The sequence below is a fragment of the Narcine bancroftii genome, chromosome 2 (genome assembly GCF_036971445.1).
Source record: "Narcine bancroftii isolate sNarBan1 chromosome 2, sNarBan1.hap1, whole genome shotgun sequence".
NCBI classification, from domain to species: domain Eukaryota; kingdom Metazoa; phylum Chordata; class Chondrichthyes; order Torpediniformes; family Narcinidae; genus Narcine; species Narcine bancroftii.
In genome coordinates this window covers 181,202,745-181,259,222 of record NC_091470.1, presented here as the reverse complement: position 1 = coordinate 181,259,222, position 56,478 = coordinate 181,202,745, and the positions used below count along the sequence as shown (strand labels likewise).

General features: G+C 50.2%; 2 protein-coding genes across 2 annotated transcripts; one reads left to right on the top strand and one right to left on the bottom strand.

Moving 5' to 3' along the window:
* The first annotated feature begins 440 nt into the window (after nt 1-440).
* On the top strand, nt 441-27,231 carry LOC138754725 (chloride intracellular channel protein 1-like). Its single transcript, XM_069919476.1, is given in 7 exon segments — nt 441-651; nt 20,253-20,362; nt 22,801-22,849; nt 22,851-22,933; nt 23,022-23,131; nt 24,775-24,956; nt 26,890-27,231. Coding segments are annotated over 7 exon segments (732 nt in total). The 5' UTR covers nt 441-615; the 3' UTR covers nt 27,052-27,231.
* Nucleotides 27,232-39,554: 12,323 nt separating this feature from the next.
* Nucleotides 39,555-46,746, bottom strand: LOC138754724 (CCN family member 1-like). Its single transcript, XM_069919475.1, has 2 exons — nt 46,397-46,746; nt 39,555-42,365 (listed from the first exon to the last, which is right to left on the bottom strand). The coding sequence occupies exons 1-2, from the start codon at nt 46,667-46,669 to the stop codon at nt 42,039-42,041; spliced, it is 600 nt and encodes a 199-aa protein (XP_069775576.1). The 5' UTR covers nt 46,670-46,746; the 3' UTR covers nt 39,555-42,038.
* Between the last annotated feature and the right edge of the window lie 9,732 nt (nt 46,747-56,478).

Below are 56,478 nucleotides of genomic sequence, written 5' to 3'. Positions count from 1 at the left end.
ACCTCCAGCAGGTTTCTTTTTCTACACCCCCCCCCCCCCACCTCTTCCCCTCTCCCCTTCCCCTTCTCTTCCCCCTTCTACCTTCCTCTCCCCCTTCTTCCTCTCCCTTCCCTCATCTCCTCCTTCCCCCTCATCTCCCCTTCCCCCTTCCTCTACCTCCTTCCCCCTTCCTCTACCTCCTTCCCCCTTCCTCTACCTCCTTCCCCTTCCCCCTCCTCTCCCCTTCCCCCTCCTCTCCCCCTTCCCCTCCCGTTCCCCCTTCTCTCCCCTTCCCCTTCCTCTCCCCCTTCCCCTTCCTCTCCCCCCTTCCCCTTCCCCCTCCCTCCATCCGACCCCTTATCCTGGGCAACTTATTTTACTGTATCTATTGGGTTTGTTAAGAACATCTCTCTGACTTTCGTTTTCTTTTATTTTCCGCATTGATTTTCTTTGACGGGGGGGGGGTCCCGCCTTTCAAACTTCCTGGGTGGGGTCAGGAGCGAAAGAAGCGGCTTGGATCCGGCCGCGATCTTGTTGCGGGACAGGGGGGCAGCAGCCGGGCGGCGGCGGCACCTCGGAGCGAAAGTCTGTCCGAAGGGAACTCTTCTCCCCCCCCCCCCCCCCTCCATCTAGTAAATGGCTGACGAGAAGCAAGTGGAGCTGTTCGTGAAGGTAAAGGAGGCGCCGGCCGAAGGCAGGAGGACGTGAGGGACTAGGGGGGTGGCAACTTGAGCCGCTGGTCAATTTCGGGGGGGGGGGGGGAGGCTCTCGGGCCGGTCCCGGGAAGGAGGGAGAGGCTCTCGGGCCGGTCCCGGGGGGGGAGGGAGAAGCTCTCGGGCCGGTCCCGGGGGGGAGGGAGAGGCTCTCGGGCCGGTCCCGGGGGGGGGGGGGAGGGAGAAGCTCTCGGGCCGGTCCCGGGGGGGAGGGAGAGGCTCTCGGGCCGGTCCCGGGGGGGGGGGGGTGGGGGAGGACTCTCTCGGGGCCAGTCCCGGCCGCTCCCGGATCACCTCCGCAGCAACTTTGCGCCAACTTGTGGCTTTGGGGACGTTAAACCCTCTATTTCGGCTGGAAAAGCCCCCTGCTTCCCGGGAGCGACCGACCCGGTTCGGGAAGCCCCCTCATCCCTTTGTGTGAGTCTCGCCCTGCCCAGGATCATTCACCCCCCCCCTCCTCTAGTCCTTGTCTCCAACCGCGACCGGCAGCTTCCACCGTGTAAAATAACCCGCCCTACACATTTTTAAACTTTTCAGCTTTCACCGTCAAGGCATTTCCTGTATCTGCCCCGTGTCTCGATTTTCATGTGTGATGTATCCCTCTTTGTTCAGTCTTTTCTCAATTTGCCTCTTGCCTTCTCCCCTTCCCTCCTCATTCTTCCCCTTCCTCCACCCACCTCTCTCTCTCCCCCCCCTTTCCCCCTGCCTTCTTTCCACCTTTCCCTTTCCCTCTTCCTCCACCTCTCCCTTTCCCTCTTCCTCCACCTCTCCCTTTCCCTCGTCCTCCACCTCTCCCTTTCCCTCGTCCTCCACCTCTCCCTTTCCCTCGTCCTCCACCTCTCTTTTCCCCTTTCCCTCTTTCTCCACCTCTCTTTTCCCCTTTCCCTCTTTCTCCACCTCTCTTTTCCCCTTTCCCTCATCCTCCACCTCTCTTTTCCCCTCTCCCTCCACCTCTCTCTTTCCCCCTTCATCCTCCCCTCCCCTTTGCCGCTTGCATTCTCTTCCCCCACCCACCAAGTATATTCAGCTTCAGGGTGAGATGGGTTGGAGAAAGGATTCTGCAGCATGCCACTCTCCCCACCCCCACTACCCACTTCATGACAAGGGTTAAGTTCCTCTTTTAATATTATTCATGCTTGACACAGTTAACACTAGGGAGTGAATCAAGTCTTGTATTTGCATGGGCTCCTGGAGGATATGAGAGAGAGAGAGCGGGATGTGATCATCCTGTTAACTTTTGAAAGAGGTGACTGGCCTCTCCGTTTCAAGCTCTGCACGTGAACCTTCTCTCCTTCCTTCTCTCTCTGTTGGTGAAGAACATTTTTCTCCTGTCAACCTCCACCTCACTTATCTTCCCAAACTTCTTATTTGGTGGCACCCTTTGGGGGAGCACTTGGAAATGGCAGAACTGTGTAGTTACGAAGCGAATGTAGAATGGCGTCAACTTCCGATTTGAGCACAGTTGAGTCTAAATTAAAATTACTTTTCTTTAACGGTAGTGCTTGCAAAATCCCATTTCTTCAGAATTTGATTTTATTTCAGCTGAATAATTAACCAAATCCTAAATACAGATATCACTCACCACCCCCTGACCCCAAATGCCCACCATCAATGTGTTTCCAACCCATCCCCAGCCGCCCACAGGCCAGATCTCCCAGAGCCTCTGATGCCTCTCACGTGGGTTTGCATCCCGGCCCACGGCCCCAAGCTTCTGATAGCAACGTCACTAAATTCCACTTGTCCTCAGTGCTGCAGCCACTGCGGCCTCTAGCAGTGACCCCCACTGCAGGCATACCGACGCTTCCGGTCGATGTAGGCCCCCGGTCCCGACCAATACTATTCTGGCGCATGCCATCACCAGTTCCCACACCAACCTCATGGGGGGGAGGCGGTGGAGGGAAGAACGGAGAGTCTGCAAAAGCCATTCCAGCAGTACTGCACACATGTGGCCAGCCTTGCGCCAGAAGAAATCCGAGTCTCATTGGTTGAAAATGGCACCATTTTGTTTTGTTGGGGTCGAGGCAACTGCTCGCTGCTGTCGCAGATACACAGCGATTTAAAGATATCGGTGAAAAGTGATTGTAAGAAAAGCAGTTATTACTGGTATAGTTTATTGCCACTCTGGCACCTCATCGCCATTTTTTGGTGAGCTCTGGCAGCTAAAAATATTTATCCCAGCCCCTGGTTGTTCCTACCCATTTCTTCCTCAGAACCCAGTTTGGGAAATGCTGGTTTGTTGTAATATCACATTTTTTTTCCCGCAAAACTCTATATTTTGTAGAAGCTGCAACTGTGAAGATCTTATCCTTTTTAAATTTAGACACGTAGCACGATAGCGAGTCCTTTCGGCCCAATTGACCTCAACCATCCCACCCCTTTCAGTACGTTTCAAAGGGAGGGAGGAAACTGGAGCCCCAAACCTGGGGGAAAACCCCAAGCAGCCAGGGGAAAACGCACAAACTCCATACAGGCCACGCGGGATTCGAGTCCCAATCACTGGAACAGCATGGCGCTCACAGCCACCCCGACCGCGCTGCTCAAGTAATTTGTATTTATCACCTTTTCTTTCCCCCCCCAAGTGGTAAATTAAGTTCCAACATTATTTATTGGTGTATTTTTTGGAGCTTGAGTGATCATTAAGAATTTTGGAGCTTTTGTTCATTGTATTACAGGTACGCAATCCTTTATCTGGATATCTAAAATCCGGAAAGCACCAAAAACCGGCAAAGTGGGGTGGCGGGGGAAGAGACAGCAGCGCGACTCGGCGGCGCGAGGGGGGGTAGATGGCAGCGCGACTCAGGCGGGCAAGGGGGGGAGATGGCAGTGCGACTCGGGCGGGTGAGGGGGAGACAGCCGCACGACTCGGGCGGGCAGGGGGAGGAGACGGCAGCGCAACTGGAAGGGGGTGGGGATGGATACGGTGGGCTTAAATCTGGGGCAGCTGCCCTTTGTTCTGAAATCCGGAAAAAATCTGAAATTCTGAACACACTGTCCCCCAAGGGTTCCGGATAAAGGATTGTCTATCTGTGTTTGACAATAAACTCTCTCCTCTTTAAATCTCATAACCTTAAACCTCGAATCTAGTTATATGGCAGTTTAGGATTCTAACATCGAGTGGTGTGTGATTAAAAAGCAGGTATTAATATCAAGGAGGCCTAATGTGGGTGCGATCTGCCTTGCTGGGGGGGGGGGGGGGGGTGTGGTGGAGGCTGAAACATTAGGGGCATTTAAGAGACTGCTACCCTTTTTACACTGAAAAGCTGCGTTGTTGCTGTGTACCCCGGCCCGTCCCTGGAACCGGCTTGCTTGTTCACACTGAACCGAAGAAAAAACTGGACCGGTGAGTCCTTTATGCAGTCAGCCGGCTTCCCAGCGCAAAGAGAGACAGGACGTGTGGCATGGTGTAAAGACATGCGCGCCGCTCAGGTAGAACAGCTGCCTCGCAGCCACCATGTTTCCATCAGACATCATTGCTCGCTCTTTATGTAGGTTGTACGTTCTCTGGGTGGAAAAAACTTTGCTTCGGGCTGAGCCAGTAAGTGGTAGAATCTTGGCGAGCACGTTTGTGGGACTGTGAATGTACAGCCAGATAAATACATTGCTCTCGACCCAATTGTTACTGAACTATTTTGCTTGAGAAAAATTGTCATTGGTCCATTTCCTTTGGAGCTCTGAAACCGTGCACATAACAAGTCCATTAGGGATGATTAAAACAGTGGGTTTCAAAACTTTTCTTTCCACCCACATCCTACCTTAAGCAATCCCTTACTAAACATCGATGGCTTAGGGATTACTTAAAGTGGGGTGTGAGTGGAAAGAAAAAGGCCGAGAGCCACTGGACTAGCCCCACACTTTCACGTAAGCTCGTTGTTTTGGATTCTTTCTCGTGTCAACCCTCTCCTGAGAAAGCCACCATTGAATCAGTTCCCAACGGCCTTGCGTGTTCTGATTACGCGACCAAAGCAATTTTCTCTCTTCCTTTTTACAGTCGTCTTCAATGATGTGTTTCTGGGAGTTCTGCCAATGGAAACAGAGTAAATAACTAAACTATTGAAATGGTTCATGATACTGGCAAATCATGAAATCTCCCCTGAATTCCTCTCCAAGGGAGAGTTGTCCTGGCATTCTGTCTGTTCATCTCTCTGTTTTCTTGAAATCTACAAGGCACATCAAGTCAAGTTTATTCTCATCTGACTGTACAAGTGCAAACCCGATGAAACTGCGTTCTCCGGTCCTCGATGCACGCGCGCGCACACACACATACACACACACACACAACACACACGATACATATACGATACACACACGTCGCTGGGGAAGGGGCTGGAGACTCCAGGGATCCTCTCTGCCGCTCTTATGGTCCTGTGTATTGACCTCCGATCCATCTCTCCACGGCAACCGTGTCCACACTGTGATGCAGCCGGCCAGGACACTCTCGATAGAGGCTCCTATAGAAGGTAGACATGATGGTGGCCTTGGCCCAGGAAGTGGCTGTCGCTGTTGGGCCTTCCTGACAAGTGAGGAGATGTGGAGTGTCCACGATAAGTCACTAGTTGAGTGAACTCCAGGGAACCTGGTGTCTCCACTCTCTCCGATACAGAGTTGTTGATGTGTAGCGGAGGGTGGTCGTTCCTGTCCTCCTGAAGCCCATGATCCTCTCCTTCGTCTTGTCCATGACGAGCCTCGGGTTGTTACTTTCGCACTGTATCGTGAGATTTTCCACCTCTTCTCTGTAGTGCAACCCATCATTGTTGCTTCATTCAGCACATGTTGGCAGAGGTGTGTTTAAAGTAAAGGAGGTTGTTTAAAGAAGATGTAAGACAGAAATCTACAGCACAGGCCTTCAGCCTACAGTGTTGTGCCAGTCACCTATTCTAAACACATACCCTTCCTCTCGGTTCCTTGTTCTCTAAATTGTCTCTTAAAAGTTTCTATTTCACCCATCTCTACTAACGTTGCCGGCAGTGCATTCCATGCACCCACCACTCTCCGTATGGAAAAAACCTGCGCCCTTCCCCCCCCCCCCACCCATACTTACTCCAAACACCTTAAAATTACGTCCCCTTGTTTTAGCCGGGCGGGGGGGGTCGGGAGGAAAGCATCGACGCCTCATCATCTTGTATCGGGTCGCCCCCCTCATCCTCTGTGGCCCCCAAGGAGAAAAGGACCACATTCACTCCGCCTGCTCTCATGGGGTGTGCTCTCCATTCCTGTCCCCATTCCTTGTAAATCTCATCTGCACCCTCTTCACAGCAGCCATTCTCACCATTGTCTGTGTCTATGGCTCCCTTAAAACACAGCAGCAATAGAAATTCATCAAGACAAATAGATATTTAAACAAAAATTGCTTTTAATCATCTTTAAACATTAAAACAGGATCAAACTTTAACTTGTTACTATTAACTTAAACCCCTTCTAATTTTAAGCTTGCGGGCGTGCGTGCGTACGTGCGAAAAGTTCTTTGATTCACAGTCCAATCTCACTTCTCACTCCTCCAAGTTCAGGCAATTCTTATACTGTGCACAGAATTTAACATTTGTGAATTTCACCAGGCCTTGGTGCTTGAAAGATAAATGGTTACCGCCTCAGGAAGGTTCTTGTCGGTTTTCAGAGCGAGCTTTGTTGCTTGTTGGCACCGACAACTGATCCTTTCTGATCAGCCACTTCCGTGTCTTGCCGAAGAAACTTGCCCCCATCGGGATTTTCCTCTTTCTTTCAGGTCACTGCAGAGTTCCTTTCTGTTTCCCTTATTTCAAGTGAAAGATTATTGCCAGCTTGTCCTGTTCCAGTTCCAGCTGCTGCTGTTGGTGAACTATAGAAATGAATTCCCTCTCTCTCTCTCTCCCCCCCCCCCCCCAGAAGACCACATGACCCTCTTAGAACATCAAACTGAACTATGACTGTGGCATCAGACCCAATCTTTTGAGTTCGTGCATATGTTGCTTTTCTAAAACAATAATCCATTACTCCACAGCATGTCCAATTATCACCTGCCTGTGAAGTCCTTATAGGCATCCTCAAAGTTTTTGCAAAGGCACTGTCTGGCTTGAGCAGAGCTCTGGCATTTTAAATGAGATCTGTTTTGAAGTGTTGTGTCTGTGTGTGACCTAACTTAAAAAAATCCCCATAATTTAACTTTTAAATGCATATCTGTATACATATAAAAATATAATCTGTCATGCCACCCTATAGTAATCCACATCCTACCTTCCTGTAGTGAGATGACCAGAAGGAACACATTATTCCAAGTGGGGTCTAACAAAGGCCTTGTAGGGTCTAGTGGCCCCAACACTCTGACGGCCTTCAATGCTCTGACCCTGTATAGCAGCTATGAGTGTCGTACAGATACTGGCCCTAAGACCTCTCCGTTCTTCAACACTTCTCCGTTCTTCAACACTACTCCGAGCCCCTCCCATAGAGGTGGTTTTTAAAGGCAAGGGTCTTTTTTAAATACATTGAGTGGCAGGTGCCTGAACGGGAGTAGTGGTGGAAACAGATGCAAGACATGTGGCTTCCAGCTGGACACGCCAATGTGCGGGGTTCAGGGATGTGGATCAGGTGCAGGTGGAAATCTCCGTTTGGTTCGCCAGCGCTCGGTGCAGTGGAAGGGTCTACTGACCCATGCGCTGCTCTGTTTTATGCAATCTCACGATGAGTGCATTCTCCGGATGGTTCAGCTGGTAGGACGAGTGGGGGAGGGGGGGGGAAAACACAAGAAGGAAGTTACTCTGCAGTTAAACATTTTAAGTTAGATGTACTGCCATAGAAATCAGCCCTTCCAGTCCAAATAACCTCATGTTGGGATTTAAGGGGAGAATGTACAGATAGGGCTCAGGTGCTGCATTTCGGAGCAGGGAGGTTCGATGAGGCCACGTCCAGAGTACTGCGTCACTTCGGGTCTCCTTACTTGAGGAAGGGTAGAAGGTTCCATCATTGTCAAGTAACACTTCAAGTTAGAATGTAATGTGCGGGGTTCAGTCTCCCACAGTAGTTCTCAACCTTCCCAATCATGTCCCACTCGAAGTGATCCCTCTGCCATCGGTGAGGGATTTGCTTAAGGTGGGAAGGGAAGGTTAAGAATCCCCTGCTCTAGACCAATTATATTTTGCTTGAGAAAAATTGTCATTGGCCCATTTCCTTTGGAGTTCTGAAACCATGCACATAACGAGTCAATGAGGGACGATTGAAACAGTGGTCTTCAAACCTTTTCTTTCCACCCATATCCCACCTTACTCATCATAGAGCACCGATGGCAGAGGAATTACTTAAAGTGGGATGTGAGTGGAAAGGAAATGGTTGAGAACCGCTGGTTTACCGTAAGGCAGAGAGTCGCCATTTTGTCCAGTGCCTCTCAGAAATCTACAGCGGCTGATGTTCCTTCCTGGGCGGTCTCCCCTCCAAGTACCAAACCAGGCCTGAGCCTGCTTAGCTTCCCTAGATCAAACAATCCAAGGTGTATTCAGGCTATTAGGGAGGTGGTGCAGAGGAGATTGATTCCTGGGATGAAGGGATCGGCCTACAAGGAGAGTTTGAGTCATCTGGGACTGTACTCACTGGAATTTAGAAGAATGGGAGGGGAACTGAAAGAAATGTATAAAATTATGAATTGCACAGACAAATTTTAAAGGTGACTCAGTTGACGTAGTGGTTAGCACAATCCAGCGATCGGGACCCGGACATTGGTTCGAATCCCGCGCTGTCTGTAAGGAGTTTGCACGTTCTCCCCGTGACTGCGTGGATTTTCCCTGGGGGCCTCCGGTTTCCTCCCACCATTCAAAACGTATTGGGGGCTTAGCTTAATGGGGTGAAAATTGGACAGCACAGGCTCAAATGGCCTGTTACTGTGCTGTATGTCTAAATTTAACGTTTAATTTAAAGATGGAAATTGGTGAGTTATTTCCATTGGTGAGAGGGAGACCAGAACCTGGGGACATAAGCTCAAAGATTCAGGGGAGTAGATTTAGGATGGAGATGAGAGGAACTGCTTTTCCAGATGGTGGGAAATCCGTGGAATTCACTGCCCATTCAAGCAGAGAAGGTCAATATATTTAAGACAAGGTTGGATAGATTTTTACATAGTAGGGGAATTAATGGGAGCGGGGGGGGGGGAAGACAGGTGGGTGGAAATGAGGCACCATCAGATCGCCCGTGATCTCATTGAATGGTGGAGCAGACTCAACGGACCGAATAACTGACTCCTATGCCTTTTTCTTATGATCTTGAGTAATAGCTTAGCACTGACCCACACCGTTAGAAATGGCACAGGTCAGGTTGCATCTGGAGAAGTACGTGCTGGATGTTACCGTTCAGGGTAGGCGGTACCTGGAAAAGGTGGGTCACTTTCTACGGAGAGCCAAACCAATCAGGGAAACGGAGACGACTGCAAGCGCCAGGAAAAACTGGAGTAGACCCCCCCCACCGTGGAAGGCAATAGCTGGACAACACTTTGGGCCGTGACACTTCGCGGGGAATAGCAGGAATAAAAGTATGATAGGGATGTGGCAGAGGCAGACACTGTGGGGATGGGTCAGGGTCAGACCCAAGTCTCCGGGGGTAATGAAGTAGGGTCTTCCAACAGTCTCCAGTGAAGTTCATACCTACTATTCCACCAGCTTGCAAACACCGATCTCTGCATTTAATGACACTTTCCTTCCTGCTGTTATTGGGCTCTTGAATGGACCCCCTTGCTGGTAAAAGCTGACACAATTTAATAATCTCAACATCCCGAACTTCGTAACCCTACCCCTCTCTGACTTATTTTTCCTTGACTATTGCACCATCTGCTACACTCAAGCACAGTTTAGCTTGTCTGGATAGTTCGCAAAACAGATCTTTTGATTGGGTCTCTGTACATGTGACAATAATCAGTTCACCCCACCCATGTGTGTAATGTTTGTTCTGAGTCAGGTGTATTGCATTAAAGGTGTAAGGCATCAGATAATACTTATCCACCCCCTTTGGCTGCCCTTTGTGGTTCGTCACGGGGTTAGAAGGAATTAACCCTGTCTTTCTTCTGGCCACGTGGGCCTCTGTAGAACCATAGAACATTACAGCACAGAAATGGGTCCTTTTGGCCCTTCTCGTCTGTGCCGAACCATTTTTCTGACTAATCCCACTGATCTGTGCCCAGTCCATTGCCCTCCTTAGCTCTCCCATCCATGCACCTGTCCAAATTCTTCTTAAAAAGTTAAAATTGAGCCCAGTTTAGCTGGCAGCTCGTTCCACACCCCCACCACTCAGTGGGAAGAAGTTCCCGCTAAACATTTCCCCTTTCACCCTTAACTCAGTCCTCTGGTTTGTATCTCACCTACCCTCAGTGGGAAAAGCCGACTTGTCTGTCCCCTCATAATTTTAAATACCTCAATCAAATCTCCCCTTATTCTACTATGCTTCAGGGAATAAAGTCTTAATCTCTAAAACCTTTCCCTGTAACTCAGTTCCTGAAGTCTGGGTAATATCCGAATGAATCTTCTCTGCACTCTTTCAATCTTAATGATATCATTCCTGAGGTTCGGTGACCAAAGCTGCACACAGTACTCCAAAGTTGGCTTCACCAAGGTCTTGTACAACTTTACCGTAACATTCCAGCTCCTGTACTCAATTTATGAAGGCTAATATGCCAAAACCTCTTTTCAACCCTTGTCCACCTGTGAATCCACCTTCCAGAAATTATATATCTGTATTCTCAGATCTATCTGTTCTACTGCACTCCTCAGTGCCCGACTATTTACCGTGTACTCCTTTTTTGGTTTGTCCGGTTTCCTCCTACTCTCAGAAATGTACCAGGGATTGTAGGTTAATTGGGTGTAAATTGAGCAGCATGGGCTTGTGGGCCGAAATGGCCTGTTACTGCATTCTCAGAGCCTAATGGCCTGAATACACCCGAGATTGTCTGATCTCAGAAACTAAGCAGGCTCAGGCCTGGAAGGGAGACTACCCCAGGAACACGAGGTGCTGTAGGTTTCTGTGAGTGGCGCTGGACGAAGTGGCGACTCTGCCTCACGGTAGACAAAAGTTAGAATTTCATGTCTAAATTTTTTAAAAATGAAAACATTTAAAATCCAGTCAGAAGGACACGAGGGAGTTCTTGTTCTGCCACATTTCATACCTTGCAGCTTCAGAGAGTGATGCAGAAAAAAGGCGCGGTTGACTTTGACCTGTTGGGTGCTGGTCTCCCTGTTTGTTGGAGGTGCCTAACCCTTGATCTGTGGCCGTCACCTTTTGAACATCAGTACCGGTGGTGGGGGGGTGGGGGTGGGGGGAAGAAAACGTTCAGAACTTTAGCAAGAAATTCACAATTGTCATATCCCAACCACCCTCCTCCCCACCCCCTCTCGTTGATGCCTTTTGTGGTCCTGAATCGCTCCGTACCTTCTCAGGGGATTTGCAGGGTAATTTGATTGCGATGTTTATCACCCGATCCAAGGATGCCATTCTGGAAACATAATCTTTGTTTAATTTACCCCTGTCACTGCGACCAGGGGAGTTGGTACAATTTAATTCTGAGAAACAGCATTGTAGCCTGTCCTTCCAGCCCTCACTGCCCAAACACACCTGTGTTACCTAATTAATACGGTATAAGCTCCTTTTGATCAGCACCAGATTCAAATCCGAGTCACTGGTGCTGTAAAAGTGGGGGCGCATTACTAGTCGTCTGTTAAATCAGGGAAGATCGTGCCCATTTCCATGAAAGGTATCCGCAGTTTACTAATTCTTTATTTTCTTGTACGGTACAGCCTAAAGTTAGCATTTCTCCTCCATCTTGAACCCCCTCCCATCAGAACCATAGAACATTAGAGCATGGAAACAGGCCCCTTCGGCTTTACTCACCTGCACCAATCCATATCCCTCCTCTCCATGTACCTACCCAGACTTTTTCATGGTCGTTCAAATCGGGCCCGTTGTTCGTCACTTCAGCTCATTTTCATTCCCACCAATCTAAAGTTTTAAAACGTATACATACCAAACAGTACAGGCCCGTTTCGACCCACTAACCCGTGCCGCCTGATTGACCTACAAACCCCCCCGGGAGGAAACCCATGCAGATACGGGGAGAAGATACAAGCTCCTTGCAGATGGCGCAGGGTTTGAACCCCTCTCTGTAGCAGCATTGCCCCAACTGTGGCAACCCCCCCCCAAACTTCTCCATTTTCACTCTTAACCCCTAAACCTCTGTACCTCACTGTTCCATTCAGCACCCAAGAATGAACTTCACCGTGTAGGTGCTGGAATAATGAAATAACTATAGAATACGGGGGAAATGCTCCACAGATCAATCGGTGGCTGTGACTGACTCTCTAAATCCATCGTACCATTCAGTGTGATCCCGGCTGATAATTCTGTATGCCAGTTCCCCACGACCAATGAATCCTCGATGGTGTGTCCATGAAAGGTTCTATTTTCCTTGTTAAGACCCCACTCGAAGTGCTCTGCTCAATTCTGGTCGCCTCAGACAGGTGTGGAAGTCATAGAAAGGGTGCAGAAAAGGTGGCCCGGTTGGTGCAGCAGTTAGCGGCACGCCATTGCAGCACCAGTGATTGGGACCTGGATTCGAATCCCACACTGTCTGTAAGGAGTTTGTATGCTCTCTCCGTGTCTGCGTGGGCTTTCCCTGGGGTGGGGGGGCTCCAGTTTCCTCCCACTGTTCAAACATAACAGGGGTTGCAGGTTAAAAGGGTGCAAATTGGGCGGCACGGACTCATGAGGCCAGAATGTCCTGTTACTGTGCTGTAGGTCTAAATTTAGATTCCCAAGGATGTTGCCTGGATTAGGGAGCATGCCTTATGAAAACAGGTTGAGTGAACTCGGCTTTTTCTCCTTGGAGTGGTGGAAGACGAGCGGTAACCTGATAGAGGTGGGAGGGATGATGAGAGGCGTTGATCGTGAGGATTGTCATGGGCTTTTCCCTAGGGGCTGAAATGGTCGCCACAAGAGGACACGGTTTAAGGTGCTGAGGAGATGTCGGAGGGTATGTTTTTGACGCAGAGAGTGCGTAGAATGGGCTGCCAGTGGTGGAGGTGGATACGATAGAGTCTTTTAAGAGACTTTTGCATGGATGAATGGAGCTTAGGGTTACGGGGAAGCTCAGTATTTTCTACTGAGTAGGGATATGTTTGGCACAACTTTGTGGGCCGAAGGACCTGTACTGTGCTGAAGGTTTTCTGTACACAATGATTCAGCCCTCACGATTCCGGGGGAGAGTATTCCAGATATCCATCACCCTTTGTGAGGAGAAACTCTGATTTAATGACCTCTCCCCCCAATTTATGTTCCCTGGTTCAACACTTCCCCCCCCCCACACCCCCCTCACATTTCTCATACCAATCCAACAGGTTTCAATGAGGTCACCCCTTAAGTCACGCCTATTGTCATCCGATAGTACAACCCGACAAAACAGCGTTCTCCAGTCCTGGGTGCAAAACACGCAGACGCACAACCAGTCAGAACACACATACAGACAGGTAATGCAAATGCAGGACTATACAAGTAAATAAATGTTTAGTGAATGTGAGAATTCCTTTGGTCGTTCTGTGTTCTCACTCCCCGCTCTTCCAAACTCGAAAATAATATAGATTTGATTTCTTTCGTTCGAGTTCATTCTCATCTGACTACCAGATGAAATGGTGTCTCTCCGGACCATAATTTTTTTCTCTTTGGCTGGCTTCGCGGACGAAGATTTATGGAGGGGGTAAAAAGTCCACGTCAGCTGCAGGCTCGTTTGTGGCTGACAAGTCCGATGCGGGACAGGCAGACACGGTTGCAGCGATTGCAGGGGAAAATTGGTTGGTTGGGGTTGGGTGTTGGGTTTTTCCTCCTTTGCCTTTTGTCAGTGAGGTGGGCTCTGCGGTCTTCTTCAAAGGAGGTTGCTGCCCGCCAAACTGTGAGGCGCCAAGTTGCACGGTTTGAGGCGTTATCAGCCCACTGGCGGTGGTCAATGTGGCAGGCACCAAGAGATTTCTTTAGGCAGTCCTTGTACCTTTTCTTTGGTGCACCTCTGTCACGGTGGCTAGTGGAGAGCTCGCCATATAACACAATCTTGGGAAGGCGATGGTCCTCCATTCTGGAGACGTGACCCACCCAGCGCAGCTGGATCTTCAGCAGCGTGGACTCGATGCTGTCGACCTCTGCCATCTCGAGTACTTCGACGTTAGGGATGAAAGCGCTCCAATGGATGTTGAGGATGGAGCGGAGACAACGCTGGTGGAAGCGTTCTAGGAGCCGTAGGTGGTGCCGGTAGAGGACCCATGATTCGGAGCCGAACAGGAGTGTGGGTATGACAACGGCTCTGTATACGCTTATCTTTGTGAGGTTTTTCAGTTGGTTGTTTTTCCAGACTCTTTTGTGTAGTCTTCCAAAGGCGCTATTTGCCTTGGCGAGTCTGTTGTCTATCTCATTGTCGATCCTTGCATCTGATGAAATGGTGCAGCCGAGATAGGTAAACTGGTTGACCGTTTTGAGTTTTGTGTGCCCGATGGAGATGTGGGGGGGCTGGTAGTCATGGTGGGGAGCTGGCTGATGGAGGACCTCAGTTTTCTTCAGGCTGACTTCCAGGCCAAACATTTTGGCAGTTTCCGCAAAGCAGGACGTCAAGCGCTGAAGAGCTGGCTCTGAATGGGCAACTAAAGCGGCATCGTCTGCAAAGAGTAGTTCACGGACAAGTTTCTCTTGTGTCTTGGTGTGAGCTTGCAGGCGCCTCAGATTGAAGAGACTGCCATCCGTGCGGTACCGGATGTAAACAGCGTCTTCATTGTTGGGGTCTTTCATGGCTTGGTTCAGCATCATGCTGAAGAAGATTGAAAAGAGGGTTGGTGCGAGAACACAGCCTTGCTTCACGCCATTGTTAATGAGAGAGCTCATTGCTGTATCTGACCCGACCTTGTTGGTTTTTGTGCAGTTGGATAATCATGTTGAGGAACTTTGGGGGACATCCGATGCGCTCTAGTATTTGCCAAAGCCCTTTCCTGCTCACGGTGTCGAAGGCTTTGGTGAGGTCAACAAAGGTGATGTAGAGTCCTTTGTTTTGTTCTCTGCAATTTTCTTGGAGCTGTCTGAGGGCAAAGACCATGTCAGTAGTTCCTCTGTTTGCGCGAAAGCCGCACTGTGATTCTGGGAGAATATTCTCGGCGACACTAGGTATTATTCTATTTAGTAGAATCCTAGCGAAGATTTTGCCTGCAATGGGGAGCAACGTGATTCCCCTGTAGTTTGAGCAGTCTGATTTCTCGCCTTTGTTTTTGTACAGGGTGATGATGGTGGCATCACGAAGATCCTGAGGCAGTTTTCCTTGGTCCCAACAAAGCTTGAAAAACTCATGCAGTTTGGCATTCAGAGTTTTGCTGCCAGCCTTCCAGACCTCTGGGGGGGATTCCATCCATACCTGCTGCTTTGCCACTTTTCAGTTGTTCGATTGCCTTATATGTCTCATCCAGGGTGAGAACCTCATCCAGCTCTAGCCTTAGGGGCTGTTGAGGGAGCTGGAGCAGGGCGGAATCTTGGACTGAGCGGTTGGCACTGAAAAGAGATTTGAAGTGTTCTGACCATCGGTTGAGGATGGAGATCTTGTCGCTGAGGAGGACTTTGCCGTCTGAGCTGCGCAGCGGGCTTTGGACTTGGGGTGAGGGGCCGTACACAGCCTTTAGAGCCTCGTAGAAACCCCTGAAGTCGCCAATGTCCGCGCTGAGCTGGGTTCGTTTGGCGAGGCTAGTCCACCACTCATTTTGGATCTCCCGGAGTTTGCGCTGAAGATGGCTGCATGCGCGACGGAAGGCTTGTTTCTTCTCTGGACAGGACAGCTTTGTAAGGTGAGCCTGGTGGGCAGCTCGCTTCTTTGCCAGCAGCTCCTGGATTTCCTGGCTGTTTTCGTCAAACCAGTCCTTGTTTTTCCTGGAGGAGAAGCCCAGTACCTCTTCAGTGGATTGCAGTATGGTAGTCTTCAACTGATCCCAGAGGGTTTCAGGGGACGGGTCCATGAGGCGGGTTGCATCGTCGAGCTTTGCTTTGAGGTTTGCCTGGAAGTTTCCTCTCGCTTCGTCTGACTGCAGGTTTCCAACACTGAACCTCTTTCTGGGGGCTTTATTGTTCCTGGGCTTTGGTTTGAAGTGAAGGTTGAGCTTGCAGCGAACCAGCCGGTGCCGGTGTCAGTGTGGCATTCCGCGCTAGGCATGACCCTGGTGTGGAGCACATCTCGTTTGTCACTTTCTCGCACCAGGATGTAGTCCAGGAGGTGCCAGTGTTTGGATCGGGGATGCATCCAGGTGGTCTTAAGGCTGTCCCTCTGCTGAAAAAGGGTGTTTGTAATGATGAGCCGCTGTTCTGCGCAGAGCTCCAACAGGAGGCGCCCATTGTCGTTGCACTTGCCGACGCCATGCTTGCCCAGGATTCCTGGCCAGGTTTCTGAGTCTTTGCCGACACGAGCGTTGAAGTCGCCCAGGATGACAACCTTGTCGGCTGTAGGGGTGCGTTGGATGAGGTTGCGCAGGTCGGTGTAGAACTTGTCCTTTTCTGCTGGTTCCGCCTGGAGGGTTGGAGCATAGACAATGATGAGGGTGATGTGACGCTTGTTTTGAAGGGGGAGTCGCATGGACATGATTCGGTCTGAGAGGCCTGTCGGCCCCAGTCCGGGCACAGGGAGAGCTGCAGCGGCCCCGGCCCCGGTCCGGGCAGGGAGTGGGAGGCGGCGGCCCCAGTCCGGGCACAGGGAGAGCTGCAGCAGCCCCGGCCCCGGTCCGGGCGAATGGTAGACGGCGGCGGCCCCGATCCGGGCAGGAGCAAGGGGGAGACGGCGGCACTGGCCTCGGTCGAGTGAGGCAGGCGGAGGCCCCGGTCCCGGCAGAGAGTTGGAGGCGGCGGCCCCAGTCCGGGCACAGGGAGAGCAGCAGCGGCCCCGGCCCCGGTCCGGGCAAAGGGTAGGCGGCGGCGGCCCCGATCCGGGCAGGAGCAAGGGGGAGACGGCGGCCCCGGCCTCGGTCGAGTGAGGTAGGCAGAGTCCCCGGTCCCGGCAGAGAGTTGGAGGCGGCGGCCCCAGTCCGGGCACAGGGAGAGCAGCAGCGGCCCCGGCCCCGGTCCGGGCGAAGGGTAGGCGGCGGCGGCCCCGATCCGGGCAGGAGCAAGGGGGAGACGGCGGCCCCGGCCTCGGTCGAGTGAGGCAGGCGGAGGCCCCAATCCGGGCAGAGAGTGGGAGGCGACGGCCCCAGTCCAGGCACAGGGTGAGCTGCGGCGGCCTCGGCCCCGGTCCGGGCAGTATGGACCGACCTAGGAGGGGAGGCAGGCCCCTCCAGCCCGGGTAAGAAACCTGCATAGGAGAAGGCCACTCCGATATAAAACCTACGACCCAAGGACCTCGCTGCCACGTCCCAGCTTGCTTGGCCACGGCACACGAACCATGGGTGTAAAGGGTGGGGCCAGTACTGCGCGCACTGCACTCCACCTAAAAGCTCCTTTGCGCAGGCCCGAGGACAAGTCCACGTCCTCCCCCTCCACGTCCTCCCCCTCCACGTCCTCCCCCTCCACGTCCTCCCCCTCCACGTCCTCCCCCTCCACGTCCTCACCCCTCCACGTCCTCCCCCTCCACGTCCTCCCCCTCCTTACCACCTCCCCCTCCACGTCCTCCCCCTCCACGTCCTCCCCCTCCACGTCCTCACCCCTCCACGTCCTCCCCCTCCACGTCCTCCCCTCCACGTCCTCCCCCTCCACGTCCTCCCCCTCCACGTCCTCCCCCTCCACGTCCTCCCCTCCACGTCCTCCCCCTCAAAAGATGCTCACAAACTCAAGCTAGCATGCTGGAACATCAGAACCATGCTAGACAAGGCTGACAGCCACCGACCTGAACGTCAGTCTGCCCTCATTGCACATGAACTCCTCAGACTTGACATCGACATAGCCGCTCTCAGTGAAGTCCGCCTGGCAGATGTAGGCAGCCTCCAAGAACGCGGCGCGGGCTACACACTCTACTGGTCTGGCAAGCCTTCGGATGAACGACGCCTATCTGGTGTAGGCTTCATGGTCAAGAGCTTCATTGCCTCCGGACCATAATACTTAGCACATAATTACCTATCTAAACAGTATAACCCCTGGCATTCGACACCTATGGGGATTGGTAAGCAAATTTTCCAGATGGTTGAGATTGAGTGTTGCTTGACTAACGATAGAGGCACGCCAATTTTAAACTTCTGTATTTGTACCTACTTATTTTCTGCATTTAATTCCCCCCCCCCCCCCCCCAACAGTCAGTTGATTGAGGATGCCACTTGCTTGAATTCCAGGGTTTTACAGTACATCAAGACAGAAAATAAATATATTGGGTGACACGGTTAGCTTGGCCTTTAGCGCAACGCTGTTACAGCGCAAGTGACCTGAGTTCAAACCCGGTGCCATCTGTAAGGAGTTTGTTCGCTCTCCCCGTGTCCGCATGGGTTTCCTCCCACCATTCGAAATGCATGGGGGGGGGGTCAATTTGGGCGGCACGGGAGCACAGGCCGGAGGGGCCTGTTACTGTGGTTCATGTCTACATTAAAAATTAAATATGTATAAATTTTTCAGAATAATTTACTCGTTTCATTTATAAGCGGCTAAGGTTACAGGATCCCATTCATCAATCTCCTTAGCTGCTCTCATCCCTACAATGAGCTTATTGAATCACCTAATGGACTGCCCACCGTGCTAGTTCAGGCACACCCTGGGCTACCTGAGCATCGTGTTTCAGACATCTGTCCATAAGCCGATAGGGTGTTAAAATAAAATTCAGGGCCTCTGACCTGATACATCGACTGCCTTTCACTTCCTCTGGATGCTGAGGGAGACCTGCCGATTTTTTTTCCCCCTGCATTTTTATTTATCATTTGATTGTACAAGTACAAGCCAACGAAACGCTTCTCCGGTCCTCAGTGCAAACATACTTATAGACATGACGCCTAGAAACAATGCATATTGCAGACTATGCATATGCAAATATTAAAATGGATAATGTTATTGTTGAAAAAATAGTCACGTCTTGGAGGGTTTGTACAAGACGGGGGCAGCTGAAAGGTGACAGGGGGTCCTCACTGATTTTTTTTGCATAGAGGGGGAGGGGAGAGAGAGAGAGGGGGTGAAGTGGAGAGGTGGGGGGGAAGGTGGGGAGAGAGAGAGGGAGGAGGAAGGGAGAGGAGAGGTGGTAGAGAGAGGAGAGGGGATGGTGGAGAGAGGGGAGGGGATGGTGGAGAGAGGGGAAGGGGTGGTGGAGAGGGGGTGAGGTACAGAGAAGGGGGTGAGGTACAGAGAAGGGGGTGAGGTACAGAGAAGGGGGTGAGGTACAGAGAGGGGTGGTGCAGGTGGAGAGAGAGGGGTCTCTGAAGAACTTGGTGCTCTCCACTGACCCACTACCAAACTATTAACGTGCAGTGGAGGTTGGTCGTTCCTCATGGTCCCAAAGAGGTCCTCTTGAATATTTGTAAATTAAGTGCCCAGCTTGCAAACTGTTCGTTTTCACGTTGCTGTTGGAGGAGACTTGCTGCCCGTGAGGTACACAGTACAATTCCGATGTTATGGCGCTAACTAGTTCAGTGTCTGTGTGAAAATGTCCACGCACTCTCTGTAATCTCATACTCCAGTGACTGTTTAAGAAGGCATGCTCCACGGGCAGCAGTGCTAAAGATGGTGCTCGCTTTGGGTGGAGGATGTTGTGGCTCTATTTCGGAGGGGCTTGGGTCTGAGTTGGCATCTCCTCTGGGTGAGGGGTGCGTGGGGCCGTGGGTTCGGATGGAAGTTCACTCCTCTGATTTGATGCTTTTTGGATTGTCTCCCCTTACTCACTCTTCTTCTCCCCCCCCCCCACCTTTCTCCCCTCCCTCTCTTTCCCTACCTCTCCTTCCCTCCCACCCCCCCTCTCCTTCCCTCCCCACCCCCTCTCCTTCCTCCCACCCCCTCTCCTTCCCTCCCAACCCCCTCTCCTTCCCTCCCACCCCCTCTCCTTCCCTCCCACCCCCCTCTCCTTCCCTCCCACCCCCCCTCTCCTTCCCTCCCACCCCCCTCTCCTTCCCTCCCACCCCCCTCTCCTTCCCTCCCACCCCCCTCTTCCTTCCCTCCCACCCCCCTCTCCTTCCCTCCCACCCCCCTCTCCCTCCATCCCACCCCCCTCTCCTTCCCTCCCACCCCCCTCTCCTTCCCTCCCACCCCCCTCTCCTTCCCTCCCACCCCCCTCTCCTTCCCTCCCACCCCCCTCTCCTTCCTCCCACCCCCCCTCTCCTTCCCTCCCACCCCCTCTCCTTCCCTCCCACCCCCCTCTCCTTCCCTCCCACCCCCCTCTCCTTCCCTCCCACCCCCCTCCCCCTCCCACCCCCCTCTTCTTCCCTCCCACCCCCCCTCTTCTTCCCTCCCACCCCCCCTCTTCTTCCCTCCCACCCCCCTCTCCTTCCCTCCCACCCCTCTCTCCTTCCCTCCCACCCCTCTCTCCTTCCCTTCCACCCCCTCCTTCCCTTCCACCCCCCTCTCCTTCCCCCACCTCCCTCTCCTTCCCCCACCTCCCTCTCCCCCTCTATTTCCCCATCTCCCTCTCTCCTTCCCCCTCTCCCCTCCCTCTGACAGGCCGGCAGCGATGGGCAAAGTATCGGCAACTGCCCCTTCTCTCAGCGCCTCTTCATGGTCCTCTGGCTCAAGGGAGTCACCTTCAACGTCACCACATTAGACATGAAGAGGTCAGTAAAATGTGGGGACTGTAATCCAGGGCACCAGAAAACAACTGGGGAAGGGGTGGGGATTGGCTTTGCTCGTAATTCACCTGGACTATTGTGAGCAATTTGGGTTCCTCGTTAAGAAAGAATGTTGGAGAGGGTTCACCAGGGATGATTCCAGGATTGAAAGGGAAGTGTTTTTCAGGTCTTGGCCTGCACTCATTGGAATTTAGGAGAATGGGGGGGGGGATCTCAATGAAACATTCTGAATGTTGAAAGGCGCGGACAGAGTAGGTATAATAGGTGTTTCCCATGGTGGGACAGTCTTGGGCAGGAGGTCACAACTTCCAGCCTCCACCACCAGCCTTATTAGCAAGGAATTCAGGCACCCACAACTCTGTATTTAAAAGAAAACGTACCCATGATGTCTCCTCTAAATTTTCCTCAATGAAGAGCCCATTTTTATTTTCATTTCGCTTATGCCAAGGCCCCTCCCCTTTCCACCAATGCCTGCCCTTCTGAACACGAGACATGGACGTTCCGAGATTGAGGGGGTGGGGGTGGGGGTGGGTGGGTTAGATATGAACGTCCGAATTGGGAGCAGGGGCTATGGGGGCCAGGTGATCTTTCCGATCCACGCTGCCCTCCAGTATGGACGTAGTGAACCTGGAGCCCAGTGAGGTTGCTGTTCCCTCACCCCCCGGATCTCCTTCCATGCCACCATGGACTCTCTACCCAGAGGGACAGATCGCAGCTGTGTAACAGACCCATCTGCCTGCATTTGCTCCGTGAACTGCCTTCCTATCCTATCCAGCATGTGGACAGCGCAATGCTAACAGCACCCCAGGTTCGAATCCTGCACTGTCCGTAGGAGTTTGTACGTTCTCACCTGTGCCCGGCGTGGGTTTCCTCTGAGTGCTCCCACACTCCAAAGACATACGGGTTAGTAGGTTAATTGGTCACACTTGGGCGCACTGGCCTGTGACAAAACAAGAAAATGTCGGGGGAGCTCAGCGTCCAGAGCCTGATGCTTTGGGCCTGAGCCTGGCTTCAGGTATGAGTGAAGAAACAGAGTCTGATCCTGGGGAAAGAAAGGGGATAGGATGGGAGGGGGAGACGTCCAGACCAGCAGACAAAAGGAATATGATAAGAGAATGGTGAGAATTGATTTTGGCTCCACGCAAGGCGGAGGGGTGGGTAGGGCAAAGCGAGAGGAAAGGAGATACAGAGAAGAAGATGGCGGGGAGGGAGGGGGGAGAGAGGTTTAACGAAAGCCAGAGAAGTTGATGTTAGTGCCGTCCAGTCGGAGGGGGCCCAGATGGAAGATGAGGTGCTGTTCCTCCAATTTGCAGTGGTCTTGGTCCGGCTGTGCGCGAGACCGTGGACAAACAGGTCCGCAAGGTTCGGGGAATTAAAGTGTGTGGCCACTGGGAGATCTGTTCTATTGCTGCGGACACTGCTGAGGTGCTCAACAAAGTGATCTCGCTGTCTGCATCCAGCCTCTCTGATGAAGAGGGGACCACATGGAGAGAAGAGCCTGTTACTGTGATGTATTCTCAGAATTAAATTTTTTTAAAAATACATCGCTCCCAAGTCTTTTGAACGGTGAAATTGTACCAGTTTCCTCTGACTGTTGGTTCCTGATCTGGACTTCCCTCTCTTTAAACCCTCCTCTCTCACCTTGAACCTGCGCTTGGGATTTGCTTATGCTTTCTTAAGACACTGATGTCCTCGATGGAGTGAAGTCTGGTCCCCATGATGGTGCTGGCCAAGTTAACAACTCTCTGTAGCCTTTTCTTGTCTAGAGTGTTGGCACATCTGTCCCAGACAGTGGTGCAACTGGTCTGAATGCCGCCCTCTGTACACCTGTAGAAATTTGCAGGCGTCTTTGGTGACGTACCAAATCTCCTCAAACTCCTCCCGAAGTATAGCCACTGGCGAGCCCTCTTTGGGATTGCATCGACCCCCAAACCCCTTCCTGTGGTTTCTCCCGCGTCACAACGAAACGTGCGGGTTGGCAGATAAGTTTGCCGTCGGAGGTTGGTTGGCCCTGGTGGAGGTTGGTCGGCCCTGGTATGTGGGTAAGGGTTCAGAATCTGTGGGGGTGGGGAATGGGGTTGAGGTGGGATTAGGGTAACTGGCAGTGGTGGATGGTTGGTGGAGGTTCAGGATGGAGGCCCCACTTCTGTGGTAATGTGCCTTCTCCCAGCCCTAGAGCGACACTCCTGTTGTCCTGGAGGGGGCATAGAGATCTGGTGGCTTTTGGCCTCTTGCGATCCAAATTGGAATCCCGGGAGGACCTTCGGCCTGTCTGCCTTCTGCGTGCCTTCAGAGATGCAAGGCCCAAGGCCACTCGGTGGCCGACGGCCACTTCCTCTGGTGCTTGGCTGGGCTGGAGAGTGGATCCGCTGTCCCTAACCTCGAACTCTGCTTCCTTCTTCTCCTGAATGGCCTGGATTTAGGAAGTTTGAGAACGAGTTCCTGAAGAATCTGGCACCGGGAGCTCAGCCGCCCGTTCCTGCTGTTTGACAACGAGGTGAAGACGGACACCAACAAAATTGAGGAGTTTCTGGAGGAGAACCTCTGCCCCCCCAAGTACGTGCTGAACGCCGACACTGCACGGGTTGACTGAGCATTTGCCCTCCTTGCTGTTGATCCAGGCTGAAGTTGCTCTTTCCTTCAGGTATCCCCGCCTGGCAGCCAAGAATCCGGAATCCAACACTGCTGGGAACAATGTCTTCTCTAAGTTCTCTGCTGCCTTCATCAAGAACTCCAATCCCGGTTTGAATGATTGTAAGTGTGTCACACCCCGGGGGCGTGGGGCGGGTGGAGGGTAGGGTGGTTGGGAGAGTGGTGGTGTTCTCCAGGGAGGAAGATGGTGGGGGGTCCTCCAGTGGGGAGGGAGGAAGGGGTGGTGGGGTTCTGTGGGTTGGGAGTGTGGCGGTGTTCTCCCCCTCCGGGGGGGGGGGAGGGGTGGTGGGTTTCCCCGGGGAGGAGGGTGGGGATCCTCTTGTAAGAGGGTGGCGGAGTTCTCTGGTGGACCTGAAGGTCACGCGGTTCTGCAGTCCGGGGTTGGGGGGGGGGGGGGCAAGAGAGGGTTGTGGAGTTCTCCAGGCCGGTGGGGTGGAGCGGATGGTTGTGGGCTCCCCCTGAGACATCTGGCACGGAGTATCACAGAACTGTAAGCCCACCTTAAACATGCTGACCATTGATCCTCTTGTGTGCGTGCACGGTTAAGATCTAAACCAGCAATGGGCAACCTTTTTTTAAAGCTCACATCCCACTTTAAGTGATCCTACGCATCAGTGCTCTGTGATTAGTAAGGGATTGCTTAAGGTGAGGTGTGGGTGGAAAGCAAAAGGTTGCCCACTCCTGATCTAAACCTTCCTATCCACGAAGCGACTTCTAAATGTTACAGTCCCACCTACCTCTATCACTTCCTCGGGCACCTAGTTCCGCAGACAAATCTTTTTCAGTGTGGAGAAGGTGCCCTCGTTAATCCCTGCTCCTCCAACCCGAAATCCAAGCCATCTCATTTTACATGCCCCCACCCTATAAGAGGCTAAGCTGGTTACCTCGCCGCTGCCCCTCCAAGATCAGAATTTATTGCCAAGAAACGTAATGAAAATTGGCGGCAGTGCACGTATGCATCAAATTGCTTTTCAGAAATAAAACAAAAATTGCAAGAAAATAGGAGAGATAGTGAGGTGGTGTCTAGTTTTTCTTTGCCAGTTCAGGAATCTGATGGCGGAGGGGAAGAAGCTGCCCTTTTGCCACTGGGTGCTCATTTTCAGGCTCCTGCACCTCCTTCCCGCTGGTAGCAGAGTGAAGAGGGCACGGCCTGGGGGTCCTCGAGGAGAGAGGCTGATTTCTTAAGACATTGCCTCTTGTAGATGTCCTCACTAGAGTGGTGCCCGTGTTGGCACTGGTCGAGTTAACAGTGGAGTTTCTTTTCCTGACCTATGCACTGGCACCTCTGTACCAGTGAAGAAAGCTCTCCACGGTGCCCCGGAGTGGTTTCCGGTGACGTCCCGAATCTCCTCAAACTCCCTGCAAAGCATAGCCGCTGGCAAGCCTTCTTCGTGATTGCATCAAGATGGAGGCCTCAGGACAGATCCTCAGAGATGCTGACTCCCAGGAATTTGTTGGCCCTCTCCACTCCCTTTGAGTAGTTTGTGTCCTCCTGAAGTCCACAATCAACCGCTCGTGATTTTGTAAACCTCTAGGTTCTCCTCTTAGGCTGCTGCGCTCCAAAGATCAAAGGCTCTGGCCCCTCTACCTCCTCTGGGAGAACCCACCTAGAGCACAGCGGGGTGTAGTGAGAGTTGGGTCGGATTATGGGGTGGAAAGAGTTCGAACTCCCAGCTGTCAGGTGACCACCAAGCTGTAGCCAGTCAGGTCGGTGTGACGTGACTTTTACCTTCTCCCTGTGCCAGCCTTGGAGAAGGGGCTGTTGAAATCCTTGGCAAAGCTCGATGAGTACCTGAACACACCCCTGCCCGAGGAGATCGACCAGGACAGCACCGAGGACATCAGCACATCCACCAGGAAGTTTCTGGATGGCAACGAGTTGACCCTGGCTGACTGTAATCTCCTACCCAAACTCCACATCGTGCAGGTAAACGACACCACTGGCCGCCGTGGGTCTGTTACTATTGTGGGGCCGGTTGCAGTTGCCTGGGGACTGAGATGAGAAAACCCTGGAACTTATCAGCACAGAAAACAGGCCTTTCTAGTCCGTGCCGAACTATTATTTTGCCAAGTCCTACTGAACACATCCCTCCCGTCCACGTACCTGTTCCAATTTCTCTTAAATATTAAAATTGAGCCCATATTCACCACTTCAGCTCGTTCCACACTCCCACCGCTCTCTGTGTGAAGTTCCCCTTTCACTCTTAATCTCTGGTTTTATTTTAGACTATTTATCAGTTTTCAAACTCATACACTGATCAATTTTGATCAAAACTTACCATCATTGTTTCTGTACAACTTCGAGCCCTGTTTTTTTTTTCCCACCCCTCCCTCCCCCCCACCCCACCACTCCCCGTTGCCATGCACAACAGAACCACATAACAACTGACATTTAAGACTCACACAACAAAGGTTTAAAACAGAAATCAGGGATGTGCGGGTTTGTTGTGGCAGTTTTCCTCTCCAACCTTCCTTGCTCGTTTCCCCCCACCCCCACCCCCCCCCCCCCCACCGATTGGGATGGGATGGGGCTAGTCCATGAGGCAGGGCTGTACCCCCTAAGACTGTGCACCAATGAGGTTTCCAAATCTGAGGGAAGGTACTGTACTTTCTCCTAAGATTATGTGATCTTCTCCAGGGGACCACAGCTCTGCATTGCACCGGACAGCCGGCCTACCATGTAGGGAGTGCGTATGAGCCGAGCGTGCGCTCTCACTTGCGCAAGACTAGAGGCAAGGCCGCTGGAGGCGTAAGACAGCGGCCCAAACCTCTGCATCTCTGAGTGCTACCAGCATTGCTCTGCTTTTAGACAGGAGCAGTAGACCATGTGGCCTGTCGAGCCTTCTATGCCATTCCATCATGAGCTGATCCATTCTCCCACTCAGTCCCTTTGATCCACTGCAAAGTTGTTTCAAAATGGGCCTCCCCTGGGGAAATCTACTCAGACAGCTATCAAACTTAGCCTTAAATATAACCAGCGACCTGGCCTCCACAGTTATCTGTGGCAGCAAATTCCAGAGGTTCACTGCTCTCTGGCTAAAGATGAGTATTAATTGGGAACCCTTCAATCCTGAAGTTGTGCCGTCTTGTCCTGGACTCCCCCACCGTGGGATACCACATCTATTCTGTCCAGGCCTTTCAACATCCGAAATGCTTCTACGATGTTCCCCCCCCTTCATTTTCGTGAATGCCAGTACATCCTTTCTTAAATAAGGCACCCGAAACTGTACCTCGTCCTCTAACCGAGGCCTCGCCAGTGCCTTAGAAAGCTTCAGCATCACATCCCCATTCTTGTATTTCCTACTCCTCTAGTTATGAGTACATTTCCCTCCTTTGCCACCGACTCAATCTTTGGGGTATCCTGCACGAGGACTCCCAAGCACCTGAGGGTGCAGCGGTCAACGCGCACTGTTACGGCAACTGGGACCGGGGTTCAAATCCTGCTCATCAGTCTGTAAGAAGTTTGTATGTTCTCGTGCTTGCATGGGCTTACCCACCTTGGGGACCCCGGTTTCCTTCAAAACATTCCGGGGAGGGGGAGGGAGGGGGTTTGTAAGTCATTTGGATGTAATTGGGCAGCTCAGGGCACGTGGACCATAAGGGCTTGTTACCGTGCTTTATGTCTAAATTTAAGTGTACAGATCCTTTGCAACCTCCAAGTTGAATTTTCTCATAATCCAAACAATAATCTGCACTTTTATTCCTTCTACCAAAGAGCCTGACCATAGAATGTTACAGTCCAGGCCCTTTGACCCACAAATTAGCATTGAGCTGTTGCACCCCTTTACCTCGCGCTGAGTGATTCTGAAAGCAGTTCTCGGTCTTTAATCGTCTTCTCCTCTGCCGCGCCACCCCACCAGGTCGTCTGCCGGAAGTACCGAGGATTTGAGTTCCCTCAGCAGCTCACGGGCATCTGGAGGTACCTGCGGAGCGCCAACGCCTGCGAGGAGTTTGCCAACACCTGCCCGAAGGAGGAAGAGATCGAGCTCGCTTACGCTATGGTTGCCAAGCCTCTCCAGTGAAGTGTCTCGCCCTTGGGGTGCCTGGAGAGCTTGGCGCTGACTTGTAGTCCGATCCGACCACTATACACAGTACAATCATTTGAATCTTTCCTTTTGGTTGAAAAAGTATTATCTCTCCAGAATTCAGTTGTCAAATTCTTTTTATTTGCTTTCCTCAAAATAAATATTTATGAGACGTCATGTTTTTGAGTTTGCCTTGGAAACAAGACTAGAATGTTATCTGGAATGGTTTGATGTGAGGGTCAATGGAACAATTTCTTCTCTCTCTCTCTCCCCTCTCTCCCCCCCCCCCCCCCCCACTGTTTTCCAATGCTAACATAGATTGAAAGAGTTATCATATGAGGAGCATCTGTCAGGCTCTTGGACTGTATTTGTTAGAATTTAGGAGAATGGGAGTGGGGGGGGGGAGGAATCTTCATTGAAACATTTTGAATGTTGAAAGGTGCAGACAGAGTAGATGTGGAAAGGTTGTTTCCCACGGTGGGAGAGTCCGGAACAGTGGTTCTCAACCTTTTTCCTTCCTTTAAGTAATCCCTAGGCCATCAGTACTCTTTAAGGGATTGCTTAAGGTGGGATGTGAGTGGGAAGGGAAGGTTGAGAATCACTGCTCTAGCCCCAATTGTGACTGAAATATTTTGCTTGAGAAAAATTGTCATTGGCCCATTTCCTTTGGAGTTCTGAACCCGTGCACATAACGAGTCAACGAGGGACGGTTAAAACAGTGGTTTCAAACTTTTTCTTTCCACCCACATCCTACCTTAAGCAATCCTTTCTAATCACAGAGCACCAATGGCATCAGGATCACTTAAAGTGGTATATGAGTGGAAAGAAAAAGGTTGAGAACTGCTGGTCTAAGACTTCAGGATTGAAGGGCGACCACTTAGAACAGAGATGCGGAGGAATTTCTTCAGCCAGAGGGTACCTGCTTGCGGCACAACTTGCCTCCGGCCACTGGAATAAAAGGTTAATAAATCTCCCATCAACACTAGAGTGAGGAGGGGATGCATGTTTTTAAATAACAGCGAGCTCTTTGGTGGTGATCCAGAGGAGGTTCACCGGATTGATTCCAGAAGTGAACGGGTTAGCCCATTCGAGCTGTGGGACTGAACTTGCTCAAATTTAGAAGAATGAGAGGGGATCTTATAGAAACTACGGAAGGCATAGATAAGATAGAGGCAGGTTAGTTAGTTCCCATTGGTGAGGTGGGGGGGGGGGGGTTGGAGACTAGAACTAGGGGACATCGCCTTAAGATCCAGGGAGTAGATTTGGGACGGGGTGCTTCTCCCGGGGAGGGTGGGGTGAATCTGAATTCACTGCCTGTTGAAGAGTGGCGGTGACCTCAGTAAATGTTTTTAAGATTAGGTCGGATAGATTTATAGATAATGGGGGAATTAAGGGATATGGGGGAAAAGGCAGGTCGTTAAAAGTTTTTAAAAAAATAATATTTTTTTGTTATACATTGAGGATGAAATTCTTTAACTTCTGTCTACCGTAAAGCAGACAGAGTCGCCACTTGGTCCAGCGCCCCTCACAGAAATCGACAACACCTGGTGATTCTGGGCGGTCTCCCCTCCAAGTGCCAACCAAGCCTGAGGCAGCTTAGCTTCCATCGGATCAGCCGTGATCTCGTCAAACGGCTGGCATAGCATTGCTCGACGGGCCGAATGGCCAACTCCTGTTTCTGATGTTCTTATTCAGAGTTGAAATATCAAAGACTAGCAGAATGCACAAAATAGGGCCTTGTAAGTTAAATAGCAAAGTCAGCAGATGCTAGTGATGTTTCTTTAAATGAAGAAATGAATTATTTTGTATTTAGATTTTGTTAAACAACTCACAACCTCGTGGGGCATCCATTTTGCATCCAACCCAGTGGTTCTCAACCTTGTTCTTCCCACTCACACCCCACTTTAAGGGATCCCTAGGCCATTGGTGCTCTGGGATTGGTAAGGGATTGCTTAAGGTGGGATGTGAGTGGGAAGGAAAGGTTGAGAATCAGTGCTCTAGACCCAATTGATACTGAAATATTTGGGTAGAGAAAAATTGTCATTACCCCATTTCCTTTGGAGTTCTGAACCCGTGCACATAACAAGTCCATGAGGGACGATGAAAACGGTGATTCTCAACCTTTTTCTTTCCACCCTTATCCCACCTTAAGCAATCCTTTACTGATCACAGAGCACCAATGGCGTAGAGATTACTTAAAGTGGGATGCGAGTGGAAATAACAAGGTAGAGAGCCACTGATTCTAACCGGAGGTAGAACATTAGTCTCTGACGCCCTCTAATGGTTGGGAGGATCACCAGCTCCCAATTGCCACGATGCTGTGATTGCATCAAAAGTGCGGGAGATTTCACAGCAGATCGTGCACCATCCATTGGAAGTGCGGGGATCTACCTGATGTTTCGAGCTTGAGATTTTCGTCACAGCCCGAGGAGAAAGCAGGCAGGTGCCTGAATTAAATGGGGAGGGAGCACAGGCCAACAGGATGACCTGGAAAGCTTTTTATTTAAGAAGCATTGGGTTTTTTTTTCTCTGGTTTTAGGTCGTCCCCCCCCCGCCCCCCCCCCCCGACTTCCATCTGATCCCATAGGTTCCATCTCGACCTATTCCTGGGTGGCACGATTAATGCAACACTATTGTGGTGCAGCGACCCGGATTCGCACCCAGCAGTGCCTAGAAGGAGTTTGTACGTTCTCCTCCACCCCTCCCCGTTTCTGCACAGGTTTTCTCCCACCCTCCAAAAAAAATTAGGCGTTTTTAGGGTTAATTGTCATATTTGGGTGGCATGGGCTCGTGGGCCGGAAGGACCTCTCACTGAGATTTTTGTCTAGATTTGTATATCTTTTTTCTCTTAACTTTCTTCCACGCAATACGTGGAACTGTGGAAAAAACGGAGGCTTATGCCTTCGGGAATTTCGAGGCAATTGTCAGCATGGGATGGAGTAAAACACAAAAGTCTGTGCACGCCGTGATTGAAGTAAAGACAATGCTGGAGAAACTCAGCCAGTCAAACAGTGTCCTTTATGTAGCAAAGATAAAGGTACAGAACTGACGTTTCAGGCTCAAGAACTTCATTGAGGTGTGAGCAAAATGTAGGCAGGTGCCTGAATAAAATGGTGGGGCATGGAGGAGGGGGGGGGGAGGAGAAAAAGCCCTCAGGCAAGATGCTGAGAGCAGCAGGGATGGCAGGTATAGGTTGTTAGGTTAGCACAACACAGTGGGCCAAAGGGCTTGTACTGTGCTCGAGCTTGCTATGTTCTAGGTCTCTCCTCGTTCCCCGTCTCTCCACCTCCTGCTCTATCACCCTCTGCCTCTTCCTCCCCCCCCTTACAAGAAATCCTGGTTCATTGATAATTTCTACCCACATAGTTTCCCCCCCCAGCAATTCTGTATCCACTCAACATTTCAGCCTCTGTTTCTCTTTTTTAAAACTCCTTGTACATTCTCCCCGTTTCCGATGTGGATTACCTTCAAGTGCTCTGGTCTCATCCCACCTTCCGCCCCCCCGCAAAAAAAAAGACAACGTGAGCTGCAGGTCAATGTGTGTATTTGGGTGTCGTGGGCCGGAGGGGCCTGTCACCGTGGAGCCATTTGAAAATTGTGAGGACACTTGCTGGGCCATTTCTGAGGGCATTCAAGCCAGCTAGTAGGTGGGTTTGGGGTTACATGGTTCAAGGAGGAGGGTGATGACCGCCTATCCAATTTCAAACTTGGGATCCGCCTGGATTTGATGGCAAATGATCAGGGATTTGGAGTGTAGAGTATTCCCAGGAGAAAGGTCCCGCTCTGCCCCTCAATCTTCATTCCACCCCCCCCGCCCCCGCATCCTATGTCACAGGCACCTGGAGAAATTCCCAGCCCCCCCCTCCCCCCACCCCACCCCCTCAGGTTGACTGACCAGGGGATGTCAGACTGGTTTGGACTTTATTCCCTAGAGCACACATGTCAAACTTTGGCCCGTGATATAATTATATTTGGCCCGCAAGACCATTTCAAAAATGTATTAGAGGTGGTCTGCCCTGCAGCGAGAGCCGATGCTGTTTTTTGGTAATGTCACCCCCACCATCCTCCCCCTTCATTGCACATCCTTCCCCACCCCCTAACTATCCCCTCCCCCTAAAACCACCCCCCTTAAAAGATGGCCAGAATATTCTCAAAAAGGAATGCAGAATGGTAAAGTTCCACAAACCTTCTGCTGGGAATCCTAACAACACCCGGGCATCAGATCCACGGGACGCGGAGGGAGCAAGAGTGTTGCAGGTTGACCGTGCAAACTTTGAGAATGGGGAAAACAAAATTGTAACACGAGAAGTCTGTCGATGTCATCAGCCGGCAAGCCAGTTGGAAGGCTCCCCGCACAACCAGTCACTTCTCCCACCTGTAGAGCGGTGCGGCGGATTGGCGAGCGCCTGTGATTTCCTGTCGGTGCGACGGACATGGCAGGCTGCGCATGGCCCCCGCTGTTCCGCAAAGGCTGATCGGCAGCGCGCTGGGCCTGAATGGGTGGGTAAGCAGGGGTGGGCAGAGGGTGTAGGTGAGGAGTAATGGGCAGGGGAAGTTATGGTGGTGCGAGGGGCAGTTAGAGGGAGGGATGAGTAGAAGGAGGGGTGGATAGGGAAGAGGTAAAAGGGGAGGGGCAGGGTGAGTAGGGGAGGGGTGATTAGAGGATGAGAGATGGGTAGAGGGAGGAACAGGTTGAGGGGAGAGGCAGTAGAGGGGCATGTATAGGATGGGGTGGGTAGAGGCAGAGCGAGTGGAGTGAGGGGTGAGTAGAGGTTGGGTAAAGGACTGGTCAGGTAGAGGGATGGTGGGTCAAGGGTGAATAGAGGCCTAGAGCCTGAGGAGTGAGCAGGAAATGCTGAGTCCTGATGCAGGCCAAAATGGACACAGCCTGTGAATGCTGACTACATCTCCACAGGGACCAAATATGTTTCCTCAGGTCAAGCAAAGGGTGAACTTGAGCTACCTACTCCTGACCTGTAACATTATCCTCCTAAAGTTATATCCTAAAGTTTAACATTACATATGTCGAAAGAAGAGAAAACATGCAGATGTTGTTGAAAATTTTCAATAAATATTTAGTTCGGCCCTCGACTTAGTCCAAGTTTTTAATTTTGGCCCTCCGTGAATTTGAGTTTGACTCCCCTGCCCTAGAGTGTCGGGGAATGAAGGGAGATTTGATAGATGTGTACAAAATTGAGAGGGGTAGAGATTGGATAAATGCATATTCCTCTGAGGTTGCATGAGACAAGAATTAGAGGATATGGATGAAAGGTGAGATGTTCAGAGGGAACTTCTCACAGTGACTGTGGTATGAGCTGCCAGCTGAAGTGGTGAATGCAACCTCAGTTCTGGCATTTAAGAAACGTTTGGATCGGTACCTGGATTGGGTGTAGGTCAGTGGGACAAGTCAGAGTAATGGTTTGGTCCAGACTAGATGGGCTGAAGGGCCTGTTTTTGGGTTGGAGGCAGCCTCATGGCCCGGTCGATCACAGGAACCCAGGGCTCAGGGCAGGCAGCAGCAGACCGAGGGGCAGGGAGGCTTGGGTGCCCATGCCCCCATTGCACAGGTCGGTGAGGCAGCAGGTGTTGTTTAAGGAAAACATGATGCCATGGCGGTCTTAGTCCTGCAGGTGCCACACAGGGATGGTGACACACAGCCCTTCTTGTACAGCACCAGCCTCTGCCTTCCTGCAGAACCAGGGAGTAACAAAAACAGCTTGAGTTAACACAGAGACAGTTCTTCCCAAAACCTGCCCTGTCCCAGAGGCGGGAGTGTATAACCAGAGATATTGGAGCAGAAATAGGCTGTTCAGCCCATCGAGTCTGCCCCACCATTTCATCATGAGCTGATCCATTCTCCCTCTCGGCCCCACTGCCGGCCCTTCTCCCCATCACCTTTGATGCCCTGACTAATCAAGAACCCATCAATCTCTGCCTTAAATACACCCAATGACCTGGCCTCCACAACGGCCTGTGCCAACAAATTCCACAGATTCACCATCCTCTGGCTGAATAAATTCCTTCGCGTCTCTGTTCTTAGTGGACGCCCTTCAATCCTGAAGTTGTGCCAGAATTGTCCTGGACTCTCCCACCAAGTGGAGATGGAGTGGAGAAAGTCAACGAGCTCACCGTGGATGCTCGAGGCAGCACCAATGTGGTTATCTTTGCGGTGGAGGACGTGTTGAGGAGCCCTTGTCTATATAGGACAGTGTGTGACCCCACTGCCCAACATGGTCGCGTCCTCTGGGACTACAGGGCAGTGGGGACACACATTGTCCCTTCGCCCTCTTTACCCCCCCCCCCCGATCCATTGGGGCAGGGAGGGTCATGCAATGCCCTCTCCTTATTCTGGGACTAAATCAAACGGCATTCTCGTGGTGAATGGACATTTTACCTTTCCTTCCAACAGCTTTGCTGATATGTCAGGCTTCATTCACTCTGCAGACATATCCTCAGGAACTTCAGACAGTAGCTGCCTGTCAGCGTGGGAAAGATGCAGGTGTAGCATTTCAGTGTTTCTCCTGGTGAACCAACACGAGAGAAATGGTCATGTTCAAAACAGTCAAACAAAACCAGATAAGTGTGTCGCCCAACTGGGATAACGTAAAGTAGAAGCCATTGATGAAGGAGCCAAGGCCAAATAATTGGTTTCCCTTTCCTGCAGATGCTGCAAGACCTTTGTATATTGTTTCCCGTGGTAGGGGATTGGCCGCCCACTCCCTCCCTGCACGCCCATCTGTTGGTCTCTTGGCCGTCTGCTCCCTCCTTCCTGCCATCATTCGGTCACTCGCTTGCCCACTCCTGCCTAGCCGGACACTTGCCTACCAGTTCCCTCTTCCACACCCTCAGCTGACCATCAATCCCTCCCCCCACCCCCCGGCCATCCGTCAGTCGGTTGCCTGCCCATCACGACAGCGGCACAATGCAGGACGAATGACCAACTTTCTTTCCCATAATCCCTTGTGCAGCTGAAACGGCTCTGGGGAAATCCAGCCGCGTCAGGGATTGTGGTCAACGCGGATGGCTGTTCATCCTGCAGCCTGCTGACGTGATGCAGCACACGAGCGCTGACGTCACGAGGCTTCTGCGCTTGACCATGTCGCAGGGAGACCGGGAACATTTCCTGGGGCTGCAGATCTGTTTAAAGTTCCCGGGCTAACCTTTTCACACTGCAGGTTCGCGGGAGGGTGGTCCCAGGAACATTTCCCAGGTTCGTGGGAGGGTGGTCCCGGGAACATTTCCCAGGTTCGCGGGTGGGTGGTCCCGGGGACATTTCTCAAGAATCTTCATTTTACACTGTTACTGTAATAAGTTATGTAACTTCTCTTGCTGTTCCACTTCGATATCACACTCCCCCTCTGTTGCAACTCAGATACACACCACTTCTCTCTCTCCAACATTGACACTTTCCAAGTTGTAACAGTAATATATCCTTATTTCATTTTTAAAATTTGGATCAGCAAGTTTGCAGATGACACAAAAGCCCCTTTCACACTTGCCAGGGAACCCAGGAATCGAACGCCAATCGGTTAAAGTGGCCAGTGTGAAAGGAAAATCTGCTGAACGCTGGCATCACAGGACGTCATCTCACGCCGTGGGAATTGCCGGCCTCGACCCTCAGGATAATCTGCAGGCGCAGATCAGGCAAGTGTAAGACGAGCAATTGCTCTTCAAGCCCTTCCGATTAAAGGTAGAGCAGACCGAACGTTTTCTCGCCTCTGCCATCAGATTTCTGAACCATCGGAGCGGTGCGATTGGTGTAGTGTGGCGCCAGCGATCAGGACCTGGGTTTGAAACCGCCACTGTAAGGAGTTGGTACGCGTGAGTTTTCCACCGGGTGGGGGCTCCGGTTTCCACCACCATTTGAAACGCGCCAGGGGTTGTAGGTCGATCGGGTGTAAGTTGGGTGGTGCGGACTTGCGGGCCTAAATGGCCTGTTACCGTGCTGTAGGTCTAAATTAAATTGAACATAGACACAACTTTGCAATTTCTCTTTGCTCTAATTTTTTTTCATGTAACTTCTAGCATTTTTTATGACAAATTCTGATCCTGAGTTCAAGATCACTCACCAACAGATACAAGGTTTCTTTCCTCAGTGAACTTCACAATGGTAGAAAGTAGTGTCATTTGTTCTGCTCTAATTGATCTCTCGCTCTCTCTCTTTGTGCTGTGCCTTATACTTGCTGTACTACGTCTGGATTGACTGGCTGAACTGCTTGCAAAATGAACTTTCCCCCAGTGCTGGTGACACTAAATTGAACTTGCACTTGGTCTCTTGCCTGCCTGGGTGTGGTTGATGTTTGGCTGAGCTTGGTCCAATGCCTGGATTCTTTGCTGCCTCTTCCTGGGTATCTGTTATTTGGCTGGGCTGTTGGCTCTCAGTGTCTGCCTGTAGGCTGATCAGCTCCCTCGACAGCCCCCTCCTTCGAATGCCCTTTGATACCTCTAAGCATGGGACATAGCGCAAGAGTGAGGGGAGATTGTGAAAGAGAAGGGAAATAAAGAGGAAAACAGCGGGAGGGAGAGAGAGAGGGGAAGAATGGGAGAGAGAAAAAGAGGAGAAAGAAAAAGTGGGAAAGGAGAGAGAAGGAAGAGGGAGGGAGAGAGAGACAGAAAGAAGGAGGGAGATTGAGAGGGGAGAAAGAGGGGAGGGAGGGCGAGAAAGGGGAGGTGAAAAGAGGAAGATCAAGAGGGGGAGCAGAGAAAAAGAGGGAGACAACGTATGTTGACAACGGTCTCATCTTGCGTCCCTGTTACTTAATGACGGAGAGAAGAGGGCAGAGCAACAAGATGAACTGGATAGCCACCATCGTCAGGGAGAAAGGCGCAGGAGATTGATGCTGTCAACGGGACTGGATCCCACTGGTACAAGGAATTTTCCCACACCCCACACTTATATTGAGCCATCCCACACCAGGAATTATTGTGGACAATCAAATGAAGCCAATTTATAGATGGAACCTGCCCAAGACCGCATCGAATCCATCAGGGCCAGCCCCGAATGAGGAGGTTTGGATCAGGGCTCTGGTGGCCGGTGGTTTGAAATGAACTGGAATGTGTGACTGTAGAGGCTGTGGGAGTAGCTGGAGGTGAATCCACGGACACTCAGTGACTCTGAAGGGACTCTCTTATGCTTACCCTTCTCTAACTGTAAGGGGCACCGGGCAATGCTCATGGCGAATCTTTGGCTTATGGCAGATTAAAAGCAATTTTGTGTAATATTACATTTTTGTTTTATTACCTGACAATAAATTGTATTTGATCTACCCTCTGCCCCCCCTCTCTCTCCCCTTCTCCCTCTCTCATACACATACTCCCTCTTTTCACCTCCCCTTTCCCTCTCTCCTCCTTTCTCCTCCCCTTTTTCACATTCCTTCTCTCTGCACCTCCCCTCCCTCTCTCCTTCTCCCCCCTCTCTCTTCCTCCCCCCTCTCTTTGCTGCCCCCTTTCTCTCACCCTCTCTCAATCCCCTTCTACAGCTTCCCTCTGTATTTCTTGCTACCCTGAGGGGAGACCTCATCCCCGTGGGATCCCCAGAGCTGGAGTCACCCCCTTGCCTGTCATGGTGGTCACAGACAGAGGAGATACTCACTGCTTATTTCGCAGGAATGGGGTTTAAGGTGAGAGGGCAGAGAGATTGAAGTGGGACTCGAGGGGCAACCTTTTTCAGTCAGAGGGTGGTCCAAATGAACTGTAGGAGGAAGCTGTAGATGGGGGCACAATAATATTGGACTGTGGCAAGTAAGGAATTTGGTTGTACATGACCATTCAGGACAATCATGGCTGATCAGTGGGATTTCAGTTCCCTGTTTCTGCTTTCTCTCCAAACACCTTAATTTCTTAACAGCAGCTGTACTTTGTGAGGAGTTTGAGAAGATTCAATACGTCACTGAAGACTCTTCTATAGGTGGAACGTGGAGAGCATTCTGGTTGGTTGCATCACTGTCTGGTATGGAGGTGCCAGCTCTCATGGTGAGAGAAATCTCCAGAGGATTGTTAACTCGGCCTGCAACATCACAGGCACCAGACTTCACTCCATCGAGGACGTTGACAAGAGGCAGGGTCTTAAGAAAGCAACCTCTATCCTCAAAGACCCCAACCCATCACTCAGGCCATGCGCCCTTCATTCTCTTGGCTTCAGGACAAAGGGCACAGGAGGCCGAAAACGAGCCTTCAACAACACAAGGAAAGCCTCATCCCCTCCGCCATCAGATTCCTGAATGAACAATGAACCGCAGTCAGCAGAGAGACCGAGAGATCGCTTCACTGGGCACCTCCTCTCCGCTCGCAACCATAGCAACCTCCCAGTGGCCGACCATTTCAATTCTGAGTCACACTCCCAGACTCGCTCGTCATTCCATGCCCGTGTCACCAGGACCACTGACAATTGGAGGAACAATGCCTTATCTTCCGTCTGGGCCCCCTCCAGCCAGGTGGCATAGCCATTGATTTTACTGGCTTCTACTCAACCTGTTCGCCTTTTCTTTCCCCTCCCCCAGCCATTCTTCCTTCCCACCCCATCACTGCTGTCCCCACCCTCCTTTCTTCACCTATCATCTCCTGCCTTTGCCACCCACCCCCCTCCACCGCCCTGACTCTTTTGTTCGGACACCTGCCGGGATTTTTCCATACCTTGATGAAAGGCGAAACGTCGGTTACCTTTGCTACATAAAGGACACTGTTTGACCTGCTGAGTTTCTCAAGCACTTGGTATTTTTTACTTCAGCCATGGGGTCTGCAGAATCTTGTGATTTAATAATGAACCACAGACACTGGCTTTTCTTGCATTTTATTTTGCAAGGTGGTTTTCGTAAATGTTTGAACAGTGACGCTGCCGCAAAACAACGAATTTCGTGGGATTTCACGACGATAAATTCTGATTGTAAAGAAAGGAGGCCCACTTCCAAGGAACCGGCCTGACAACTTTGTTCTGGAGTCCCACTAGTTGACGACAAGGTTATAACAAGCCGAATGGCCTCTCGTTTAAAGGACTCTCTTTCTTCAGGGGACCAGACCACGTTGGTTTGACAGAAATGCTATTTCTGGGTCTCCTCCTAACCTGCATTCCTGTTGAGCCACACTCGTAATTGGCTTAATTGGAATCACTGGAGGTGGAGGGGCTCGTGATTCAGCACATGAAAGGACCTATTCTGCTCGCTGCGCAATAAGTGGAGGGGGGGGGGAGGCTGTTTCCTAGCAACCACAGCAAAGCCATTTCCTCCAACATGGCTGCTTTCCAGAGGGGTCAAAAGTCGAACGGATCTGTACTGGAACTGCACAGGCTGAACCAGTTTGATTCCTTGGGAGGTCTTTTACGTGGGAATTAAAAGGAGCACCTCCCACCCAACCCCCACTTGATAAGAAGTAGAGGAGACGACCTTGTGGGTCGGTGAACGCGGCGGTGGCGGACCAGTGAGGGGCTCTGCGGCTACATGCAGACAGACTGCGGGCGACTGCGGTCATGGGACTTGCCCCAGGCTATGGGCTGCAGGGGAACAGCTTGGGGACGGGCTCACGAGCACCAGGTATCAGAACCGGGATGTGAGAGGGTACCGAGGGGCCTGGAGTGCTGAAGGCTTCCTGATCGTGTCGGAGAATTAGCTCTGGAACTTGGGCAGCCGATGGATGGAACGGGAGTCTGTGCGGCTGCAGAAGTGGTGGGAGCGCTGGAGGTGAATTCACAGACACTCAGTGTCTCTAAAGGGACTCTTTTCCTTCTCTTTCTCTGTAAGGGGCACCGGGCAATTTCTGCTGATAGGGAAACTTTGTCTGTCTTACAGAAGACTAAATGTAATTTCGTGCTTTACAGCGGGTTTTCAGTCTTTTTCTTTCAACTCACATCCCACTTTAAGTAATCCCTACGTGATCAGTGGTCTGTGATTGGTCAGGGATTGCTTAAGGTGGGAAGAAAAAGTTTGAAAGTCTCTGTTTCAATCGTCTCTCATGGACTCGTTATGTGCACGATTTCAGAACTCCAAAGGAAATGGGCCAATGACAATTTTTCTCAAGCAAAATATTTCAGTAGCATTTGGGTCTAAAGCAGTGATTCTCAACCTTCCCTTCCCACCCACATCCCACCTTAACCAATCCCTTACTAATCACAGAGCACCGATTACCTAGGTATTACTTAAGGTGGGATGTGAGTGGAAAGAAAGAGGCTGAGAACCCATTGCTCGAGCAATTAATTTTTTTAAAATTACAGTAATGTGGTTAAGATCAGAATTTATTGTCACGAACAAGTCACGAAATTCGAGGTTTTGCGGCAGCGTCACAGGGCAAACATTCATATTATAACCGTCTTACAACATTACTATAAAAAATTAGTGCAGTAAAGTAAGACTGTCTTTGTTATATGAATGTTTGCCCTGTGATGCTGCAAAACATTGAATTTCGACTTGTTCAACAATATATTCTGATTCTGACAGAGTGATCAATGGAAAGAACGAAATGGTTGATACAAAGACTCCTCAGATGATAAACGACTCGACTTACAAAATTCCAACGATGCAAATTCTTCCATTTATTTTTAAAGCACGTAATATCGATACAAATGTTTCATGATTATTGATCTCATGACGACATATAGTATATGACCCATTAGTTTAATTATGGGTATCGTCAGCTTGATTTTTCGGTGAAATTAAGTGAATGTGGAGCGAGACGTGTGTCGCTTTCGGAAGCGGCAGGATCAGCTCAACGGAGAAATCGGTCCGGAGACGGCGCTGCAAAACCCTACGATTTCAAAGCAGCCACGACGCCTCAGTCTTCCCAGTGGCAGAGAGGCCACAGGAACGCTGGATGAACTCAGCCGGTCTCGCAGCGTCCATCATGGAGGCAACGTCAGTCCACGTTCAATCAGGAGGGGGCACCAGGTCAACCATGCAGGTTGTGGGGGGGGGGGGGGGGGGAGGGCGATGCCAACTGATGTTCTGATATTCTAAAACTCCCTTGGCAGGGAGTGCGGAAGTAAGTGCCGTGCCTGCCATGAACCTCCTCCGCGCCTCACCCTCTGGTGTAACAGACAAATGCACGTGGGTGGGTGGGTGGGGGGCACAATAACTCATTTTGGCTCCGGCCACAGGCGGCAAAGATAGACAACCGAAGTTTCAGGCCTGAGCCCTTCCCTCAAGGGATGGAAAAAGCAGGGCATCTTTGGCATCAGGTAGACCCATTGCCTCCTCCTGCACTGGCCCCACTCTCTGATCTAGTATCATTTTGACTCCTTTTTGTAAATCGCCTGGTCCAGCCCCTCCCGATACCTTGCATGCCCACCATTTCTTCCATGACATCCAATTCCCTGAATCTGTCCACCTCGTTTTCACCATGGACGTCGGATCTCTTTATACCTCCATCCTTCCACACACCGAGGGTCTCAAACCCCTTCATTTCTTCCTTGATAAAATGTGTACCTGCCTGCATTTTGCTTATCAGAAGGGCTGAAGCCCAAACCGTCGGTTCTGTCTCTTTATCTTTGTGCCATAAAAGACGTGTGACCTGCTGAATTCCACCTGCCTTGTGTTTTTACTTCAAACACCTCCTCCCACCTGGCATGCCCGGCTGCTTTTTCCAAACCTTGAAGAAGGTCTCAGACCTGAAACCTTAATTGGACCTTGCTGAGTTTTAACCACAATTGCGGTGCCTGCAGACTTTTGTCTTTTACTTCACAGTGGAGGTCGCAGCAAACCTCACGTAGTAGGTGGAATGAAGGGATGTGGGGTAAGGCCAGATGAACTCCTCACCAGATCAGCCACGATCTCGTTGATCTCCGTTTCTCAGGCTCTGGTGTCAAAGGGCAAGTTCCACGTGGCATGGAATGTCCCTCTCATGAGGTGCTGGAAAATAAAACTAATGGGGCTAAAAGCAGGCAGGTCACCAAATTCCGGTGGCCGGCACCCAGAGCCTTGATGGGAAACAGCTGTACAGATTGGTGCGCACCATCTTTAAGGAGTTTGTACATCCTGCGTGGTTTAATCCCACCCTCCAACAATGTACGGGGTTTTAAGGTTAATCGGAATACCTGGGTGGCCTGGGAAGGGTTTGTTACCGTGCTATACGCCTAAATTTAAATGCAAAGTTGTGGGAGGGGCCCTATGGATTGGGACACGTTCTAAAGAGGAAGAAAGACAAAAATCAGAAAACTAGAGGGCAGTTTATTTAAAATATGTAATTTGACAGAAATGCTGGATCTAAAATCATGTATTTTAATAGATTATTTGATTCAATGACTGCCGCATTTTTGCTGACATGAACGGGGATATTTATTCATCAAGACCAGTGGTTCTCAATCTTTTTCTTTCCACTCACATCCCACTTTATGTGTTCCCTAGGCCATCAGTGGTATGGGATTAGTGAGGGATTGCTTAAGGTGGGATGTGGGTGGAAAGAAAAAAGTTGAAACCCACTGTTTTAATCGCCCTTCATTGACTTGTTATGTGCACGGTTTCAGAACTCCAAAGGAAATGGGCCAAGGACAATTTTTCTCTGGCAAAATATTTCAGTCACAATTGGGTCCAGAGCGGTGGTTCTCAATCTTCTCTTCCCACCTACATCCCACCTGAAGCAGTCGCTTACTGACCCCTTGCAGTTGGACTGTGGGAAAATGCGATTGTGGTGGGGGGGCAGACTGGATGGGCTGAATGGCTTATTCCTGTATCTAATGATCAAGCCAAGGGTTGTGGGGGAGGGTGCAGGAGGTGGTGAGTCTGGGGCAGATCAGCCACGATTGGACGGGCTGTGGCCTCCCGCTGCTTTCCTCGCTGTCGCAGAGCGCGCTGAATGGGAACACGGCCCACATCCCGAGGGGCTAACGGGCGTGATTAACTGTGTGGTGTGCCAGCGTGGTGAGCGTTTGGCCTGGAGGAAGAGCTGCACAGGATCTGGGGTCTGGAGGCGCAAGGCAATTCTGTGAGCACGCGTGCGATTGGAGCTCTGTGTGTGCCGGCACCTGCCAAGGTGGTGGGCATGCCCTGACCTTCCGGATGCTTTCAAGCGTGGGGTTGGGGCACGGCGAGGTCCCAAAGGCTTCTCTTCCAGATGTTGGTGACCAGGGGCACCTGGGCACAGCCGCGGGACTGGCCTTTGGGCCGGGTGCACTCGCACTTCTTGATCTTGGCCACCATCATGACGAGGGTACCCGACCCTGGGCACTGGAAACGCACCTTGGTGGTCCGGGTCTCCGAGGGCCGGCAGCAACGCCGGTCCCAGCACATCCCGCAGTATTTGGGGCTGTAGTTCTTTATGCTATTGCACCCTTTATAGACAAAGGGCTTGGGCACCCTCTCCTTGTGGGACTTCAGGCAGCCGGTGCCTTCCTGAAATAAAGATGTTGATTGGGGAAGAGTGAACCAAACAGATGCAGGGAACCATGGAAAGTTGATGTACAAAGAGTCCTCGGCACACAAGTGAAGAACCGCAGCACATTGCAGCACAGAAACAAGACCCTTTCAGTCTCGGCCGAACTTTTCTTTTGTTGCCTATTCCCTAGTCCAGAGCCCTCCATACCTCTCCCATCCAGGTACCTGTGCAACTGTTTCTCAAATGTTAAAATTGAGCCCACTTCAGCTGGAAGCTTATTCCACACCCCCACCACTCTGTGATTCAAGCCATTAACAGCGATCTCCATTTTCCATTAAACCCCTCCCCCTAGTCTTTCTCTTTCCCTCTAGCATCCCACCCCCCCTTCCACCCTTCAGAAAGTAATCCCATTCCCCTCTTATTTCCCCGCTTTCCCCCCCCCTCCCACCCACATTCACCTATGATCTTCAATCTGTGCTCTTCCCTCTGCCCCTTTCTCCCTCCCCCTGCCTTTTAATTCGAGCACCTGCCTGCTTGATGCTCGTACCTTGAGGAAGGGCTCGGGCCCGAGGCGTTGGTTACCCTGCACTTCCTAAGGATGCCACCTTGTGCCCTGCTGGGTTACGCCAGCAATTGCATAGCTGGGTGGGGGGGGGGGGGGGAGGGGAAGGGGGGAGTGACTGCTCCTCCCCGGAGCACATTTTTTCCCCCCAAAAGTGGCGCCTTCCCACCTCTCCCCCCTCACTCTGCTCCGTAAAATGTGCTCCCCTGCACTCCCTCTCTCCCCCTCCCCCACCCGTGGCGAAACAACCATTACCAGCCCTACTGCCAGGGGACAACCACTGTACCTGCAGGTAGGCAACCTGGGAGGCTGGGCAGCTGTTAATCACTGGCCTGTATAAAGACTGGAGCCCTTCAGAGGACAGTCAGACAGTTGAGCCAGCAAAGATTCTAAGACTGATGTTCCAGTTTAAGCTAATTAAACCCCGTTATACAGTCTGTGGACTTAGCGTCAGAATAATTTGCACAACAGTGCTCACACCCCCTCCCCCAGCTCACTCTTCCAATTATATTCTAGTCCTATTAAAAACGCTGACAGGAAAGGGGCAGCACTAGACATTGAGTGGACAAACAGCGGTGTTTAAAGCAAACTGCTGCTGCTTGCCTCCTCGATATCCAATGCCAGGTTACGGAGACCTTTCAGTAAAAACTCACCCCCTCAGAATCAGGTCCAGGTGCTGGCACCCGCGTTCCCTCGGTGTGGCGGGGTCTTTGGTGGGTGGGGGGGGGTGAAGTTGCCGATGCCATCATTGGAGGGATATTGGGCTCACCGACTGAAACCCACCGAGGAAGGATGGAGGGCTCAGTGGGAAGCGAGTCGACGGCCCAAGCGACATCACCAGATGTTCATGCCGCTCCAGCAGACTGCATGCAGCAGGAGGGAGCGGAGGGTGAGGTGGATAAGAGGAGGGGAGGGGAGGACTGTTCAAGGCAAGCACGTTCCTAATCAATAACATGGGTGCATGGATCTTTCCTATTTTAATGCCCCACACCCCTACGTGTGCGCGGGTGGGTTGCAAAATGTGTGTGTGCGTGCACACATGCGCAGTCGTGGCATCTGCATCAATGCTCTCCCTCTCCCAACGCTAAAACCTGGCTACACCCATGCACTGGACCAGAGGGTCTGAGCGATGGGGAGACGTCGAACAAACTTGGGCTATTTCCTCTGGAGAACTGATGGAAGTTTATAAAATTATGAGAGACTGAGCTCAAATGGGCAGTCAGACTCTTTCTCCAAGGCTATAAATATCACACACTAAATGAAGTGTTTAAGGTGATGGTTGGGGGGGGGGGGGTGTGAGGGGGGAGTGTAAAGGAAATGTGTAGGGTATGTTGCTTTGCCCAATAATAGGTGATAGAAATGGGCTATGGGGCGGATACAATTGTAGTGTTTACGAGGCTTCCGGATAGAGACGCGCATCATGTTCGAGTCAAAGACTTGCCCCTGCGCTCCACAGTTATAAAATTTAATCAAACAATTCACGTGTGAATCAAGTGCTCATTCCAGATTTTATCCAAAGTTGTTTACATACCTTTCACAGAATTTACATTTGTATGAAATCCTCATTTCAGGGGACTTTGTATAAAATTTGGAATCTGCACTTGAATCACACGCAAATGGTTTGATTGCAAACGTTATGGAGGGCTCTGTATGCATAGAACTGAGTGGTGTGATCATATCCTTGAGTCTTTTAGTGTCATTTCTCCATCACGTTCTTCTCACAGCCAATCATTTACCCACCTTTGGATCATCAGTTGATATGGAGGTTAAAACCTTGTGTTTTTGATTCTTAGTTAATTTTGTGTCTACCTCTTTAAGAGAACTATTGTTTGTAGTGTTACCATAGTGACTATGATGTAATATGTCCCAGTATCTGCCCAGACTAACGGTTTGCTCTCATTCTACAAGATGTGAAGGAAGCGTGAGCACGAGAAATTTTTCTTTGAGTTTTTGTATCTCTACATATCTTTGTACCTTTATACAGTAAATGCTTTGTAATTCACCAATTATGAAAGTCTTATGGTGAAGTTGTGCAAAATGTTTATCTGTTCTATCTACGAATTAAAACTATATCAAGTCATGGTGCAGTGTTCAATTAATTGGATTAAAGAGATCTAAATTTGGGATATCACAGCTCACGCTTTGGAAGATGATACTTTGAAATTAGGATATTAGAATAAGGGAAGTGTTGTCTATAAAGGGCAGCTCAGTTTGTGTAGTGGTTAGCACAATGCAACCTGGGTTTGAATCTGGCGCTGTATGGATTTTGTACATTTTCCCTATAACCATATCACCACTTACAGCACAGAACAGGCCAGTTTGGCCCTACTAGTCCAGGACCCGGTCCATACCCCTCCAGTCCTCTCCTCTCCATGTTAACTATCCAGTCTATCCTTAAATGTAACCAATGATCCCGCCTCAACCACGTCTGCCGGAAGCTCATTCTACATCCCTACCACCCTTTGCGTAAAGAAATTTCCCCTCATGTTCCCCTTATAATTTCCCCCTTCAATCTTAAACCATGGCCTCTAGTTTGAATCTCCCCCACTCTTAATTGAAAAAGCCCATCCACATTTACTCTGTCTGTCCCTTTTAAAATCTTAAACACCTCCATCAAGTCCCCCCTCAATCTTCTATGCTCCAGAAAAAAAGCCCTAGTCTGCACAACCTTTCCCTGTAACTCAAACCTTGAAATCCTGTTAACATTCTCGTGAACCTTCTCTGCACTCTCTCTATTTTGTTTATATCTTTCCTATAATTTGGTGACCAAAACTGTACACAGAACTCCAAATTTGGCCTCACCAATGCCTTGTACAATTTCATCATAACCTCCCTACTCTTGAATTCAATACTCCGATTTATGAAGGCCAACATTCCAAATGCCTTCTTCACCACACCATCTACCTGAGTATCAGCCTTGAGGGTACTATTTACCATCACTCCTAAATCCCTTTGTTGCTCTGCACATCTCAATAGCCTACCATTTAATGCATATGACCTATTTAGATTTGCCTTTCCAAAATGTAACACCTCACACTTATCTGTATTAAATTCCATCAGCCATTTCTCAGCCCACACCTCCAGCCTTCCTAAATCACCTTTTAATTTACGGTAATCTTCCTCACTGTCCACAACACCACCAATCTTTGTATCATCTGCAAACTTGCTTATTATGTCTGTTGAGTTTTTTTCTGGGGGCTCTGGTTACCTTCCAACCTCCAAAAATGTACGGGGATTGTAGGTTCATGGGGATATTTGGGAGGCACAGACCTGTTACCGTGCCTATGTCTAAATTTAAAAAATTTAAAGCCCCTCATCATGTAAACCTACAAAGGACAATTTACACGGGCCCACTCAATTCTGGGATGTGGGAGGAACCCAGAGAACCTAGGCAGTCACCGGGAGAGCATGCAAACTCCACGCAGCCAGCGTCAGAGATGGGGGTCAAACCTGTGTCTCTGGAGTGTGTGTGGCTCCAAGACTGACCTTGGGATGGAGCTGCTCGAGCAGGCTGCAGGGTCTGATCTGGCAGAGCCTGGTCTCCTTCTTCAGCTGGCACCGGGATTTGTGCAAGCTCAGTCTGGTGGACAAGCCAATGCCACACGACTTCGAGCACTCCGACCATGCTGTGCCCTTGACATGGCACCTAGCGTCATTGGAGCTCCAAGACTTGAAAGGGCCCCTCGACTCTGTGCCGACAGGAGAGACAAGGTCCATGAGGGGAGGTGAAATATACAGCAGTTCTTGCACAGAGTGCATACACACACACACCCAATACTTACAAACACACACCCACCAATACACACATTCTCACACACACCCATACACATCCCAATACTTACACCCACACACATTTACACACAGACACCCACCCACACATAGACCAATACTTATACACACACACACACTCACATTGATGGACACACAGACATACCATACAAATAAATATATATATATATATTCACTCATACACGTTCAAACACAGATACACAGAATACCCACAGAAGCCCACACACACACTCATATTAACAGCACATGCACACACAGATTCACACAAACACCATGCACAAATGCCCATACAAATTAGGGCAGAGGTGCAAATACTTTCTTGGAAGGTGTACTCACCTGGGCTTCTACACACAAACACAGACCCAATATATGTTGCAGAAGAAAAACTTTCATGAAGATCTCAATACATTCAAACACATTCACTACAAACACATGTACACTCATGAATTATTATATGAACATATGTACAACCATGTAAAGACATCTAAACAGAGATAAGACAAATATGGTCACACAGAAATTCTTATTTGCACATGGGTCTACACATTGATATATACACGGTGTAACTTCCCACTTCTCCATGAGGATCTGCATTTACTTCAGTTATGGGGAGGGTTGTAATCTAGAGACATGTTTCAGAGACTTACATTCAACCTCATTGGATGGGTGTAACTGACAGTGAGAGATATTGAGATGGAATAGTGAGAGGTTTACAATTCCTCCTTTATAATGGAAATCTACAAAGACTGATCGATAGTCCAGCCAACATCTTAACCCTTCACCGGCAGGGAGAACTGCGGTGGGCTTCATCCACTGCTGCTCCTCCCCTGGACTACCTCGGTGCCACCTCCCAAGGGTGAACAAGGGCAGCAGGAGCATGGAGCAAGCACCAGAAGGAACTTCCGCGCCACACACGGTCAGTGCAACACCTTCACAGCGCCAGCGATCGGGACCGGGATTCGAATCCCACGCTGTCTGTAAGGAGTTTGTTCGTTCTCCCTGGCTCTGTGTGGGCTTTCCCAGGGAGGGGGAGGGCTCTGGTTTTCTCCCATCGTTAAAGCCATACAGTGTAATGGGGTGTAAATTGGGCGGCACGGACTTGTGGGCCTGTTAACATGCTGAAGGTGTAATTTTTTGATAACTTTATTTATAATCAATAATAGTGTGAGAGATGGGAAAATTGATCTAAAATTATGAACATGGAAGAAACTAAAATTCATCAGTTAATGGCTGTAACCAGTACAAACAGGATGAGCGTGGGGATTAGGATGCAGGAAAGCAGAGTCAGCACGATTAACATAAGAATCTTCTGTGTGACAAGAGTCACCATAAGACTGAGAAAAGGAATGGTAAGGTACAATAGAATGTAGGAAGTTGAGGTAGTCTGGATCAGATAAAGGTCTCCTAGACCTGGACAGAAGTACCAAGTCCTACATATCTAATTAGCTAACCATACACAGATTTATACATATGAAACTAGCCAACCCTAGATAGAATGAGTCAACTCCGCATACCAAGAGATTGTAGCCCCGAGAATCAGGAAGGTGTGAATAAGGACAATGACATGATGGGACACCCACAGGATACCCCCTGGTCCTCCAAGTGTACTGAAACTGCACGTAGGCAGGAAGGATTACCTATGCCAAACCCATCCAAGGGGCAGAAGAATGTAAGGGGGAGGGCACTCTGATACTGAAATTGACTGTATAAAAGTTGGGTGAGCCCCAGTATGTGTGTGTATTCCCAGGGTAAGGGGAAGCACCCAACTTTGCATTGTTGTTGTAATAAATGTTCTTTGTTCTCAATTTTTGTCTCGAGCAATTTCTTTAAAGGTACTTTAATTTCTAACAAATGGGGGCTCGTCCGGGATCACCCTCCCTCCACTGACAGAGTGCCCCGACGACGAGAGTAGGTGCACCCCGGCTGATTCAGCTGGACTCACGGGCGACGGGTGGCTGGTCAGTGGAAGAAGCGAGTGATATCCGAGAAGAGGCATTGAGAACAAACGACGGAAGGAAGCGCGCTAGAGCATTGCTACTGGAACTCGGTAAGAGTAATTTTACTTGTTTATAAGTATGGGAATAATGAGTAGCAAGGAAGAAAGTCCTGGTTCAGGATGTGAACACCAGATAGCTACGTACAGCCCGCTTGGGTTGATGTTATCTGAGTGGGGCACGGGAAAGACCCGTGGGAAAGACAAACTGACAATGGTCAGGTATTGTTGTATTGAATGGGTTAAATGCCCGGTTAAAGGGAGCTCCATGTACTGGCCAAAGTTCGGATCCGAGGATGAATGGATGTGTCAAGCTTTGAACATCTGGCTCTATCAAAACCAGAGAGACAATGTTGAGAGCAGGGAATATGCAGCCTGCTGGCTCAAGGGACCCATTGAACAACTGGTTTTGAATGAGAAAGAATTCAGGGATAAGAGAGAGGAGGAACCTTTTGTCCCTGAATCACAGGGGTGGGATGTGTTACATTCCCTCCCTCCACCTTATGTTCCTCCTATGCCGGCTCCTATCTTTCCTTCCCCTCCTATGACCTACCCTTCTGCACCTTCCCCTCATCCCCCACAGCTAGAGAAAAGAGAAGAGAATAGGAGTGGTATGGTAACTCGCTCACAAAGCGCTCGATTACCATCTCCGTTGACAGGAGAGAGAGATTGTTGTAATTTAGAACAGAGCGAGAACCTACTGGAAGAAAGGGCAGGTAAATGTGCCCTTGACCAGTACGAAGGTAAATGTGCCCTTGACCAGTACGGAGGTACGTAACCTACTGGAAGAAAGGGCAGGGTCAGAAAAAATAAGCTAGAAGTTAGCTGGATGAGACCCCTGCGGGAGGTTCCCGTAGGAGGGGGTCTTGGTTTTGTAAATGTGACTGAAGTGCATAACTTTAAGAAAGAACTGACCTCCCTGATAGAAGATCCCCAGGGATGTGCCGAACAGTTAGACCAATTTTTGGGACCAAATATATATACAATATGGGGGTCCCGACATAGAATCCCCAGCAGGGGAACAATTGGTACTAACAGGTTTTGTTACCAACTCAGCCCCAGACATTAGAAAATTACAAAAGACAGAAAATTCGCATGAGCAGGGAATAACCCAGCTTCTACAGATCACACAAAAAGCATTTGTCCAGACATCTGAGGATAAGCAGAAAGCAAAAGCTAACATTTTGATGCAAGCAGTTAAAGTAATAGTAGATGAGTAACATGAAAAAGGCAGTGACTGTGTGCCAGCTCCTGAATGTTGGGAGAAGCGTCGGGAGTGGGAGAGTAGAGACCAGAGATAATTTCATAAATCACGACTTCCCACTTCAGTCACTGACCAATATTGATTAAAATTCATGCTAAAAATTAAATGTCATAAATGATCGTTTTTCAATACTGTAGAATTAGCGAATTTAACTACCAGTTAATTCCAATTTATGAAATAAATTGTATTCAAATGTGATTTTGCACAGGGAGTACCTGAGAGTTGAGTGATGTTATAACATTTGCAGGGAGAAATGTTTGCGCAAATAGGGTGAGTTCTACACATCTTATTTTAAGTGTATGTAAGATAAAGAAAGGATCTGATGTGTAAAGTGGCTGGATCAGCCAGTTGAAGGGGGAGTGTGCATGTCCCTTTAAGTGCACTGTGGCACTTGAAATTGAGGCTTCAGGCTCTTGTCTTGCAGTTAGAGGTATGGAGCCCTATCAATAGATTTAGTACATTTCTTCTACACATTCAGCAGTCAAGGTCCGTGAGTTTAAAGATCACCCACCTCTGGAGAATAAAGATACCTCTGGGGATTCCTATGGGGATTCCTATAAGTTTAATCATTCATTTCTCTGGTGCATTTTCCTCCGGAGTGAAATTAATGCCTCAGCACAATTTCTCTGTATTGCCGCAGTTATTTAATTCATGATAACTTTCCCCCATTCATCAGGTTTATATTTAAATCCGGTAGTGCGGAAGTTACATTGTAAATAATCACGGAGGTAAACCTTGCACGACTGGATTCAGCTTAATGGAGAAATAAACCTGCGAACTGGTCTATGGTGGTGTGTGAGTACTGCAATAGGTGGAATATGATTTACATTGGTGGCATCGTTCAGAACAATTGGGCGCATAGGAATAATAATAGCATTAATTACTCACAGATCTTGTACCTGATACTATTCACTACGTCCCGGCTTCAGGACTGGGAAATTGGCATGGTACAGAGAAATTGGCATGGCACCAATATTTCTTGATTCACTAATGACTCCACAAGCTCCAGGATTCATGCAGCAAAACTCTAAGTGCAATATTATAGAAACTAGCCAGTACTTAAATGATTGTGTGTGCAATCAACATTGGAAAAATATGAAAGGTAATACAGGTGCTCCCCTACTTATGATTTTACAATGACACAATAGCATGACTGTCATTTACTTTCATATAATGTGTTAAAGGTCATCACAAGCATCGTTGATTTTTCCAATAAACTTTGATAATTCCTCTAAGGTGAATTTTTTGTAGCCTCGTTGGTTAATCACATTTTCGGAAAGCTTACAGGGACTGTTGGGAGAGAGCAGGGTAGTGGGATCCGTATGGGGACTGATACAGCGCTGTCGTTAGAGAGTGGGGCAGCGGGATCCGTATGGGGACTGATACAGCGCTGTCGTTAGAGAGTGGGGCAGCGGGATCAGTATGAGGACTGATACAGTGCTGTCAATGTTAGACAAGGTACGTCTCCAATTAAGATTTTTTTTTCAACTTATGCTGGATCTGCTGGAACACAACCCTATCGTAAATTGAGGAGCACCTGTGATGTTCTTCTATCTACAGCCAGCTTTAGATAAACTCTTATCATTCTGACAAATCTAGGTCTAAGTCTAATTTTCCTCCAGCCTTTGAGCAAGCACTTCCACTGCTGCATCTTACTGATCACCTCCTCACCAATGAATCAGAAGACCATGGTGTATGGCACTCACTGCACAAGCAGTCTGAAAATGTGAACAAGCCTGTTCAACTTCATTTTACAAAATCAACAATCGGTTCCAGGCTCCCCAATGCTCTCTGTGGAGAGAAAATTGCCAGATTTTTACCCTCTTAATGCCCTTGGTTATGTTTGCCTTTTCTCAAAGATTACATGGCTGCACAGAGGAGCAAGGCTGAAAGTGCCTTGAAGTAGTCTGTTGGCTGCACTTGTGACCTTTAGTCAGAAAATGCATGGGCTCTTGTCTCACTTTGGGTAGTGTAGCGGTTAGTTCAACTATATTACAGTGGCACTGATGAGTACATGGATGTGAGGGGGTTGGAGGGTTATGGGCAGGGAGTAGGTAGGTTGAACTAGTTGGAGTATCATGTAAATCGGTGCGGACTAGAAGGGCCAATATAATATGGCCTGTTTCCGTACTGTTATTGTTATATGGTTATTATATGGAATATGGTTGTGAGCTGTGGCACAAGGCATTTAATTTTACAATTACAATAGCGATGTTAAATAATCGTCAAATTCATTGCCGTCGGCAGTAAAAAAGACATGTCTTATTCCCACTCGGCTATTTTAAAATAAATTCAGTTACAATACAGTTAATATCACTCGCCGAATCATTATGGCTAATTGTGTTCTTAAGGCAGAACTAAAGGTTGAATATGTTTCAAGTTCTCTTGCAGGGGCTCTTGTGCTGCAATGTCTGTTATGTGCTCACTCTAACAAATTGGAGGGTTGTGCCCCATACAGACAAGCAGCTCCAACTGCATTTTAATAAGGTCTAACATATTCAAAACTCATGGAAATATGGTTTGTGTTTCATTTTACAATTTTTACACTAACACAAAGGAAAGTCAGATTGTTATTCATTTTATTAAAATCTAGTGATTGGTTATATGTAAAAGCATGGCAAGAGGATCAACTAAAACCTGCCTGGGATGGTCCCTACTGTGTACTTTTAATTACAGACACCGCAGTAAGAACAAGAGAGAAAGGCTGGACCCACATTCAAAGAATTAAACCAGCTTCCGAACCACAACATCACGACACACAGACTCAACCCTCAACCTGGCGTGCAGTTCCTCATCCAGACCTGAAACTTACACAGCGCCGTGACAAAGTGCCGTAATGTTACATTTATTGTTGTATTTTTAACTGTTTATTTTTTTAACTGTTTATTAATTTATTGGGGTATTGCTTGTTAACTGTATATGTCACTTCAGTACTCGCTATGTTTTAAGTCCTCCTGGAATAGGGGCAGCAGAGGTTACAATTGTGCTCCTTTAGAATGTAGACAGGGCATAGATTTAATGTATAGTCATAGTGGGGTATGGGTTAACAAGGGATTCCAATACGGACCAGGGGAACTGAACAGCTTTAGTGGAGTACATCTAATTTGTATCTTAGCCTACACAGGTATTAAAGACAGGAGTTTTAAAGCGATAGCACAAAGGACATGGTGGGACAAAGACAGACAGAATGGTAGTCAGGATTGTACATGTCGCAGAGAGAGTTAATACATATGCTAATGTACACAGACAGGCTGCAACTCACAAGTTCAATGATACCCATGCTAATGTTAGCAGACAAGCTGCAACACACAGTTAAATCACAAGAAACAACCCCCCCCCCAGCTTGGTCTCTTTTCATCACCCCGTGAAGGGGAGCACCAGTTACCAACAACGTGAGCTGCTTGGCACCTCAATATCAGACTCCAGACAGCCTTCGGAGATCGGTGGCCCTAGGGTTCGGGGCTGAAGAGGACATCAGATACTAGCCACAATTCAACAGAACCGCCTGACTACTGCTACTCGTTCGCTGCTGAAGGCAGCGTCTCTCACAGACTTCGTCAGGACAAAGCTTACAAAAGTCGGGCGGTTAAAGACACTGCTTCAAGATTTCAACGTGAATCTGCCCATGCCCATGTTCAGACGTGGCAACTTCGGACTGATGTGGGATGGACTAGACTCTTTACTGAGAACTGGAGCCTGATACTCGCAACCCTAATAAGCAGCTGGACTCGCTACTCTGACCTTCATGGTGCTCCCCTACCTAAAGACTTTACACAGGTATTACAATTCGGTTATTGACCAGCTGGGTAAAACAACACCTTACACTTGAAAGATCAGTATTACTGATCTAAAAGAAATGTGAGGTGGGGGGGGGGGTGATCAGTCACACTGACCAGTAACCAAAGATCAGTAACACTGATCATGGTGAAAGATCAGTATTACTGATCTAAAAGAAAAGTGAGGATTGTGAGAGATGGGAAAATTGATCTAAAATTATGAACATGGAAGAAACTAAAATTCATCAGTTAATGGCTGTAACCAGTACAAACAGGATGAGCGTGGGGATTAGGATGCAGGAAAGCAGAGTCAGCACGATTAACACAAGAATCTTCTTTGTGACAAGAGTCACCATAAGACTAAGAAAAGGAATGGTAAGGTACAATAGAATGTAGGAAGTTGAGGTAGTCTGGATCAGATAAAGGTCTCCTAGACCTGGACAGAAGTACCAAGTCCTACATATCTAATTAGCTAACCATACACAGATTTATACATATGAAACTAGCCAACCCTAGATAGAATGAGTCAACTCCGCATACCAAGAGATTGTAGGCCCGAGAATCAGGAAGGTGTGAATAAGGACAATGACATGAAGGGACACCGACAGTATACTCCCCCCCCTCTCCCCCCCTCCCCCCCCCCTCCCGGTCCTCCAAGTGTACTGAAACTGCACGTAGGCAGGAAGGATTACCTATGCCAAACCCATCCAAGGGGCAGAAGAATGTAAGGGGGAGGGCACTCTGATACTGAAATTGACTGTATAAAAGTTGGGTGAGCCCCAGTATGTGTGTGTATTCCCAGGGTAAGGGGAAGCACCCAGCTTTGCATTGTTGTTGTAATAAATGTTCTTTGTTCTCAATTTTTGTCTCGAGCAATTTCTTTAAAGGTACTTTAATTTCTAACAATAGATAATACATGTAAAATACAAAGTAGTACACATTTTATCTCATAATACTCCCATTCCACCCCACCCCCCCGAAGTCGAAGAAAAAAGAAAGAAATAGAGGAGAATAGTTAAAATAATATTTACAAGCATTGTGGTTGGGCAACGCACCACCCATTCACGGAAAAATATCTCAAAAATTAGAACACATCCAATCCATATATGGACTCAAAGCTTTCACAATCCAGGCATTAACACACCCCCCCCATCCCCTCTCTCTCTCTCTCTCTCTCCCCTCGCCCCCTTCTCTCTCTCCCCTCGCCCCCCTTCTCTCTCTCCCCCTCGCCCCCTTCTCTCTCTCCCCCTCGCCCCCTTCTCTCTCTCCCTCCCTCGCCCCCTTCTCTCTCTCCCCCTCGCCCCCTTCTCTCTCTCCCCCTCGCCCCCTTCTCTCTCTCCCCCTCGCCCCCTTCTCTCTCTCTCCCCTCGCCCCCTTCTCTCTCTCCCCCTCGCCCCCTTCTCTCTCTCTCTCCCCCTCTCTCCTCCTCGCCTCTCTCTCTCCCTCGCCCCCTTCTCTCTCTCTCCCCCTCGCCCCCTTCTCTCTCTCCCCTCGCCCCCTTCTCTCTCTCCCCCTCGCCCCCTTCTCTCTCTCCCCTCGCCCCCTTCTCTCTCTCCCCCTCGCCCCCTTCTCTCTCTCCCCCTCGCCCCCTTCTCTCTCTCTCCCCCTCGCCCCCCTTCTTCTCTCTCCCCCTCGCCCCCTCTCTCTCTCCCCCTCGCCCCCTTCTCTCTCTCCCCCTCGCCCCCTTCTCTCTCTCCCCCTCGCCCCCTTCTCTCTCTCCCCCTCGCCCCTTCTCTCTCTCCCCTCGCCCCCTTCTCTCTCTCCCCTCGCCCCCTTCTCTCTCTCCCCCTCGCCCCCTTCTCTCTCTCTCCCCCTCGCCCCCTTCTCTCTCTCCCGCCCTCGCCCCCTTCTCTCTCTCCCCCTCGCCCCCCTTCTCTCTCTCCCCTCGCCCCCTTCTCTCTCTCCCCTCGCCCCCTTCTCTCTCTCCCCTCGCCCCTTCTCTCCTCTCCCCCTCGCCCCCTTCTCTCTCTCTCCCCCTCGCCCCCTTCTCTCTCTCCCCCTCGCCCCCTTCTCTCTCTCTCCCCTCGCCCCCTTCTCTCTCTCCCCTCGCCCCTTCTCTCTCTCCCTCGCCCCCTTCTCTCTCTCCCCTCGCCCCCTTCTCTCTCTCCCCCTCGCCCCCTTCTCTCTCTCCCCCTCGCCCCCTTCTCTCTCTCCCCCTCGCCCCCTTCTCTCTCTCCCCCTCGCCCCCCTTCTCTCTCTCCCCCCTCGCCCCCTTCTCTCTCTCCCCCTCGCCCCCTTCTCTCTCTCCCCCTCGCCCCCCTTCTCTCTCTCACCCCTCGCCCCCTTCTCTCTCTCCCCCTCGCCCCCTTCTCTCTCTCCCCCTCGCCCCCTTCTCTCTCTCCCCCTCGCCCCCTTTCTCTCTCTCCCCCTCGCCCCCTTCTCTCTCTCCCCCTCGCCCCCCTTCTCTCTCTCCCCCTCGCCCCCCTTCTCTCTCTCCCCCTCGCCCCCCTTCTCTCTCTCCCCTCGCCCCCCTTCTCTCTCTCCTCCCTCGCCCCCCTTCTCTCTCTTCCCCCTCGCCCCCCTTCTCTCTCTCTCCCCTCGCCCCCCTTCTCTCTCTCTCCCCTCGCCCCCTTCTTCTCTCTCTCCTCCCTCGCCCCCCTTCTCTCTCTCCCCCTCGCCCCCCTTCTCTCTCTCTCCCTCGCCCCCTTCTCTCTCTCTCCCTCGCCCCCCTTCTCTCTCTCTCCCTCGCCCCCCTTCTCTCTCTCTCCCTCGCCCCCCTTCTCTCTCTCTCCCTCGCCCCCCTTCA

Bases quoted from the DNA above. Each gene is read 5' to 3' on its own strand.
- LOC138754724 (XM_069919475.1), bottom strand. From the start codon at position 46,669: ATGCACTCTGTGCAAGAACTGCTGTATATTTCACCTCCCCTCATGGAC. The intron at 42,366-46,396 runs GTCAGTCTTGGA...TCTTTATTTCAG, and splicing joins TCGAGCAGCTCCATCCCAAG to GAAGGCACCGGCTGCCTGAA.